At 42.5% G+C, this 70,937-nt stretch overlaps 2 protein-coding genes, 1 long non-coding RNA gene and 2 other non-coding genes across 8 annotated transcripts in view; 4 read left to right on the top strand and 1 right to left on the bottom strand.

The window, feature by feature from the left end:
- HSPA9 (heat shock protein family A (Hsp70) member 9) overlaps nucleotides 1-6,303 on the top strand; it is a 15,619-nt gene extending 9,316 nt beyond the window's left edge. Inside the window, exons 10-17 of one of the 2 annotated variants that reach the window (XM_059061263.2) lie at nucleotides 603-812; nucleotides 1,925-2,152; nucleotides 3,052-3,156; nucleotides 3,937-4,054; nucleotides 4,474-4,568; nucleotides 4,821-4,913; nucleotides 5,098-5,238; nucleotides 5,546-6,303. In XM_059061263.2, coding sequence (XP_058917246.1) covers nucleotides 603-812; nucleotides 1,925-2,152; nucleotides 3,052-3,156; nucleotides 3,937-4,054; nucleotides 4,474-4,568; nucleotides 4,821-4,913; nucleotides 5,098-5,238; nucleotides 5,546-5,623 — 1,068 coding nt within the window. In that variant the 3' untranslated portion in view covers nucleotides 5,624-6,303. The remainder of the gene's footprint in view (nucleotides 1-602; nucleotides 813-1,924; nucleotides 2,153-3,051; nucleotides 3,157-3,936; nucleotides 4,055-4,473; nucleotides 4,569-4,820; nucleotides 4,914-5,097; nucleotides 5,239-5,545) is intronic. The other variant, XM_067031729.1, reaches the window with a different exon arrangement.
- On the top strand, nucleotides 1,204-1,274 carry LOC131756494 (small nucleolar RNA SNORD63). The gene has a single exon (XR_009335668.1). It is a non-coding gene; the product is annotated as a small nucleolar RNA SNORD63 (small nucleolar RNA).
- On the top strand, nucleotides 2,639-2,706 carry LOC131756495 (small nucleolar RNA SNORD63). The gene has a single exon (XR_009335669.1). It is a non-coding gene; the product is annotated as a small nucleolar RNA SNORD63 (small nucleolar RNA).
- An 11,280-nt stretch (nucleotides 6,304-17,583) lies between the features above and the next one.
- Nucleotides 17,584-46,268, top strand: ETF1 (eukaryotic translation termination factor 1). 2 transcript variants are annotated; one of them, XM_059061300.2, is made up of 11 exons: nucleotides 17,584-18,207; nucleotides 18,367-18,470; nucleotides 36,630-36,805; nucleotides 37,182-37,321; nucleotides 39,810-39,948; nucleotides 40,495-40,685; nucleotides 41,520-41,649; nucleotides 42,164-42,319; nucleotides 42,721-42,785; nucleotides 43,540-43,687; nucleotides 43,970-46,268. In XM_059061300.2, the coding sequence occupies exons 2-11, from the start codon at nucleotides 18,385-18,387 to the stop codon at nucleotides 44,050-44,052; spliced, it is 1,314 nt and encodes a 437-aa protein (XP_058917283.1). In that variant the 5' UTR covers nucleotides 17,584-18,207; nucleotides 18,367-18,384; the 3' UTR covers nucleotides 44,053-46,268. The 2 variants fall into 2 exon arrangements, with proteins under 2 accessions (XP_058917283.1, XP_058917286.1); XM_059061303.2 differs by lacking the exon at nucleotides 42,164-42,319 and having other exon boundaries at nucleotides 18,068-18,207.
- Nucleotides 26,990-56,971, bottom strand: LOC131755124 (uncharacterized). Of its 2 annotated transcripts, XR_010840244.1 has the most exons (4): nucleotides 56,889-56,971; nucleotides 55,818-56,037; nucleotides 30,092-30,188; nucleotides 26,990-27,041 (listed from the first exon to the last, which is right to left on the bottom strand). It is a non-coding gene; the product is annotated as an uncharacterized lncRNA (long non-coding RNA). The 2 variants fall into 2 exon arrangements; XR_009335394.2 differs by lacking the exons at nucleotides 26,990-27,041; nucleotides 30,092-30,188 and adding an exon at nucleotides 51,531-51,968.
- Nucleotides 56,972-70,937: the final 13,966 nt, after the last annotated feature.

The following is a 70,937-nucleotide window of genomic DNA, read 5'->3' as shown; positions in this document are numbered from 1 at the left end:
AGCCCTGGTTTGGTGGCAGATTATTTGGTTCAGAGCAGCATATGTACCTTTCACATTTTTCTTAATGTGCAAGGAAATTTTTAAAAACTTGGTAAAAGAACACAGTAGTGTGATTCTTAATATATTTTTAATGGCAGAACAGACTGTTCTTCACCTCCTGAATGGGGATTTTTCCTGCTTCTCTATTCCTTTCTTCATTGTTAATAACAGATTTATAGTGTTTACTTCTGGGAAGAAAAGAGGTTGAATCTTCAAGAGTCACTGTCTGGGTTTCCCTGGTGGTGCAGTGGTTGGGGGTCCACCTGCCTATGCAGGGGATGAGGGTTCGTGCCCCGGTCCGAGAGTATCCCACATGCCGTGGAGTGGCTGGGCCCGTGAGCCGTGGCCGCTGAGCCTACGCGTCTGGAGCCTGAGCTCCGCGACAGGCGAGGCCACAACAGTGAGAGGCCCGCGTACCGCAAAAAAAAAGAGTCACTGTCTTTGGTGACCGTACATTTAATCTGACCCTCCCTGTTACTTTCAGAGTCTTCCTTTCCTAGAGTATAGTCTTTAATTGAAGTAATAAAGAGATTTCACTACTGGTCTCCCTGCTTCCTTTGCAGACTGACATCAATTTGCCATACCTTACAATGGATGCTTCTGGACCCAAGCACTTGAATATGAAGCTGACCCGGGCTCAGTTTGAGGGGATTGTTACTGATCTAATCAGAAGGACCATAGCTCCATGCCAAAAAGCCATGCAAGATGCAGAAGTTAACAAAAGTGACATAGGAGAAGTGATTCTGGTTGGTGGCATGACTAGGATGCCTAAGGTAAGAACCCATGGAATTCTTGACATAGAGAGCAGAGAGGGCCAACACATAATGATTTATTAGGACATAACATATGGCTTATGTTGTGTAGGGACATGAATATGTGGCCCTTCTACCACGCTGACCTAAAAGGCAGATGTATTTGTGCCCTTGCTAGAGAGTTCTTAAAGGGTATTTTTTAAAAAGGATTAGGAAAGGGGAGAATGTCTTAGGGGTTATAGCAAGGAGGATCCTGAACTTCAGTTTTATAGAATTTTTAGGAATGAAACAAAGTTTGCGGTCAGAGACAGCTTAACATCTTGGTACTAACTAGCCTCTATGGGCAGTTTTGGACATGTGTTTTGCAGTATAGTGTTTGGGGTTTCTAAAGGCATCTATTCAACAGAGATTTGTGCAATGATGCATTTTATCAGCACATCATTCTGAAAAGACAGGTGTGTGGAAAACTAATAACTGAGCACAGAACCTGTTGATGGTGTAATTCTTGCTTTATAGCTTGAATAGAACTATCTTGGGCCTTGATTTTCATAATTTTTCCTTTGGAGTACTTGTGCCTAGGAAAATGATGCATACAATAAATCTGAAGTGAAAAGGAGAGGCTTTGAACCAGACAGATATCTTTATGTTAACAAAGTATCCCAGATGTTAATTCAAATAGAACTTTTTCCTAGCATTAGTAAAATAAGCAGGAGGGGAAAACATGCCTCATACTTGCACCAGAATTGAATTACTACTGCTCCTGTTAAGCTGATTTTTAGTTGATATGTAGAAGAGGACTTGGACTATACAAATTAAGTCCCCTTGCCTTGTACCTTGTATTTCTAATTTGATGTGTTGCTTGGGAAACCAGATAACAAAATTTAGGCAAATTGTTTCCAAATTTAAAAGGGCTTATGAATGAGATACTTAAGAGTAAAGTAAATGTGTAACCAAGTAATATACTTAACTCATTAACAAGAACTCAGCTACAAAATAATTTGAATAAACATTCTTGGATCTGAAGCACCCTGTCCTGAGACCTGGTGGGGTCTCAGGACACATGTGCTATTCTCCCCTTCTCAGGCAATTGTCCTCAGTAGTGAGTGACAAGCTTCTTTTTTCTTGGTGCTCAGGTTCAGCAGACTGTGCAGGATCTCTTTGGCCGAGCCCCAAGTAAAGCTGTCAATCCTGATGAGGCTGTGGCCATTGGAGCTGCCATTCAGGGAGGTGTGTTGGCTGGTGATGTCACAGATGTGCTACTCTTGGATGTCACTCCCCTGTCTTTGGGTATTGAGACTCTGGGAGGTGTCTTCACCAAGCTTATTAACAGGAACACCACTATTCCAACCAAGAAGAGCCAGGTAAAAGCCACCCCACCCTACTTTGTCACAGAGATACTAGGTTCTGTGAGGATGTGATTGTAGCCACTTCTGTGAGCTTTTCCTAGAAAACTTCCCTTTTTGTTTTGCAGTCCATAACTAGTTGAATGTGGAGGGGTGGTAAGAATCTTGTCCTTTGTTTTCTTTTGTTTCTGGAAAAGTTCTCTTTACCTGTCAGCCAGTGGTGATGATTTTAGGGAAGTCATCAGTAGTCTCTCCTTCTCAGTATAATAATTGCCAGAAGGAGCCTCATCATTTGAGACTAAATTCTTATACTCTTCTGTTCTCAAAGGCAGTAAAAAGAATGGCGTGGCTGAGACTAGGGGAGTGTGCTTGTCTTCCTGGAGAACGATAGGGGTTCTGAGATACCAAGCCAGGGTTATATGGACAATGGCTTGGCTTCGATTAAGAATTATTTCCTTTCTCAGTTTTGGTGTTTTTCTGAAAGAACTATGGCTATTGCTATGTTTGTAGTGATGTATTGCCAACACATCATTCTGAAGAAAAGTGTGTGATTTCCTGTGACTATGAGCATAAAATAAATGTCCTCTCTCTGACCCATTTCTCTGGATGAGCATGTTTCAACATCTTGCTTTTTACAGCTCCTTCTCTTGAGGCCTTCTGTGCTAATGCTGCATCTTTGTACAATGCATTTGCTTAGCTGAAAACTATAGCTATTGTATGCCCTTTTGCTGTGTTAATCCTACTCCTGTTCTCTGTAAAGACATAAGCCTTTGTTCTGAACATTAGAGTACGTTAGGATTCTTCCAGTGTTGGGATGTGAATTTCTTCCTTCGGTTTGTTGCACTTTCTAAGGGGGAATAGGCTGGAAAAAAAAAAAAGCAGGCTGCCAACCCAGCAAGTTTCCTTTTTCTTCCTAGGTGTTTTCTACAGCTGCTGATGGACAGACTCAGGTGGAGATTAAAGTGTGTCAGGGTGAGAGAGAGATGGCTGGAGACAACAAACTTCTTGGACAGTTTACTTTGGTAGGTATTGGGAATCATGAATGTTATGCTCATTTTTTTATGGTGAAGTTACACTATTCTAACCCCTAATATTACCATAAACTTCTGACAGACGTAGTCTGTGTTATCTTAGCTAGTATTCAAATGAATTCTGCAACTGGATAATAACGGCTTCAGTTTTTACCTGAAAGCTCTGCTTCTTGTGTCTTAGGAACTAAATAAAGAAGCTTGTAAGAGCCAGGGAAAGGTTCATAAACAGTGCTTATTAGAAGAAATTCCTGATTACTATTTTACTACTTTTAAAGACATTTGATATTGTTATATTGGCTGCTACTTCGTCATTGTCGTCTCTTTTTTTTGGCCATGCTCTGTGGCATGTGAGATCTTAGTTCCCTGACCAGGGATTGAATCTGTGCCCTCTGCAATGGAAGTGCAGAGTCTTAACCACTGGACCGCCAGGGAAGTCCCTTATTACTGGCTTCTAGTCAGCATCACTTATTGCTTGTTGGGATGAATGATGGAAAAGTTTACTCTTCACGCATTGTGTGTCCTTAGGTACATAAAGCCATTGTGGTTACTTGCTATAGCCAACCTTCACTAGTATGAGTCCTGTTTATTTCAAGCAGCAATGAAATTACTATCTTCACTGACAAACTCATGTTTTTGTACATTTAAGTGAAAGTTTCACTTGTTCCTCTCAGAAACCAAGTAATTTCTTCCCCAGAAGACCATATAGGTTTTGGAAATAGAGCACTGGACCCCTTTGTGAGAGGAGCTTACTCTGGTATTTATTTATTCTAGATTGGGATTCCCCCAGCCCCTCGTGGAGTCCCTCAGATTGAAGTTACATTTGACATTGATGCCAATGGGATTGTACATGTTTCTGCCAAAGATAAGGGTACAGGACGCGAGCAGCAGAGTAAGTACTCTTATTTATTAAGACTGTAAGAGTGAGGTGAGGGACTTTTCTCTGTTGGGAACTAGACTCTCTAGATTAGGCATTATCTTTTCCCCTAGCCTCAGGGGAGAATAATGAGTCCTCTTTGCCCTCTCCTCAGTTATCAGTGTCAAATTAACAGGTATGGTGTTTATTCCCCCAAAAAAGGCAAGCACTGAGCCTCTGGATTGCTGAAATTTTGGTAGGTAGGACAGTTAGTTCTTTATATATTTAGACCCTTGGTTTCCCTCTGCTTATTATAGGACAATAGGATATTCCCCTTCTTCATAATGCACATCAAGACAGCTACTCTGAAGAGGAGGATTCTTTTTCTTAATACAGTAGAGGAAGAAGCATATAGTTTTCCTGGGAAATAATGAGGTGCCTTCTTTTCATTATAGTTGTGATCCAGTCTTCTGGTGGGTTAAGCAAAGATGATATTGAAAATATGGTTAAAAATGCAGAGAAGTATGCTGAGGAAGACCGGCGAAAGAAGGTGATTACTTTGCTCATAACTTCTATGGGAAATGCCTTTCTTATTTATTCTCAGTCTTCCCATATCAAAATTTTCATGTTACAGAATCCAGCTAAAACCTCTTACATCTCAGACCACAGTGATTTCTCCCTCTTAACTGTTTATACTGTTAACTGTATGTAGCAGTTTTCATGTTGTCTTCTTAGTGAGGACATTCAGCCAACTAGTTGATTGGGAAGTCTTCATTCATACTACATTTTAAATTTCTCTTAGGAACGAGTTGAAGCAGTTAATATGGCTGAAGGAATCATTCATGACACAGAAACCAAGATGGAAGAATTCAAGGACCAATTGCCTGCTGATGAGGTAAACCCTCTTTTAAAATAGCTCAAGAAGTTGGGAGGCATCGTCACCAATGTCAGTGAAGGTCATTTTTCTGTGTGGGTCTTGATAGGAATTTAGTTTTAAAAAAATACTTCTAAACATTCTGCTGTGTGTTATGGGATAAGAACCAGAAAAAGTGAAGGTCTGGTTTTGTTTTGTTTTTAAGTGCCACAAGCTAAAAGAAGAGATTTCCAAAATGAGGGAGCTCCTCGCTCGAAAAGACAGTGAAACAGGAGAAAATATAAGGCAGGCAGCATCTTCCCTTCAGCAAGCATCATTGAAGCTCTTCGAAATGGCATACAAAAAGGTACAAGGCCTGTTTTACTCAATATTTTGCTCCTAACTTGATGTAACTGCTCTAGATTACTGTCACTGATGGCTCCTACATAGCCATTTATGGAACTTGGAGTATTGGAATTGGAAATATCTTTCTTCCTGCCTTCTTGACTACTTTGGGTGGGAGGGAGGGAGGGAGGGTGAGGTCAAAGGAAGAAATCACTAAAATTGGGAGGGTGAAACAGGCAGGAAGATATGGTTTTTTTGTTTTTAGTTCATCAGAGAGCAAACTGTCACCCTTAACGTTAAACAAGTGACTCTCAAATGTTTTTTTATAGATGGCATCTGAGCGGGAAGGCTCTGGAAGTTCTGGCACTGGGGAGCAAAAGGAAGATCAAAAGGAAGAGAAACAGTAACAGCAGTAAACTTTAGAGTCAAAAGGACAACATATTATGATGCTTGGGAGTGAAGGGATTTCCTGAGCTGCAATGGGCAAAATTTCAGTCTTCTACTGTGTTTTTGCAGTATTCTATATATAATTTCCTGAATATGTAAATTTAGTGACCATTAGCTAATGATCATTTAACAAGTGATAACTCCCAACAGTACAGAGTTCACAGTATTCTGTCCCTAGACTGTCATTCTTTTTCAGCTGCATGTAAAATGGGGGAAAGAAGATACATTGATCATTCTAAAGATTTAACGTTGTTTTGTGCTAAGTAGCTGTATTTTCAAAGGGGTGAAACCATTCCACACACTGAAGACAGGTCTGGAATGAGACCATAGGGGGATGAGATCCTTCTAGTTACCTAAGTACTGCTGTACCAGCCTGTGTGTATATGGAGTTCTTCAACTGAGGCCTTGCAAGGCAAGCCAGCTGTGCCACGTTGGGAGGTAGGACAGGGGAAGCTAAATCAGTGGAAAACAAAGCTAGCTATTTATGTGAGGTCCAGCTTCTAAAACACAAGTCTCCCAAAATTTCTGAAGGCATACTTTCCTAGCTACCCTTTGGCCTGTGTCTGGTACCTGTATCCCTGATGACTGTTTTTGATCCATTCTGGATTTTTAAAAAAAATAAATAGGAAAAGCATTTTGATCTCTTGTCTGTGAGGGGTGAGGCCCTGAGATTTAGCTTTAGAAATATGACATGAATCACATTTTCCAACTCCCTGACCTCGATACAGGATTTTCTAACACTGGCATTTGAGTTTCTAACAAATTGAAAACTTGGGAAGGCTGGTATAATAATAAGAATTATCACCAAAGACAAGTCAGGTTCAGAGGATGCTTTTTTTTTTTTCCCTCCCTAGCCCCATCTGAGGTTTGGAATGTTGAAACAGTCTTTATTTAGATCTCTAACATGAAAATCAGGCCTCCTATTTCCAGGCTGCTTTCTGCTGAAAATAAGTCCAACCAGAATTGGCTTCCAGTAATGAAACACGTCTAGAATTAAGTCCTAAGGTGATTTCAGTGGCTCAATAATAACAGGAACCCAGATTCTTTCTATAGTTTTGCTTTTTCATCCTCAGTGAGTTGCCTTGTCCTAATTTCTCTAATGTAGTTCTAAATATCACATGCTAACAACTTCAGAACCAGGAAGGTGACTGCATCTTAGAACTCAAGTTTTAAGAATTATTTATTTCTTAAAAATTAAAGAGATAGGGCTTCCCCGGTGGTGCAGTGGTTGAGAGTCCACCTGCCGATGCAGGGGACACGGGTTCATGCCCCGGTACGGGAAGATCCCATATGCCGTGGAGCGGCTAGGCCCGTGAGCCGTGGCCGCTAAGCCTGCGCTTCCAGAGCCTGTGCTCCACAATGGGAGAGGCCACAACAGTGAGAGGCCCGCGTACCGCAAAAAAAAAAAAAAAAAAAAAAAATGAGATTGTTTACGTGATAATTATGTTTCTGGAAAATTGTTTATTAACATCCTTTTAAAAGCTTCTTGAGGTTTCATATGAGAAATAATAGGCTCAAATTTTCAGCCACATGACCACTTGGTGGGAACCTTGTGGGATGTGCAGTAATTCTTTATGAAGGATTGTTTTGTGGCATGCTGGGGAAGATAACTAGCATCTCTGGGCTCACTAAACGCGTCTAGTGTTTGCCAATCACTGGTGATAACTAAGCCTCTCAAGCATTTCCAAAGCACCCCAATTCAGAACTACTGGTTTATATTATTCAAGATTTCATCTTTGAGATCAGCGAGAGGAGCCATGCCCTGAACAAAATGGGTTCTGTTAGGTGGGGAGAAGAGCTGCTTGGGCAGGTACCCACAGATACTGTCTCAAGCTGTGCCATGAGTGGTATATATAGTAGTAGTTCGGTTACCTACTAATAAAACTAATAATCAGCACAAGCAGCCTTGAACAATAATTTAAATTCAGATACAGTCTTCCTTTTGTGGTGACAGGTGCTTGATAGGTCCCAAAAGGAAAACTTCCTGGGATTATTCCAGTTGTCATCCCCACTTAAAACTCCACCCTTGCTAAACAACAGTACAGCACATGTGATCTGACCCCTCAATACCTTTCTTCTCTCCTACCCTGCTTGGACAGTCTTCCTACAGATTTCTACCTGACTCATCCCTCACTTTTCTTAAGTCATAAGGTGGTGTTTTTTTTTTTTTTAATTTAGTTATAAGGTTTTGAAATGTCATAAAACATGCTGCCTTCAAGTCCCTGTCATTTCTTATCCTTACCCTACTCTTTCTCCACAGCAGTTATTACCACCTAATTTGTCTTTCCCATTGCTATGGTCTGAATTTTAGGTCCCCCAAATCCCTATGTTGAAATCCAAACTCCTACAGTGATGGTATTAGGAGGTAGTAGATCACTAAAAGGGGCTCTAGAAATCCCTGATCCCCTTCCACCATATGAGGACACATTTAAGTTTGTGACCTGGAAGAGGGCCCTCACCTGACCTTGCTGGCACCCTGATCTCAGACTTTCCAGCCTTCAGAACTGCAAGATAAATTTTGTTTATAAGCTACCCAGCCTGTTACTTTGTTATGGCAGCCTGAATGGACTAAGACCAACCATTTTAAGTTTCAAGAAGCCAGAAACTTTTGTTCACTGCTATTTTCCAACATGAGAACAATACTTGGCACTTAAGCACTCAAATCTTTTGTCAAATCAGTCTCTCCCACTGTCCAAAACTCTTGGGTGGTTTGGTTTCTCCATTTGAGAGAGAAAGGCCTTAATTTTTAAGTTTATGTATAAATTATACTCTGATCTGTCAAGAGTTCTAGGGGCAACAAACCAAACACAGAAATTAGAACTTAACTGGTAAAAGGTAAGTCTTAATTAGGAAAAGAATTCAAGGAGAAATTAATAGTGATGTTTAGAAGACTAAAAATGTGGCCTGAGGTATTCTTGGGCCAGCAAAGGGGGAAAACGAATGACCAGAATAATGCACAACCCTCTTTTATATTTCCTAGGTATAAAAGTCTAATTCTGTTGCTGACTCTCTTGAAAAAATTTATCCAAGTGGAGTTTTTTCTCAACTTTTTATTTCAAACTTATTCTTAGAAAATTAAAAGAATGGTATAATGAACACACACAAAACACCATTCACCTAGATTCAATTAGCATTTTGCCACATTTGCACTCTTTTACACTTGTGTGTGTTCACTATATATTTGTTTTCTGAACATCATGACACTTCAGCCTAAATATTTCAGCACTCAGCATTCTCCCCGCAAATATTATAATCAGGAAATTTAGCACTGATATACTACTACCATATATAGTCCATATAAAAATTTCCCTGATTGTCTCAACTTTTTCATCTAAGGTCAAATCAAAAATTGCACATGGCATTTAGTTCTATCTCCTTTTCCTAAGAATAGTTCCTTTGCCTTTTTGTCTTTTCATGATGTTGATAGTTTTGAAGGCTACAGGCCATTTATTTTACAGAAGAGCCCTTTGTTCAGATTCACCTGGTGATTTCCTTGTGCTCAGCGTCATGCACACGTTATTGGTAGGGATACTACGTAAGTTTGTGTCTTAATGCATCAATTACCAGGGAGAACAAGATACCAGTTCTGTGCTTTGATCCACACTTCATTCTTTTTTTTTTTTTTTTTTTTTTTTTTTTTTGTGGTACGCGGGCCTCTCACTGCTGTGGCCTCTCACATCGCGGAGCACAGGCTCCGGACACGCAGGCCCAGCGGCCATGGCTCACGGGCCCAGCCGCTCCGCGGCATGTGGGATCTTCCCGGATCGGGGCACGAACCCGCGTCCCCTGCACCGGCAGGCAGACCCTCAACCACCGCGCCACCAGGGAAGCCCTCACACTTCATTCTTAAGATACCTTTAATGTGGGGGTGGCTTAATTTTAAGTATAACATTTATACTAGGGATTCTATAGCAAGAAGGAGCAGTAAAGAGAAAAGTTCTTACAGATGGTACATGAGAAGTTCGGGAGTAAAGAGACAACTCAAAATTTGAAAATAAACTGCTTCAAGCAAAGACCCTTCACTATTTCAGATACCACTGTGACTCATTCTCCAGTCCTAAGGCTGCTTTGTTAGGGCTATGTCTCCACCTTTCCTGCCTCTGGTATCAGAATAATGAAATGAGTGAAAGCCCTAGATAGAGGAGCTATAAGGCAACCTACATTATTCAACCTGTGAAGGAGGTAATGTAGCAATTACAGAAAGAACCATTGAAACAGCCATTTTAGCAGGTCAAAAACAGTTGAATATCACCAATTTCATATTAAAACTAATTACAATACACCATCAATCCCATTTCTGCTGCAGTAAGTCAGGAAATGGAAATCTATCTTCACAATAAAGAGAATACTGCAGCTGAACCAACCTTTAATAATTAAAACTTTCAATGCTGAGTGCGATCACAGGAAACAGTAAATGTTCCACCTAAACCGTAAGCTCTTAAACAGGTTCTTGGAGCCCCTGATCCAGAGGGTAGAGATTTGGAGCAATGGTTGGGAAGTGGGGAGTCCACGTGAGTGACTTCAGGGGGTCCATAAACCACTGATTATAAAATGGAAGACTGCAAATAATTTTTCTGGGGAAACGGTCCATTGCTTTTACTGATTTCTTGAAGGAATCTGTGACCAAAAGGATAAGAACCACAGATTTCCTAAATGGGAAACCAATCTACCTTACTAGTCTGCTTAAATTCAAGCCATATGCCTTGGTCCATGTCCCCCTTGCCTTTAGCCATCTCCCATCTTGCCTTTCCATATCTTAGGTATCCTTGGTCTACCCTCTTCTATGAAGCCTTCCCCATTCAGCCCACACTGGCTGTTTCACTCAAATTCTTACACTCTTATTTTTCAATTTTTTAATGTTCAATTCAGGAACTTCTTATAGCTTTTAATATTTTCTCCCATCTTCCTTTGGATTATTTTGAAGCAAATTCCAGAAATCATAATTTTACTCTTAACATTGTACCTCTAAAAAGGTTATTCTATAAAATACAACATCATCATGATCACATCAAAAAAAACCTCCTTAACGGCAAAAATTTGAATGTTCAAATTTTCCCAATATTTTCAAAAACTTTTTTTTTTTTTGGCCACGCCACATGGCATGCAGGATCTTAGTTCCCTGACCAGGGGTTGAACCAAGGCCCCCTGCACTGGGAGAGCGGAGTCTTAACCACTGGACTGGCAGGGAAGTCTCATAACTTTTTCAACTGTTAAAGAGTCTGGAGCCAATAACGGCCACACCCTATATTGGTTGATATGTCCCGTAAGTCTCTTTTAAACTATAGGTTCCCTTGCCTCTTTTTCCTCTACTTCGCAATTTATTTGTTGAAGAAACTGTGCCACTTGTCCTGTAGTCCTGTAATCTACTTTCTACATTTACTGATTGCATTCTTACGATGTCATTTAACATGTTCTTCCATCCCCACTTGATCTAAGTTAAGCTTTTTGACAAGATTAGTTCATCAGAGGGTATATAATTCTGGTTGACTGTTTTGTGATGTTAGCAGCCACTGATGATCATTACCTAGATCTCTAATTTCATTAAAGATATACTATTCTACTTCTATCTTTTCTTCATTTTTTTTATATGGAATACCTCTCTAGTGAGAAACTTCCCCTCATAACAACTAATTACCCTGAGGTAGAGTTCATATGGGAAAGGCTTCTTTATGTACTGGTTTTTAGAATGAGTTAGATCTGTAGTATTAATCAAAGGTGAGACCAGTGAGATTTCTTGGGTGTCTTTGTGAACTCACGGATTTTAACTTATTTAATGTGCTTCAATTCACTGCAATTATTCTTATTAAAGCTCAAATTCTTCTAACTTAGGCCTTGGTAGGCTTTTCCTACTGGCTTAGTTTTGACAAGACCCCATTAGTAAAGGACAGTATCTTCCATAAATGGTGTTGGGAAAACTGGACAACACATGCAAATGAATGAAAATGGACCACTATCTTACACCATACACAAAAATTAACTCAAAATGGATTAAAGACACGAACGTAAGACCTGAAACCATAAAACTTATATAAGATAACATAGACAGTAAGCTCCTTGACATCAGTCTTGGATTTTGGGGATTTGACACCAAAATCAAAAACAACAACAGCAAAAATAAACAAGGGGGGTAGTACACCAAACTAAAAAGCTTCTGCACAGCAAAGGAAACCATTAACAAAATGAAAAGACGGGGGCTTCCCTGGTGGCGCAGTGGTTAACAGTCTGCCTGCCGATGCTGGGGACACGGGTTCGAGCCCTGGTCTGGGAGGATCCCACATGCTGCGGAAAGACTGGGCCCGTGGGCCACAACTACTGAGCCTGCGTGTCTGGAGCCTGTGCTCCACAGCAGGAGAGGCCACAGCAGTGAGAGGCCCACACACTGCAATGAAGAGTGGCCCCTGCTTGCCGCAACTGGAGAGGGCCCTCGCAAAGAAACGAAGACTCAACAGCCAAAAATAAATTAATTTTTTTAAAAAAATGAAAAGGCAACCTACTGAATGGGAGAAAATATTTGCAAATCATATATCTGGTAAGGAGTTAGTTCCCAAAATATACAAAGAACTCATACAACCCAACAGCAAAAAAATAATCAAAAAATGAGCAGAAGACATGAATAGACATTTTTCCAAAGACACACAGATGGCCAAAAGGTACATGAAAACGTGCTAAGCATTACTAATCATCAGGGAAATGTAGATCAAAACCACAGTGAGGTATCACCTCACACCTGTAGAATGGCTATTATCAAAAAGACAAGAAATAACAAGTGTTGGCATAGATGTGGAGAAAAGGGAACACTTGTGTCCTATGACTGGAAATGTAAACTGGTGCAGCTACTATGGAAAAGAGTATGAAGGTTCCTCAAAAAATTAAAAATAGAACTACCACAGGATCCAGAAATTCTACTTCTGGGTATTTATCCAAAGAAAACAAAAACAGAAATTTGAAAAGATGTATGCAACTCCATGTTCACTGCAGCATTATTTACAGTAGCCAAGATATGGAAACAACCTAAGTATCCATTGATGAATTAATGGATAAAGAAGATGTGGTGTATACATACAATGGAATACTATTCAGCCATTAAAAAAATGAATTTGTGCTGTTTGTGATGACACGGATGGAATTTGAGGGCATTATGCTACGTGAAATAAGTCAGACAGAGAAAGACAAATACCGTATGATCTCACTTATATATGGAGTCTTAAAAAAACAAGCTCATGTATACAGAGAACAGATACGTGGTTGCCAGAGGTGGGGTTGAGGGTGGGGTGGGAGTGATAGGGGGTGAGTGAAATGGGTGAAGGTCAAAAAGATACAGACTTCCAGTTATAAAATAAATCAGTCTTGGGGACGTAATGTATAATATGGTGACTGTAGTTAGTTATATTATATTGCATATTTGTAAGTTGCTAAGAGAGTAAATCTTAAAAGTTCTCACCACAAGAAAAAAATTATTTATATATGGTGATAGATCTTAACTAGACTTACTGTGATCACTTCACAATATATACAAATATCAAATCATGTTGTATAGCTGAAACTAATATGATGTTATACGTCAATTATACCTCAATTAAAAAAAACAAAAAGTCTATCAGGGTATTAAAAGTACTTAAAAAAAAAAGACCCCCAGTAGTCTTCCTTCCTTTCCTTTCTTACTGATATAGCAAAGTGTTTCAGGCTCAATTTGTTCATTTCTGCCTCAGTCCTATAAACAGCTACTTCTCCTTTTATACTGTTATCTACTTGTTTAACATTCCTATATCTTTTTTCCCCGAAAAAAGACCATAAATTTAAGGACTGCACTACATCTAAAAAGAATGTTCAGCACTTACCCCAGCACTCTGCTAGACAGAAAACTAGTACACGATAAATATTTACGGAATTGAACTAAAAGATTAGCATCTGTCTAGTTATTCTACAAGGATCTCTACTGAGTCAAGACAGGCAGCATTGGAAACACTAAGCACTTACCTCCTCCCCAGGCGGTCCAATGGCATGGCTCAATCTAACTCTGCTAATTATTCTTTCATGTTATGGGAAGACCTACTCCAGTTAGTGAGTACTCCCTAGAACGAGGATTCTAAAAAAAGAAAAAAAAAATTCTCTAGAGCTGAAATAAGAAAAAAAGTTCTTTATGTGCATTTTCTTAAAGTTGGAAATTATAAGGTAAAGCATTTAATGGCCCATATCTGCTTAATTTAATAAGACTACAAATTAGTGTAAAGATGTTGGTTATCTAGAGAGGAAACTGCTGTCATTCCTTAGTTGTAGTCCCCCTTCCCACTGAAAGGTTACATTTCACCACAAGGTGTCCACAGGGGAGGAAATGATACCTTACACTGGCCCATTTCATGTCACTTTCACATACATCTGCACTCCACAATTAAGCAACCGTGCCTTATGTCAATTTACACAAATCTTCAATCCTTTGAGTTTTATATTGTACCATATAGGTCTTCTTCATAGACTTTTACTTACTGTAAGATTTTTTTATTTATTTAAAGATGAAATCTACAGAACTGCATTCCTTAAATTCACTACACTTAAGTACAGCCAAGAATTGAGGGCAGACTACACATCCCTTTATTGATCTCTACTTCATGAACCTGTAAGCACTTTAGAGATAGTCTAATCCAGAGATTTTTCAAACTATGTTTTATTTTTCTAGGCACAGAAACATTTTCTTTTTGAACAACATACTATATGTAACTCTTTGATGGATGGATGGGGCAGGGAAAACACACACAGTTACTAAGATACCTAGGAAAACATCATCCATTCTACTAATATAGTTAGGGTTATAAATACCCAATATTTTAAACTCCAACTCTGAAAAGTTCTGAATTTCTAACAATCATTAACACACCATCCATGGAAGCAGCAGAAAATATCCCACAGACCTATTTTACTGGTCCCCTCTTTCCACCAGAAGGAAAAAATCCCTAAGAATTGTACTTTGGATCTGTTCTTCCTTTAGTTTCTCAAACTTATTTTCTGCTAGAGAATGATGAAGTGAGTAGTGTCACAGATCCTCAATAGAAAGAGTATAGAAAACAGCAGAAGAAGACAGAACAAATTAGGAAAAACTAAAAAGAGAACTAAAATTCACTGGTGACACATGCTTGCTGTAAATGGTACTAAGAACTTCACACAAATTATTCAATCCAAAAATAGGCCCAACAAAATAGATGGGATCCCCATTTTACAGACAAGAAAACTGAGATTCTGTAAGATTTAAGAAGTGATTTGTTCAAGGTAAGGAGGAGAGTAAAGGCTCAACCCTAATACTTCCTAGCTCCAGACTTCTTTTCTTTAACAACCCCACTGACTTCCAGAAGAGCCATGGGTTTGCCTTAGCAAACCTTTCCACAACCATCCCTTGCCACCTTCTCCACCTTGACTACTCCAAAACTGGCCTCCACATTAGCAACCAATTATTTCATTCTGTACCTAACAGCACTTTGTTCTCAAGCTGCTACAGGTGTTTTCAACATCAAAACAATCCATCCCTTTCCTTTCCCCTGAATCCCCACCTATTTACTAGGATGTCACCTATATCCCATATTTAAAATTATTACCTAATGTTAGAGCTGGGGGAAAAGTTCCGAGGTCATCAAGAACAAATCCTTCATTTTTTAGAGGACAACCTGTGCCTAGAGAGGTTATATATTCTGCATTTTGAAAAAAATCTTTATCACCGTTATATTACAGGAGGTTCCTCCTGAACACTGAATGGTAATGGCCTCCTCCTTGCCAAAGGAAACAGAATCCCTGTTCTAGTCCTCCCAAATCTCTTCTGCTAGAGATCCATGCCAGCTTTTGTCTCTAACACACTGATTTCCAACTCTAAGTGCAGAGATGGTGAATTTGCAGCAACTAGGCAAGTAAGCTTTTAGGGCTACAGTTAAACTGCCTGGATTCAGAATATTCTAAGAAAGAAATTGCAGGAATATTACTCAGCCATAAAAAAGAACAAAATAATGCCATTTGCAGACACATGGATGGACCTAGAGATTGTCATACTTAGTGAAGTAAGTCAGACAAAGACAAATATCATGGTATCACTTATATGTGGAATCTAAAAAAAATGGTACAAATGAACCTATTTACAAAACAGAAATAGAATCACAGGTGTAGAAAACAAACTTATGGTTACCAAGGTGGAAAGGGGAGGAAAGGGATAAATTGGGAGACTGGGAATGACATATACACACTACTATATATAAAATAGATAACTAATAAGAACCTACTGTATTGCACAGGGAACTCTACTCAATACTCTATAATGACTTGTAAGGGAATAGAATCTACAAAAGAGTAGACATATGTATATGTATAACTGATTCACTTTGCTGTCAGCAGAAACTAACACAACATTGTACGTCAACTATACTCCAATAAAAATTTTTTAAAAAACAAGTTGCCTATCTTGGTAATCACCAAATTTCAAGGATTCAAAGGTTAACAAACAGCAATTCTATCTGGGATGTCACCATGCTTACTTCAGCATGAATCACAAAGAAAAGCCTGTGAGCTAGTCTAGAAAGCCTGTAAAGCCATCACACATGGACCTGAAGCAACACTATAAACATAAAAATGAGCAGGAAAAGAAAATCCAGGCAACCTAGCATAAAAAGTAGGAATTGGGGCAAAGGGAGTGAAGTAGGGAAAATCAAAGGACATGGTAGACAACCAGTCAGTAAGCAGTGTTTATGACTATTTAAGAAGGACCATTACTAAGCACAGTGAATGACACACAGCAGTACAATAAATATTATGAGTTAACATATGCTGAAAATTACAAAACGGAACCTAAAGAAGAGATTCCACTCCGGGAATTCATTGCTGGGGGAAAGAAGACTTGCCCTCCATGTCCCCACCCTGAGCAACTCCCTTTTACCTTTCTTTGCCTGAGTTTCCCAATGTATGAAATGGGGGTAAAAGCCCCATTTCCAAGGTGTGGACAAAGTTGAGATAACATGCAAAGAGGATTCAAAGCTCACACAAATGCAATCGCCTGACAGCACCACTGGCATGTCTCACAAGCAATCTCAAATTTAATAAGCACAAAATGAAACTTTCAATAATCCCCCTCAATCTGCTCCTCAACTTGCTCATCTCAGTAAAGGAAACCATTCCAGTACTCTAGCCGTCATTCTTGCTCTTCCTCCTCATCCAACCCATCATCCAGTCCTATCCATTCTAACCTTCAAATAGCATTCACTTCTATCTGCACTGTCATCACCCTAATCTAAGCTACAATTATCTCTCACATAAATTACTGACCTTGCTCCAGCACACCAGCTTTTGCAGTTCCTCAAATGTGTTATGCTCCCTCCTGACAAACTCCTGTTCACCCTTTGGGTCTCATTCTAGAGTTTTCACTCACTCCTCATTCATTGCACTCTCACACCATTTTGAAGTACTTATGTATTTGTGCAATTTTTTTTTCACAAACGGCTAAAAATCCAACTAAACTAAGAGCTCCACGAAGGTAGGCACTGTGATTTGTTTGGTTCTCCTGCTGAAAACCGGGTCTAGCACAGTTTAGGCCCAAACATTTGAATGACTCCAGCTGAGGTGGAGACATAAAGTAGCCAACTACAACTCCTAACTCAAAAAGACAGCTGCCCACGTTGCTTCAACACCTCCCCACCTCCACTCTCAACAGCTCAGACCAAACCATTCATGGCATCAGATAATTCAGGTCTCCAACCTCGGGCAGCCTCTGCTTTCTCCACACCTCCCCCCCACTAAAGTTCCAGGTCCAAAGAGAACCCCTCAACCCTGGGGCGGGAAGGGACGTGCCTCTTTTGCCCCTGCGGGTGTCGGGGTGCCAGACTACCCAGGAGAAGTTTCCTAATCCGGATACCCTGGCCGAGCGTCTGAACACTGGTCCGCGCAGCCGTGACGCACGCAGGCCCGAGCGCTTCGTTAGCTATGAAGCAACAAAGTGCGAGGCGCTTCTTTGAGATTTCTCAGACACAATTTAAATCGCGCGTCCCGGCTCGAGCGTAAAGGCGGGTCGCAGACCCTCAGATATCCATTCTATTCAAGAAGGTGGGACAGAAAACACGACGACCCACACGCCTTGCCCTTTAAGAAACACCCCCGTTTGAGCCAGGCGGGGCTCCGAGTAAATCAACGCGAGAGCCACCTGCTTCCGCCCGCTTCCTGCTCTCTGCTCTCCGGACCGGAAGGAAGGAGGTACTTACCCCGCCCCCGGCTTCTACCTCACAAGGCAGCGCGGCCCCAACTGCGGCCAATCGGTGGGCTCATTCTAGGCCACGGCCCAGAGAGCCAATGGAAAGTCGCGGCGCGCGCAGAGCTTCCTCTCTTTCTCACCGGCCCCCTCCCTTCCGCCTGCCGACTTCCACTCAGCCCCTGGCGGAGGAAGTGATGTCACAGGCCCCATGTGAGCGGATTGCAACACATGCAGCTGCCTGGAAAGAGGGAGCCGGTGTCCTACGTCAGAGCCGCCGCCGCGGAGCCGCCGCCGGGGAGGAGCAGCCGCTGCCGCCCAGGACTGGGCCCTTAGGTAAGCCAGGGGGAGGGAAAGGCCAGCGACCACCACGGCGGGCCGTGCGGGGCGGGAAGAGGAGGGACTCGGGGGTGGCGAGGAAGGGGGCCGCTCTGCCCCAGCGGCGGCGCTAACTCTGTGGTCTTGGTGTCTCCGGGCCCCGCCGGGCCGCTCTAGGGAGGAGGAGGCGAGAAGATGGCGGACGACCCCAGTGCTGCCGACAGGAACGTGGAGATATGGAAGATCAAAAAGCTCATTAAGAGCTTGGAGGCGGCCCGCGGGTGAGAGCCGCGTCTGGGCCCCCCAATGCCCTCTTGGTTTCCGGACCCCTCAGGATGGCCGCCCCCGCGCCGCATGGCCGGATGAGGAGAACCTGGCAGTAGCCAACTCCCGCCTTCTGGACCTCTGGGTAGTAGCCCTAGTCCTAGGGGCGAGGGTCTGCGCGGTTGGTCCGAGAAGGGACCCTTTCCCCTGTTAGGGCTAAGGGGTCTCTCTCCCGGGGCTCGGGCCACTCGACCCCCTCGTGGTAGGCTACTGCTACTTTTGTACCCCTTTCAGGCGCTTGAATACAGAGCCTCCCGTTTTGAGCTCTAGGTGCTGCCACCCAACTCGGGTGCTGCTGGGGGAAAGGGCCCGGCCTTGCTTTCCGAACCCTTTCCCTGATTTCCTCTCTTCTCCTTCCTTCACTTTTCTCAGCCAAGCCTCATTAAAATGGCCTCCCCCTCCCGGGCTTCTGAGACCCGGGTGGGTGAAGTTTGGATGGGGCGGGAAGGAGGGGTTGTCAGGGAGAACCTTTTTCTGACTTCCTCTGATTTCTTTGGGTCTTACAACTCTCCCAATATGACTTCCTCCAAGTCCTTTAATTACTCCGTAGCTTCCTGGTGTTAGCTGTTACAGGATCCACCTCTAAACTGAAAATGTGTGCGGAGTCGGGGAGTGGGGGAGGTTTTGGTTGACAGGCGTGTATCTGTATATACAGGAGAAATCCCAGTTATGGGGCCGTTCGTGTGAACTGTACCAACAGGGTCTCTTTTGGCCTCTGTCTGGAACTCTTGGGGTAGAGGTGCTGATGTATTAGTATTTATGCTTTTTGAAATTCAGAACTGGATTAAGCGGGCTTTGAGGGTTTTTTTTGTAAATTTGGGTAAGAAACTATTGGTGTGTCCGTTTTGGTAAGGGGAGACTAGGTTAAAATTGACTTTATATGCTCTTTTTTAATTAAAAAAAAGTTCTTTGGGGGAAGGTGTGTCAGAGGTATACCTGTTCTCTCACTATATTACTTTATTTTGTTCTTTTTCCCAGTCATAGAAACTCTTTACTTACAGGAAGTGGGTGGGGGGAGTGTTTGGAACATGACATATTTGTACGTCTTCAGCATTCTTAGAAGAGCAGAGTGGCTTGTCCTGGGCCATGTTAAAAGTTGTTTTCAGTACAGGAATTGGACATTCTGGTTTCCAGCCCAGGTTTGTCCTTGCTTTGTAGATTTGCAGTGATGGGATTCATCAAATTCATAGTTGTTACTGCTTTATGAAATAAAGTATGCTTAGTTCCATTGAAGGCCCATGGCTAACAGTTTTGTCATTGTGTTGTTTTGTTTAAAAATTTATTTATTTTTTATTTATTTATCTTTGGCTGCATCGGGTCTTTGTTGCTGCACATGGGCTTTTCTCTAGGTGCGGCGAGCGGGGGCTACTCTTCATTGTGGTGCGCGGGCTTCTCATTGCGGTGGCTTCTCGTTGCGGAGCACGGGCTCTAGGCACGCGGACTTCAGTAGTTGCAGCACGCAGGCTCTGTAGTTGTGGCGCACAGGCTTAGTTACTCCGTGGCATGTGGGATCTTCCCGGACCAGGGCTCGAACCCGTGTCCCCTGCAGTGGCAGGCGGATTCTTAACCACTGTGCCACCAGGGAAGTCTCTGCCATTGTATTTTATTCCTAGTAATTAGTGACAGTTCTGTTTGGGGTGAAACTTTAGTTTAGTCCTTTGCAGTTACTGGGGCTTTTGCTCACTTTCTCTGATGTGAATTGAAGGTGGCAGCTTATTTTTCATTCCGTAGGTTTGTTTTTCTTTGAATTTAGTACGATATTCAGACCTAGATAATAATCTTAACAAGAACTTGAACACAGATGATTCTCTGCTACATGGTAGAATGAATAATTATTCCCCAAGTGTGAGAATACTGTACAGGAGGAGCAATATAGGTCATGACCCATTATGATGCACTACCAGGAATTAGCCGGGTTCTTTTGTTTCACTAGCACCTGCTGTTACGTTACTTGAATCCTTCACTTGAGTATGGCTTTAACAGTTTGCTGTTGTTACTGTTGTTTAAAGCTGGATGTACCCCTTGGGTTTGTTCTCTTATTACTTTTTTTAAAAAAAATATTTATTTATTTATTTGGTTGCACTCAGTCTTAGTTGCAGCACGTGGGCTCCTTAGTTGTGGCATGCATGTGGGATCTAGTTCCCTAACCATGGATTGAACCCCAGCCCACTGCATTGGGAGCATGGAGTCTTCACCACTGTACCACCAGGGAAGTCCCTCTTGTTACTTTAACTTGAAAGCAGGTTCACACATTAGAATTTGAATACATTACATACTCTGAGGAAGTCTAAAATATGAATTCAAACTATAATTTGCTTCTTGTCCAAGTGAAGTGACATAGAAGATAACAGTGCTTAATAACAGCATTCCTTTTACTGCTTGATGAAGGAAGCTCATTCTTAAATTTGTTCCTACCCATGTTACCTAACCTCTTGAAACTTTTAAGCTCCTCTTTAAAGCTTTTAAAGACTTTAGTCCTTTAATTAGCAAAGTCCATTAAAGTGTAAAGCATACTAAAAATGAGGTTCTCTTTGCAGAACTTTTTCTCCAAGTAGTAGTTTTTCTACAAGATTAAGCTGTCCTCTAAACAGTGTGGTTCATAATCATGTCCTGCTTTGCCTACTTTGCTTTTATTCAGGATTTGTTTACATCTTGATCCCATGAAAATGTAAAATCTTGGCCGTGTCTAGGTATCAGGAAGGGAGTCACAAGTTTCTTCTGTTTGACTCAAATGGTTCTTGGTATATACCAATTTCTTTTTGAGAATCGCAAGATTGTATTATCATGGTTGAGTTGTGTTAGTCAGACTCATTAGATTATCATAGTGTACAGTGAGAAATGTTCTTTCTTCTTTACCTAATGGTAAAATACTAATAGGAGAAGTGTGATGGACTTTAAGCACAAACTGGATAGCACAATGAATCTGTCTGGGCTGGTGTTTAAGGGGCAAGTTGTGGGTTTCAGGAGAAAACAGGTTGTGTTCAAGCATGGTTATTAGCACTAGATAGCACTTAGTGGCAGATTAGTAGAATGGCTTTGGAAATGAAGATTTCTTCTCCACCCGCCGCCACACACACCCCACCCCCCAGCAATTCTGGGCATGAGAACCACAGATTGGTTTGTTTTTAACCCTGGCTCTTAAGGTATGCTGGGATAAGAGTAATTCTGAAATTGAGATAGTCAATATGTGATTATCTTGATATATGACCCCAACGGTAATGTAGCTTTAAAGGGGAACTACCTGTAAAATGGACTCACTGATTAAGTACATCTGAACAGAGTGAAGTTTCTAAGCACAATAATTTATTGCACACTTAGCATGTTATAGACACTGTGTTAAGCAATACATTATTTCATTTAACCCTCACAAGAAGTATTGCCACAATATGGTGGTAAAGGCAAACTAAGGCTGTGAGGTTGAATATCTTACTTTCTGGAATGTAGCAATGCCCAGGATTTGAACCAATGTGCTGTACTGCCCAATGGATATATTTTATGTTAAAAAAAAAAAAAAAAGGCAAGACTACACTTACTCAAATTGTAATCTGAGCTGTAACAGACTATTTTATGCTATGGAAGACCACTTACAGGAGCCAAAATGACTAAAATGGGGAACTTGCTAGGAGTCTTTTTGTAGTCTTTTGTCTTACTTAATTTTCTGAGTTAAAAAGTGTGTTACACATATAACGTGAATTTAAGTTGGGTGGAACATAATATTTAGCTTCGTATAAGCCTGGTAGAATGTTGGTTTCTGTGTATGCTAGTAAAATAACCAGCTAATTCTTTTCCTATATATAAGTCCCACTTAAAGTTAATGATAGCTCTTCCTGGTTTACGATTGCTCTTGGCGTATTCTTTGTAGTTGGCTTAATGAGAATAAATGTGTACATAAGTCAATTGGAACTAGGACCACGTGGATGGAAACCATGGTTGTGGGTATTTTGAATAAAGAACTAAACCAGGTGACGATATGTAGGAGAAAGGTAGATGGGAAATTTAGGTTGTTTTTTCCTAATGTTTTCTGAGCCAGCAAGAGGTAGCCACAGAAATTGTGTTGGAAGCTTTATAGTTTTCAGGTATTAAAATCATAACCAGAGCCTGTTATTACCAAGGACAGTGGTGAATGTAACCAAGGAACAGACAAGGTTCTTTTGGGCTAAATTGTGTCTGTGGGTGTTAGAATATTTTTTTGCTTATCTTCGGCAGGGAATCTTATATATTTCATATATAATGAGGGCTCAGTCAGATAACCCATGTTTGAAGATCAGTGCAGTTTCTAAGCTTCATTTGAATCTTCTGTGGTCTTTGGGCATTTTTAAAGCTTTTGTTAAAAACAACTTGTAGATATCTTGACTTTGAAGGAAGTAAATTACCTGGCTTTACATGACTATCTTTCCTGCCCCCAAATACAACTGGTGGGGGGACTGTCTTTTTCTTCTACTCTGAGTAGCTCTGATACTAGATGTGTGTTTTTTTTCCCCACACCAAGCAGTTCTCCAATTCTCACTGGATACCAACTGAGCGTTCCTACAGTTGAATTAGATTCTGACACTACCCAGAGTTAGTGTCGGATCCCAGTAGGTAATGGGGTCAGTCCCACAAGACTGCCCACACTTGTGATGTCAAAGCAAGTCCTACCCTACCCTACTTCTCAGACAGGCTATAATTTGGGGGTTCCTGTGACTCCCTCCTTGGGTTCAGTAATTTGTTAGAATGGCCCAAAGATCTCAGGGAAACTATGTTAACCGGTTTATTACAAAGGATATTATAAAGGGTATAGACAAACTGCCAGATGAAGTGGTACGTGGGGCAAGGTCTGGAAGGGTCCAAGTGCAGAAGCTTCTGTCCTTGTGAAACTGGGGTATGCCACCTGGGTTTACCAACCCAGAAGTTCATTAAATCTTGTTCAAGAGGTTTTTTTAATAGAGCTTACTCTGCAAGTTCCCGTTCCCATAGGTCTGTGGATAGAGCAGAAAGTTCAACCCTCAAAAAACTTGGTCTTTCTGGTGACCAGCTCCATCCTAAGTCTGCCTAGGGGCCCCACCCTAAGCCACTTCATGGGCACTCCGTATGAATAACGTAAACTCCCATCTCAGGAAATTCTGCGGGATTTAAGAGCTTTGCTAAAGGCCGGGGACAAAGACCAAAATCTCCACAAAATTCCTTACATTATATTGAATTAGAACTTAGTAATTTTATGAGATCATTGAATAGGTTTTTTTTTTTTTTTTTTTGCGGTATGCGGGCCTCTCACTGTTGTGGCCTCTCCCCTTGCGGAGCACAGGCTCCGGACGCGCAGGCCCAGCGGCCATGGCTCACGGGCTCAGTCGCTCCGCGGCACGTGGGATCTTCCCGGACCAGGGCACGAACCCGTGTCTCCTGCATCAGCAGGCGGATTCTCAACCACTGCGCCACCAGGGAAGCCCTGAATAGGTTTTTTAAAGACAAATAATACAGACAGATTGTTTATATGGTTCAAATAAATTAAAGTATCTAAAATGTGTTTGGGTACTTTTTCCAAGTGAAAATTGTTGATTAGTAGAACACTCACCTAAATGACACCTGGAACATTCTCAGAGCGATGAATTTCAGGTACTTTTATTTTTACTTTTGTTCTCCATATCCTTAAAGAGCTGGCTGTAACTAGAGTGATACTTTGTAGTTTTTCATACTAATACCAGAATATTCAGGCTCTTAAAAGGCTTTTTTCATCCTCTGTTCTGGCTTCCCCTGCCCCTCCTGTCTCTGATTGTTAACAGACAGGTAAAAGATCCCACTAGAGAAAAGTCAGGAATTAGAATATTTTTTAATTTCCTGAGAAGAGATGAGTGTAGAACAAATAACTACCGAGGTCTTGATGGCTTCTCACTAAGGGGTCAAAATACAGATGCCACCAACAGATCTGAGCCATGAGAAGAGAGCAAGAAAGGTAATAAAGGGAAGAGGAGGAGATAAGAGTAGGGTGTGGTGGTGTTCCTCAGTCCATTCCAAGTGTCATAGGCTGCCTGCCTTAACTCGGATCTAGTCCTAACTGCCGCTGTATTCTGGCATGGTGTTCTGTGCACTGTGAACCTAATGAACAATTACTTTCTTTGAATTTCAACTCTTGACAGACTTCTCATTGTAATAGCAGATACACTTATCCTTCCAGGAAAGGAAGGCTTGCTCTGGACACATTCCTAGGTAAGCAAGAGTACCTAATTAGAATACCGTTTAAGGCAGAATGTAATGTAGGTCTCCAGTGTCCGTCCCCCCTTTTCCCCTCCCCCCAACCACACATACACCAGTTGGACCCCTTTAGCAGAGGGCCCTTTTTCTTTGAGCTTGGGGTTGAGAGTGTGCTCAGTGTGGCAAACCTTTCAGAACATGTTTGGTTGTGAGAAAACTTAAAATGTGGGTTTTGTAGCAGGGCTAAATGGTTTTAGATCCTATTTAAAGAGTCAGAAGGAGAAATCTGCCTCTTTTCCTTAGACCTCCTGCTGGAACTGTCCCTCTGAGAACTTGCGCAGCAGAAATTTTTTGAGTCCAGCCTGTTCTCCAGGGATCTCAGAATAGAACCTTCTTCTAGAATACATTCAATAAGTGTCTCTTAATGCTTCAGCAGCCTGCTCTTTTAGTGACGGGGAGAAAGGATTTAGAGGGGGTTCAAGATTCTTCTTTCCAGCAAGTTGGAAATTATGAGATTTCTCTTTGGGGCAGCTGTCCTCAGCATGATGAAGTTCCCTCCGATAACAGCTTTCTCTTATGACACTGGACATACTTTGAACCCTAGCTTACTGCCTATCAGGAATGAAAATTTCCTCTTTTTTTTTTTTTCTTTTTCTGAACAAGTATCTTTTTCTTTTAATCTAAGTGAATTGAGATAAACAATGATTGTTCTTTTTCTCACCTCTAAACATAACTGAGTTTGATTAAAAGCCATAATTTCATTATTATTCTTGTGGATACAAAGATAAAAATACTTGATTCTTTTACATTGATAGATTGATCAAGCTTTCTGTGCTTTAATCCAGCCATCTCTCTTTTATCTCCTTAATTTGTATGTAATAGTTATCTTATAAGTACTTACATGTTCACTTTGTCCTTTTTTTTAACCTCCAAGTTGTTTTTTATCTTTTTTAACACCAATTTTTGGACATGTAGCTTTCATCCAGCGTATACTTTGTCTTTACTCATCACCATCTTTTCTGCCCAGTTCAGAGGACTTGACATTTTCAGGTGCCTGACAACAACTTCTTGTCATGCAGATAACTTGGGGGGTACTGGTCCTGTACTCTACTGTTTTCACACTTTTGTTTTATCCTTTAAGGTCTCTTTTAGAAGAATGATCCTAGTCAAAACAAAAGATTGTCTTTTTCTTGCCATATCTGTGGCCTTGTAAATTAGATTTTCCCCCGAACTCACATCTAAGTATATGAAAAACAAAGCCCACAAATGTATTTTTTACTATTAACCAGTCAGCTTACAAGCTTCATCAAACATCTGTAGGTTGGACATTTATACATTTAGGGGAGCAGTGTGTAATACGGTGAGAATGGTCTGACACACAACCTTGGAGTGATACTATGAACCATTTCTGGCTCCAGAATAACATGGTACATGTTGAAGGAGATGTAGTGTAAGCAAATGATTTGGGTCTTGAATGAGGCATTGGGCATTGTCAAAAACTGACAGTTTTTAACTACTTGAGCAGATTTCCTAGGCAAGACAAGTGTTTCAAAGAATGTTACTGTGGGCATTGGTATTATTTGGCTGATACAGTATCTTTGATACACTGATGTAGTGGAGCTGTAACTGATCTGGGACTGAAATGGTCACTAAAATTCATTCTTGATTAAAAGCCAGTTAGCCTAAAATTAGATTCAAAAGCTTTGTGTTGGTCGATGGTTGGTGAGCTGTCAGGGTATTGAAATAGTGCAGAGTATTTGCATATATGTGCCTTGGTAAAGTTGGCTTGACAGAGTTTGACAGTCCCAACACAGTTTGCCTTTCAGCCTAAATAAACTTTAGTTTGCAAGTACTGAAAGTACACTGATCCCCAGACATTAATTCTTTAATACATCTGGATATTTTTAGCTTTTTACTGAAGAAGAAAAAAAGTTTTCTTCCTATTTGGCTATCCCATTCTCTGGCATCTTCTGGCCTTTATGACTCTACTTAAGCAAGAAGGCTCCTCGGGAAAGACAGGGTTAATCAAATAATGAAACTAGTTTTCTGAAGATGGGTTGAATAGCATACATTTTGGCTCCTCACAACAGCTCTGTGAGAAAAGCTATTACTGCTGTTTCATGGATGAAGAAATTTGAAGTACAGAGAGATTAAGTAGCTTGCCTAATATCACAGTCTAGTACGGGGCAGTGCTAGAATCTGTTCCCACTTTCCTGATTCCAGAGCCTCTGATCGTAACTATTGTACCACACTGCCTTGCTCTTTGATTAGTATTTCTTTTGCTGAATAGAAACATCTATTCCCTTCTGAAAGGAGGATTCTTGTCCAAGGAGATCTTCAATTTACTAGAGGGAGCAGATCTGTGGAGACCAAGACAAAGATAAAAGGGAAGAGGCATGCTGTTTGCAAATCTACCCTAGAAGAATTTGGGTACTGAACATGTTTGTTTTTAATGAGCGTCATTGGTAAGGGAAAAAACTTAAGTTTTAAATCCTTCCCCAGACGCTCATTTGTGTATTAGAAAGAAGATTAACAGGAAGGCTGTGGCTTTTATTTGAAAAGTACTTGCATAGTGGCCAGGAAAGATAAGAAGTGGACTTTCTCATTTATACAGTCCTGTGTAGAACACTGGTTGTTAGTAAGTCCCTAATGTTGGTTGTGATTGATATCGCCTGGCTTTGCACTGATGTGAGAATGCTAGAGAAATTTTCCAGCTTCTGCTGCTCCCTGGTGGAATATTCCACTAGGTCGATTTGTTTGTTTTTAGTTTTCTTTTTATGACAAAGTAAATTCCTGTAATTGTAGAAAAAATACTCCACCAGATACATACATTTTTGTTTTGGAGGACAGCAATCCTAGTACTTTGAGGATAAAATGAACCTTCTGTATACTTTCTGTAAAATATTGGGACATCTTGAATTACTCTGTCCTCTAGGATAGAGACTGCTCTAATGTCTCAGCATGTTCAGATATTGGTACTTGTCCCATCTGGTAATGGCATCTAACCCTGAGGTCAGTTGCACAAAACCAATTTCTAGTAACTTTGTCTAGCCTCTTTGAACAGTAACAGAATCCTCCCTTAGTTTGGTATTCTACAAGCTCTTTATAAAAAGCAGCCCCATCTACCTCCTACCTGCATCATAGGTAATATGGGGGGCAGGCATCAAGGTGAGGATGAACCAATTAAAGGTGGCAAAAGAAGGCATTCTGAAAGTGTTAGTTTTGTTGTGGTAAAAGACTGATGGGATGGTGTGAGCATTTTAGTGAAGCTAAAGCAGGGACGACTAGTCATTTCTAGGCACATGTTAGTTCCTCTCCAAAGATTGTCAAACTTTTAATTGGTATTTTATTTAGTAGTTTAAAATCTCTGGCGTCCGCTTAGAAGAGACTATATAGAGAAGACCCTATTTTTTCTGTTAGCAGTTAACCATTTATTCATTCTCAAATGTTTGAGCATCCACTATGTCCTGAAATGAGTTCTGCTTTCAATAAGTAAGTTGTTGTTTCACTGTTACTTGGTGGAAGAGAAAACAGGTCAGATCTTTGAAGTGACTGATAACCAGATAGAAATGCCTGTCTCTGAATTATATCAGAATATTTAATCCATGCCACAGCTGTAAGATGAAGCCACTTAAGCTATTTAAAGTTTTAGAGGGAAATGAATTTCTGTATATCTCCCTTGTGATAAATTACAAAACAACTTCTAGTGTTCTGACCATAAAGTTAACTTTTATCTCCCTCTTTGGACTTACTCAGATTCAAAGAAGACTACAGCGCCACCTAACAGTGTTGCTCCCCACCTCACCCCACCCCACCCCACCCCACCCCACCCAGCTGTGCTGTGCCCTTAATTCTGGTTTTTACTATCAAGGGCAGGGAGGTAGGGCACAAGAAGCTATCAAGTTCCATCTAGTTACCATTTAGCAATCTATCTGCTTCCATGCTAGGCACTTGACATATATTCTCTTATAGAATCCTCATGACCTTGTGAAGGAAGGAGAAACTGAGTCCAAATGGATTTATGTGTAATTTGCCCTACGTTGTGCCAATAGGACAGGACATGAACCCAAATCTGTCTGATTCGGAAACCTGTGCTCATAACCACCCTCCTATTACGTTTCCATATTAAACCCATATAAAGACCATGGTGAATAAAGTGACAAAAGGAGTAGTAATTGGAGAGGAACTGATTGATTTTCAGCTGGTGATCCATATAATGTAGCTAGCTTAGTGAATCCCAGAAATTCTGTGTCTGAGATTTAAGTTGAGGTTTGTGAGCTTGAAAAGGGAGTAGGGGAAACCTTGGCCATCCATATCCTAGGCATATCCCAGACAAACACTGAGATGAAAGCTTCTTGGGGAGCATATACTCTTAAGTCCCAACTAGACAGTATAGTAGGCAGTCTCTAAAATGCAACTGGCCCTAACTTGAAGGTAGTTCTGTTATGCAGGGGTGATAAGATGGATGGCAGGGGTTTGATGATAGGGTTCTGGCTGGAAAAAGTTGGGTACATCTGAGCCATCACAATTCACTGGAGTTGTTACTGCTAGGGTAAATGACAGCAGCTTACTTGCAGCAATTGGGCTCTGAGTTTCTCTTTAGGTAAGGGTGAGGTCATGGAATCTCCACGACTTGAGCTGGCTGAGAGGTCCTGCTTAAAGGCATAGAAAGCAACCCAGACACAGTGATTCTTAACCCTAGTTATGCATTAAAATCTACCTGATTCTGTTTAAATCAATCCATTTGAGAACTGAGACTTTCTTAACCCATAATCACTATCACCCTCATTCTCCCTGTTCAAGAGCTATTGAGTCAGAATATAGAGGAAGGGGAGATCTTTTTGTACCTGAGCATTTTTGCTTTGCTTTTTTAGAAAGCTCTCCAAGGGTTCTGCGGCTCTCATGCAAATTGGCCAGTGGACAAGCTTGTGGGTACCACATTTTCTTCTACCTGTCTTTCTAAAGTGTTCTTGAGCATTGTTAATGATGAGCACTGGTGAGATCTTTACAGGTCAAAGAGTACCTAGATTTTTCTTTTTGTGTGTCGCTCTTATGACCATCTGCATCAGCAGGCTTCTTGAATCCTAAGGCTGGAACCCTAAGAGCCGTAAAGTTACTTAAACATATACCCCACAGCCCAGGCTTTGCTCTGCTTACCTTGTGTTTTCTTCTTTAGAGACCTTTCAGTCCTGACAATCTGAACCTTATGTTTCCCTGTCCGTAGTGTTTAGGGGCCATGAAACCTTGGATTAGGTAAGTAACTGGTGGTACTACTCTAGGGAGAGAAACTTTCCTTTCAGTGGTCACCTTTGAGAATGAGGGAACAGAAAGCTGTCAGCTATTTCTTTAAATTCCCTTCCTTCCTGAGTTTTGTCTAGTATTATTTACTGTCCGTATTTAGTCTACTTACAGCTACTTCCTTCTGTCTCCCAGCTGTTTTATTTCTCAGAAGTTAGTCCTCTGGGTGAAAGCACTGCTGAACTCTTCTTTGAAAAGGGAACGTGCCCCTAAAATGATGAGAAACAAGAAGGGATCTGAGAACAGAGGCCCCTAGAGGCCTTACATGGCACATTGTATGTTGTGTCTTATTTTGCTCCGTTTTTACAACCTGCATGTGAATCATTGCTGTATACCTCATAATTCACTGGCTCTTGAATGAGAGCCTTTTGACTTTGGGAAAGGGACATGGTGACAAAGCAGAGGAGTGGATGAAAACTTTAAAATTAAAGGCATAGTTTGCATACACTGCCAGCAGCTCCTTAGTGAGAGCTTTATTTCTCATTCTCCCCTTAGGACTGTTTGCTCTACTTTAAAATGAAATACTCAGCTTCCTTGGTTTTATTTTGGTGTTTACACAAACTGGTCTAGCAACTTAGATTGGCTGGGGGGCGTGGGTGGGCGGGGAGGACTATTTATTTTGTTTGGAAGCTTTCCTGGAAAAACTTTTTTTTTTTAATTTATTTTTTAAAACCAGAAGCCTCCTTTTAAAAAAATTTTATTTATTTATTTATTTTTGGCCACATGGTGCAGCGTGCAGGATCTTAGTTCCCTGACCAGGGATCAAACCCATGGGCCCTGCAGTGGAAATGCAGAGTCCTAGCCACTGGACTGCCAGGGAATTCCTGGAAAAACTTTAATTTGCTGTATCAAACCCAACATACAAAACATCAGAGATTATAATGTGGCCTTTAAATTTCTAAAGTAAAAGCCATCCCTTTAAATAAACCTTGTTTCCTCATCCCCAGTCAGGTGTCAGATGAATTCAAAAACTTAAGATTTCCCCCAGACTGGGTAGGGAGAGGCACAAGGGGAAACTAGTGAAAGGTAATTTTTTTAAACATTAGTCAAAATTCAAAATGAGTAAGAAGCCAAGACTGACTAACTTTCAAGTAGTGTTTCAGATTAAGCAACTTGGTAGAAATCTACCAAACAAAATTTTTTGGCAGGCTATACTTCCAAACCATTTTTTTTAAGTGGAATCCTATAACAAGATTATGTTCTTAGGTATCTCTACCACTTTGTCCTCTCTAGGATGTTAAATGGATGTGAGTGCAAGGTTGCCCAACTCTGGTGCTATACAGTGAAGTTGCTTAATGGATGCTTATCTTCTTAACCTATCTGCAGTGGAAAGTAAATAGCTGCTTATCTTAAGGTCATTGCTTTGTCCTCCACGTGATTATCTTGCTTTAGGGATTTCCTTTAGGCATTTTGAGTTCACTCAGTTAGTTTATCCCAACATCCTTTTTAGCCTCAAACTTTACATCCTTTGGGGTTTGGTGCGCATTAGCTTCCTGAGCTCTGAGCCTTCACCCCTGCTATCCTTGGAGCCCCTTCTCATTACTTTTCCTACTTATTGCCTCTTTGCTAGTTCCATCTCCTAGGAAACTATTCTGTAAATCAGAGCACGTGAGCTTTTTAAAACTGAGCCCTTCTTTTGAGAAGTAACTAACTCTCTTGGTCCTTAAAGATTCCAAAAGCCCCGGGGTAGAGAAATATGCTCTTTTGAGAATTGTTCATCTGAAAACAGATACAAGCCAGTGAAGCCCATATTGCAACTTAACCTGTCTTTTTTCCCTATCTTGTATATTTTCATATTATACAGGTGGCACCTACAATCTAGAACAAGTTTGAAGTTAAATTTACTTGCCCAATTTTTCCAGCCCCTCCTAGATGAAGCAAACTCCTTTTCTCCTCTTGGGCCTATAAGATTTGGCAGAATTCCAGAAGGAATTATCAAAAAGTTTTTTGGAAATTCCTCTTCAGGAATCTAGCAAGATAAATATTGGAAATAAAGCAGTTTGTTACATTTGATAGCTGAAAAATAGGACCCAGAGCATACTCACTGACTGTAAAGATCATTTTTCTTTTTTTGTAATAGACGATACCAGTTTGTTTCATTTGAGAATTCTTTTTCTAATTCGGAAACTGGAACATAGCCACAGGTAGAATTGTATGAGAGCGATACATCTGACTTAGTGTAAATGTGTGTGTGCATAAGCAAGGGATTGTTCCGAATCACTCTGGTTTGTCAGTACTGTATTTGAAATTTTAGGTGATTTAAATAATGGAACTAGATATACATTTATATAGGTGAAGAAATAGCTATGGGTCAGGTGTGGTGTGTGGATATGCTTTATCTTACATGAAGTGTATCTTGGAAGCAGCTTTTTTAAAGATCATTTTCCTTGTGTTTGTGGTAACAACTAAAGCTGCCTATCATAAATTTGTTTGATTCTCTGGTCTGGCTAGAATATTTGCTCCCCTATCCAAGGGGTGGCAGCAGAGCACACACCATACTTTACCACGTACTGTCATTAAGTGACTTGTAGTTCGTTGGGGGAAGTATCACAAAGGTTGTGGACCAGCCTTCTAGATTTGGAGTAGATACCCCAACAGAAACAGTGCTGGTTTTGGAGACAGAACATAAGCTGACAATCTGAGAGCAACTATTTTGATAGTGGAAGAGCTTGATAACCAGCTTGTCTCCTTCTGAAGAAAACTTGTCTGACTAAGGGATTTGTGGAATTTACCACTAGGAGAAAACTTTCAAAGGGCAGGGTCTTGTGTAAATGAGGTCCCTTTCCAATGCTGGTACCAAGGTGCACATTTGTGAAGTTAATTTTACTCTAGAAAGATCGTTTCCAGACACTTCCAGATTTTAAACACCTATAGTTACAAAGCTAATATTAGGGGTTTTCTCTACTTTTTGATGATGTTCCCCTCACTATCTCTTCCCTTCTTTCTTATGCCACTTGGTACATAAGCCCATTTGACTTAACACTTTACCCATCTTTCTAACTTCTTTTTCTTGCCAATTTCCACCAGACACTGGATATGTGAGATTACACACTTTCGGTGATTAGTGGTAAGTTTAGGTGTTTCTGGCAGTCTTCCCAATTTATCTAAAGAAAGCCCCCACCCATTTCATTATGACACTAATACTTGTAATGATTAAACTTGTCATAGGCTTTAGGGGCATGATCTATAAGAATCTCAGGAAGTAACTTTCCTACAGACTCATTATCATGTAGAAACAGTCTGTAAAATGATAATCACATTTCTTAACATGCTTTGGCTCGTATCAGATCAGCTTTTGCCTTCAAAATATAAATTGGCTCAATTTGTTTATTTACTTATTTTTATTGAAGTAGAGTTGATTTAGTGTTGATTTACAGTGTTTAAAGTCTTCTGCTTTACAGCAAAATGATCAGTTATACATATATACATTCTTTTTTTATACTCTTCATTATGGTTTATCATAGGATTGTTTTGATTTTTTTTTTTTTTTTTTTGGCTGCATTGGGTCTTCATTGCTGCACGTGGGCTTTCTGTAGTTGTGGCGAGCGGGCACTCTTCTTTACAGTGTGCCGGCTTCTCATTGCAGTGGCTTCTCGTTGTGGAGCACAGGCTCTAGGCACGTGGGCTCAGTAGTTGTGGCACACGGGCTTAGTTGCTTCGTGGCATGAGGGATCTTCCCAGACAAGGGCTCAACCTGTGTCCCCTGCATTGGCAGGCGTATTTGTAACCATTGCACCACCAGGGAAGCCCGATAATTTAGTTTTATGTTTGCTTCAAGGAGAACTAGGAATATTGAAATGAGGTATTTCTTAACTGGTGGTGCTAGTAAGTATCTAGAGAATGTCTAGGTTAAAAAGATATGTTGCTGGCATCAGTATTAAGGTAAGAGCGAGGCTGGTGGCTGCTCATAAGGGACCTCCCATGTGACAAGGCCTTGGGGGTATCCTCCATAGGTCAGGGTTTAGTCCTGGTTTTTAGTTGTAGAAACTTGAATTTGCTTGAGTACCCAGAGTTGATCAGACTTTCAATGCATTGCTCTTTTTAATCAAACTGAAAAGTGATTAATATGTAAAATATATTTAGAGATACATTTATTTAGAGAGAGAGGTGTGTGTTTGGGGGTGTGACATTGTGTGAATCCAAGGCTCTCGTTTCCCATTATAAGGATACTTAGGGTGCTAAATTAGTGGTTATAAATTTTTGTGGTGAGCCTGGAATTTTATTTATTTATTTTTAATATTTATTTAATTTATTTTTTTGGCTGCGTCGGGTCTTAGTTGTGGCATGCCGGATCTTTGCGGTGTGGGCTCTTCCTTGTGGCACGTGGGCTTCTCTCTTGTTGTGGTGTGTGGGTTTTTTTCTTTCTCTAGTTGTGGCGCATGGGCTCTGTAGTTTTGCGGCACACCAGCTCTCTTGTTGAGGCTCCCGAGCTCAGTAGTAGTGCTGCTCAGCTTAGTTGCCCCACGGCATGTGGGTCTTAGTTTCCCGACCAGGAATCGAACCCACGTCCCCTGCACTGGAAGGCGGATTCTTTTTTTTTTTTTTTTTTTTTTTTGTGGTATGCGGGCCTCTCACTGTTGTGGCGTCTCCTGTTGCGGAGCGCAGGCTCAGCGGCCATGGCTCACGGGCCCAGCCGCTTTGCGGCATGTGGGATCTTCCCGGACCGGGGCACGAACCCATGTCCCCTGCATCATCAGGCGGACTCTCAACCACTGCGCCACCAGGGAAGCCCTGGAAGGCGGATTCTTTACCACTGGACCACCAGGAATTTTAAAGGGAGGGACCAGGATATTAAATTGGTATTTCATCTAGACTTTGGAAAGACTTGTTGCACCATCCTATGATGGCATCATCCTCTGAAGAACCACCAGATCCAAGCCTCTGCCATAGACTCAAGGTTAAACTCCAGGCTGTTGCCACACCCTTATCAAATCTTCTCTCTTCATTCCTTGGGGAATGAGGTGTTTCCCAAGAACCCCTTAAAGTGCCTTACTTCTTTACTTATTACAAAACTAATATTCATTCAAATAATTGAGCACCTACCATATTCTTTTTTTTTAATTGAAGTACAGTTGATTGTAAATCAAACTGTTATACAGCAGAGTGATTCAGTTGTACATACATATGCTTTTTCATATTTTTTTCCATTATGGTTTATTACAGGATATTGAATATAGTTGCCTGTGCTATACAGTGGGACCTTGTTTATTTTATATATATTAGTTTGTATCTGCTAATCCCAAACTCCTAATTTATCCCTCCCCCACCCGCTTTCTCCTTTCGTAACCATAAGTTTGTTTTCTACATCTGTGAGTCTGTTTCTGTTTTGTAGGTAAGTTCATTTGTATCATATTTTTAGATTCCACATGTAAGTGATATCATATGGTATTTGTCTCTGATTTCACTTAGTATGATAGTCTCTAGGTCCATCCATTTTGCTGCAGATAGCATTATTTTATTCTTTTTTATGGCTGAGTAGTATGCGTGTGTGTGTGTTTACCACATCTTTATCCATTCATCTGTCGATGGACATTTAGGTTTCTTCCATGTCTTGGTTATTGTTAATAGTGCTGCTGTGAACATTGGGATGTGTGTATCATTTCAAATTTTCGAGTTTCCTCTGGATATATGCCCAGGAGTGGGATTGCTGGATCATATGGTAGTTATATTTTTAGTTTTTTAAGGAACCTCCATACTGTTTTCCATAGTGGCTGCACCATTTTACATTCCCACCAACAGTGTAGGGAGGGTTCCCTTTGCTCTACACCCTTTCTACCAGTTGTTATTTGTAAATTTTTTGATGATAGCCATTTTGACTGTTATGAGGTGATAACCTCATTGTAGTTTTGATGTGCATTTCTCTGATAATTAGCAATGTTGAGCATCTTTTCATGAAATGTCTATTTAGGTCTTGTGCATTTTTTGATTGGGTTGTTTGTTTTTTGTCATTGAGTTGTATGAGCTGTTTGTATACGTTGGAGATTAAGCCCTTGTCAGTCTCATCATTTGCAAATACTTTCTTGCATTCAGTAGGCTGTGTTTTTGTTTTGTTTGTGGTTTCTTTGCTGTGCAAAAGTTTACAAGTTTGATTAGGTCCCATTTGTTTATTTCTGCTTTTATTTCTATTGCCTTGGGAGACTGACCTAAGAAAACACTGGTATGATTTATGTCTGAAAATGTTTTGTCTTATGTTCTCTTCTAGGAGCTCTATGGTGTCATGTCTTGTATTTAAGTCTTTAAGCATCTTGAGTTATTTTTGTGTATGGTGTGGGGGGGTGTTCTAACTTCACTGATTTACAGGTGGCCGTCCAGCTTTCCCAGCACCACTTGCTAAAGAGACTGTCTTTTCTCCATTGTATATTCTTGCCTCTTTGTCAAAGATAGACTGTAGGGGTGTGGGTTTATTTCTGGGCTCTCGATTCTGTTCCATTGTTCTATATATTTTGTTTTTGGAGCACCTACCGTGTGCTGAACACAATTCCTAGCTCTGGGTACACTTTGATTACAGTGGTGTAGCCCCTACCTTCATGGTCACCTTGAGTGATTTATTTCTACTATTTTAGGGGCATCTCACTTTTAACTCCCTTTATTAATGGTAACTCTTTACTTATGTGGTACTTAAACCTCTAATGCTATGCTTTCTTCGACAGCAATGGCACAAGCATGATATCATTGATCATTCCTCCCAAAGACCAGATTTCACGAGTGGCAAAAATGTTAGCAGATGAGTTTGGAACTGCATCTAACATTAAGTCACGAGTAAACCGCCTTTCAGTCCTGGGAGCCATTACATCTGTACAACAAAGACTCAAACTTTATAACAAAGGTAATCTGGAGCTTGATCATTTACCTCCTCTACTTTGTCTTGGTTGTATTTTCCACTTTGATCCTGCCATGATGCTTTCAGTCACTAGTGTTTTCTTCACCCAGCCATAAGCATTGTCCCTTTGGTCTTTCCCCCCGCCCCAAGTTATTTTTTGAAAGTTATATTCACTGTACTTAAAATAATAAATCCTCCTTTTAAAAACATCTCAAGTTTCAAAATTAGGGAGAGAAATCTGCCTGAGAGATTTACAGATATTTCCACTTTATTTAAATTATGATTTAAAGGGGCAGGAACAACAGACTGTGGGAACATTTTCTATTAATTGAGGAAAATTAGGTGTGGATATAAGTAGAGAAATTGTTTGTGTTCTTTGCAGTACCTCCAAATGGCCTGGTTGTTTACTGTGGTACAATTGTAACAGAAGAAGGAAAAGAAAAGAAAGTCAACATTGACTTTGAACCTTTCAAACCAATTAATACTTCATTGTATTTGTGTGACAACAAATTCCATACAGAGGTAAGAAGTTCATCCAATGTTTTCATTACCTTGACAGAAACCCCATACCCATTAGCAGTCATCCCCAGTCCTCCCTCCCTACCCCCATACCCCAAGATCTCTCAGCTCTAGGCTACCCATAATCTATTTTCTATCTCTGTGGATATGCTTGCGCTGGGCATTTCAATATAAATGGAATGATAGAATGGGTGGCCTTTTGTGCCTAGCTTCTTTCACTTAGCACGTTTTCAAGGTTCATCCATGTTGTGGCATGTATTGTGCTTCATTCCTTTTTATTACCAAATAATATTTGCCACATTTTACTTATTTAACATCATTTGATGAATATGTTGTTTCTACTGTTTGTTATGAATAATACTGCTTTGAACATACAAGTTTTTGTATGTCCATATGTTTTCATTGGGGGCAGGTATATACCTAGGAGTGGAATTTCTGGGTCATATGATAACTGTTTAACCATTTCAGGAATTGCCAGGCTGTTTTAATTGTGCCATTTTACAAGGCTGGCTTTTTTTTTTTTTTTTTAATTATTATAGCATGGAATGATATGATCATTCAGCATGTTTGAGGAAAGTGCTAAGCTGGGTTTGAAGAACTAATTAGAAGCAAAGAAATAATTGGTTACCTGATCTCCATGTCTCCCTGTGTATCCATGATACTTGCCTACATTTCTTGCTCTCTTAGTTTTCAGCTCACAAATAGTAAAATCTTTATTAGCAGGTCCATAAGAGCCCCCCCCCCATAAAACTTTTGAGTGACACAGCTGCCATAATATGATGAACATTAAGGGTGGAAATGAAACCTCATTAGAGTGACCTAAATCAGTCAACAGTAGAACAATCAGGAATTCACAGCTGGCTCCTAGTTCAGTCTCTGGCCTTTCATCGACCTAGGGGAAAACCTCTACAGTGGAATTAGAACTGACATTTGTCGACACAGTTTACAATGGATGATTTTGCTAACGACAGGAAGTTCAGTTCCAGTCAGATCTTGAACGGTTGCAGAGATGGTGGAGACTGATTTTCTCTTGGCTATCACAGCCTCCTTCTGGCAAAAGCTTCATTGGAGAAGCTCTTTGCCACCCTCTCCCACTTAACTGTTGTCTGGTTTGATGAAAGCAGATTTTAAATCTTGTTGATTTAAACAGTACCTGGTACTCATGTTACCTAGTTTTAGCTTACTTACTAAGTTAGCTTCATTGGTTTATCTAAACCTTACCTCCTCTTTGAAGACACCATTTCATCGTGCTAGCTTTATTTATTTTGGTTTTAACGTGTATGTCAATAACTACATACGAATGTGGCATACTGAACAATACAACTTATGTCGTGTTTAATCGGGATATTTATACATTCTTATGAGGGATAAGTCTATTCCCTGATGAGCAGGCTTGTTAAAAACCTAAATTAATCAAGCTGTGTATCAGAGGTTATTGGGATAAGGCAAAAGTTTTAACGTGGGCAATATTCATGTCTTTTTTAAAAAATATCCGCCAACACTTTATTTTTTTGGTCTTGCTTTGTTTTATAAATTTATTTTTGGCTGTGTTGGGTCTTCAGTGCTGTGCGTGGGCTTTCTCTAGTTGCAGCGAGCGGGGGCTACTTTTTGTTGTGGTGTGCAAGCTTCTCATTGCAGTGGCTTTTCTTGTGGAGCACGGGCTCTAGGTGTGCAGGCTTCAGTAGTTGTGGCACGTGGGCTCTGTATCTGTGGCTCACAGGCTCAGTAGTTGTGATGCATGGGCTTAGTTGCTCCGCAACATGTGGGATCTTCCCAGACCAGGGCTCGAATCCGTGTCCCCTGCATTGGCAGGCAGATTCTTAACCACTGCGCTACCAGGGAAGCCCAATATTCATGTCTTAATGCTAATTATCAGGTGTGCTTTGGTTAAAGGGTGATTCTTAGTGATTAATCTGCTTTCCAGTCAATTCCTGAAGGAGATATTTTCTTCCTCAGTTAAATGGTATGGGTAATAATTTCTTACTGCCAAATTAGATCTTTTTATAGACTGTTTCTGGGTTTTGTACTCAGTGAGTACTACTCTAGAGTTGATTCACAAGATACTCTTATTTGCCATAGTGAATACCGCCTATTAATAATGCTGGGGTTATTAATGGTAACAGAAAGTCAACTTTTGGAGGTTAGACTTTGAATTTGAACATTATGTTCCCTGGAGCATCATCAGTCTAAAATCAAGGACCTAGGAAGAATTTGAGCCCTGTAACTCTGTATTAGTTTTGCATTCCTGTGCCTAGGTCAGCTTTGTAAAAAGGCTTCACATTGATATTGTTGGTTTTCTCCTGCATGTGGTTCAAATTTGTCCATATGAGTTACATATTTACAGCTGGTCTATAAATTACTCCATGAAATGGTTTTTCTGTAGTACTCATACCATTCTGAGTGGAGAGGGCTTGTATATCTCCTTTTGGATTTTTGTCTACACTTTAGCAAAGCAAAGGTTTATTGTGTGGTACCTGTGTTTGCTTTTCAGGCTCTTACAGCACTACTTTCAGATGATAGCAAGTTTGGCTTCATTGTAATAGATGGTAGTGGTGCACTTTTTGGCACACTCCAAGGAAATACAAGAGAAGTTCTACACAAATTCACCGTGGATCTCCCAAAGAAACATGGTAATCTAGGAAGAGAACATGAGCACCTTTGCTTTGTGTCTGACATTAAAGAAGCAAATTGTATAATAGGGGAAAGTAAATCCAGATGATGGGAGGAGCATCATGCAATGACTCATTGGTGCTTGTGGCTCTTTTTGTTTTTTTTTCCGCGGTATGCGGGACTCTCACTGTTGTGGCCTCTCCCGTTGCGGAGCACAGGCTCCGGACGCACAGGCTCAGCGGCCATGGTCATGGGCCTATCCGCTCCGCGGCATGTGGGATCTTCCCGGACTGGGGCACGAACCCATCCCCTGCATCAGCAGGCGGACTCACAACCACTGCGCCACCAGGGAAGCCCTCTTGTGGCTCTTTTGACTAGAGAATTAGTGATCACTCTGTGAAAACCAGTAATAGCTTATACCAAACATTTAAGTTAAGGGAATAGTGATTTTCCTCTTTCTCCTTTCTTTGGGGAATAGCATGATTATATAGTTACTTTTTAATTGGCAAGGCATCTTGTACTTCTTAATAATTGACTTTTTCTCTCACTGCTTTTCTTTGTCAAAGGTAGAGGAGGTCAGTCAGCCTTGCGTTTTGCCCGTTTAAGAATGGAAAAGCGACATAACTATGTTCGGAAAGTAGCTGAGACTGCTGTGCAGCTGTTTATTTCTGGGGACAAAGTGAATGTGGCTGGTCTTGTTTTAGCTGGATCAGCTGACTTTAAAACTGAACTAAGTCAATCTGATATGTTTGATCAGGTAAGTGAGAAGTAGATGCTCCTTTATGTAAGTTTCTAGGTGGGAGTAGTTGAGTTCTCTGAGTGCCGGTACATGCACATCTTTTTTACTTTTACAGTGAAAAATTCTGTGTTAAAAACCTAGCTCTGAGTGGACAAAATTCCATGTGTATTATTAGGAATATTAGGAGATATTCCCCCATGTCTTTCTGGACTTTTTTTTCTTTTGAAATCAGCCATTTTTTGGATAGTATCTTTCTGGACCCTATGTTGGCCCCTGGTTATAGTGGGTTGCCGTAATTGGCTTTAAAATGGAGTTTGATTTCAAAGAAACTAGGACTGGTTTTTCTTGTCTTTTTCTGACTTATTCCTGGAGGTAAGTAAAGCAGTGAACCTCTCAGCAATATGACAGAGCTGATTAAGCCTAAAGCATTTAATCCAGAAAGCTCTATTGGTTTATGACTTGGGCTGGCCATCACACATTCCCAAGGTGTTCTTCTGGTGTGGGGTAGTAGCGTTACAGTAGAAGGCTCACTAAAGAAGCTGTCTTACATACTCTACCACCTTATATAGCAGGAACCAATAGTTCCTCCTTTCCTTCACAAGATACTTTGTGTTTAATGAGTTAGGCTTTTATAGGTCTGCTAGAATGTGTGATATCGTTGGCTAAGGAAGTTTATCCTGGCAGTGTTCTTCAGTGAGACCTATTCAGGAGTAAATTGGGCTCTTTCCCCTCCTCTTGAGGCTTCACTGATAATGTTGCTAGTTTTGCATGCCATTAAAAGGTAATGGGTCTTGGTAAGGGTGTTTTGAAGTACTAATGATGTGCTCTTTTAATTTTTTTTAATTGTGTCAGAGGTTGCAATCAAAAGTTTTAAAATTAGTTGATATATCTTATGGTGGTGAAAATGGATTCAACCAAGCTATTGAGTTATCTACTGAAGTCCTCTCCAACGTGAAGTTCATTCAAGAGAAGAAGTTAATAGGTATCAGTGAAATGCAACTTACTTAACTGTGAAATGTTTTTGTATGTGTATGTATATGATTATATGTACGAAACAAAACACTGAAAAGGTAAAAGGAAGATTTAGCATTTTAATTTAAGTCCTTCTCAGTGGAATCATTAATCTTTCTTTAGTTGTTAAGTCTAATAAATGTGTGTTTTTCTACTGTTTTTCCCCTTTGGCAATAGGAACCAAACTTCAGTTAGATTTCCCATATTAATTTATCCTTTGTAATAGAGTGATGAATAGAGAGCTCAAATTAAAGATTAATGGGGCCATTGTTTGGCTATGTTTCTAATTTGACACACACATTTCCAAATGATTGTGTATTTGGCCCAACTGTTAGCTCTTCAGAGTCATTTTCTGGAGCCTCAACTAGCAGTGTGATTTTTCACTGACATTTGGCACTTACTCATTTTTAAGTTTTGAGTAAGAAGGTCTATATCTACAAAAGAAACCTTAATATGTGTTCTTGATGACCTGTCCCTAACCACAGGGCGATACTTTGATGAAATCAGCCAGGACACGGGCAAGTACTGTTTTGGAGTTGAAGATACACTAAAGGCTTTAGAAATGGGAGCTGTAGAGATTCTAATAGTCTATGAAAATCTGGATATAATGAGATATGTACTTCATTGCCAAGGCACAGAAGGTATGAGAATTAGAAAATAAGATGACTCTTACTGACCTGTGTATTCAAGAAGCCTGGGGGGGAGATTTGGGAAAGGTGGCTGATTTCAGGAGCAATCAAAAGGCAGATCTATACTGTGTTCCCCAGTCTTTCAGTCTGTATCCAATTGAACTGATAAATGTCTACCTAAGATGGTTAAATTTTTTGAGGACAAGGGCTATATCTTAAATAACTTTGGTGTTTCCTTATGATAGGAGCAGTATACCTGGTAGATATTAATTCATTGCATGCTAATGTTCTTATGAAAAGAAGGTTGCTAGAATGAGTTCAGGAGTTCATCTAACCTGATTCATCTCATGGAACTTAAACCTGTTAGTATATGAGAAGCAGGTTAACACATTCTTTTTTCCCCAATGCTGCAGAGGAGAAAATTCTCTATCTAACTCCAGAACAAGAGAAGGATAAATCTCATTTTACAGACAAAGAGGTATGTGATTGGTTTGGTGATACATACAAGGAAACATAAATCCATATGTTAGTGCCCTGGCAGCACACAGTAGCATCAGCCTTGGAAAACCAAACCTCATACTTGCTGGCAGTGGGAAGTACCAGGAGGTGGTCAGCTCCTATATGCCACATACTGATCTGATTCCAAAGGAGGAGGCCAGGTCATGGTTACCCTGGTTCCTTATTTTTAAAGAAAACATTCTCATACTTGAAAAATGTTTTAGAGGAAGATTAACTAAATAAACAGTTCCTCTCCTGCACTGTGAAATCTGTGCTTTCTTCATTTACTTTATTCTACAGGTTTGGCCTAACTGCATCACCACAGCTTCAAGTGTTACCTGCTCAGCACAGGTCCCTTTTTCAATTGGTAGCTTCTTCAAGTTCTGAGTTGAAGGACTTTGGTTTTTACAAGCCTGCTCCAAAAAGCATTTCTGGCGTGTCTCTTCTTGGCTGTTGAATGAATGCTGCCTAGAGACACTTTATAACAGCCTGACTTCTAGAGACAACAGGAGGAACCATAAGTTGAAAAACTGCTAAGTGTGTTAACATTTTTCAAGTAATCAGAATTTCCGTGCTGTTGCAATTATATCACCAGAAACTGTAATTCACTTACAGTTTCACACACATAGATATAATGACAGGGACAAGGAGAATATTGGCAGGCAAGGGGCAAGCGTTCCTGTCTTGATATATCCTAATCCCATTGTTTCTGTATCTCGTGGCTGCCCCTGCAGACAGGACAAGAACACGAGCTGATTGAGAGCATGCCCCTGCTGGAGTGGTTTGCTAACAACTATAAAAAATTTGGAGCTACTTTGGAAATTGTCACAGATAAGTCACAAGAAGGATCCCAGTTTGTGAAAGGATTTGGTGGAATTGGAGGTGAGTAGCAAATCAGAAAACTAATAGCCAGGGTCTCAGGCCACAGCCTTTTCCTGGCTATACCAAAATAACGTTAACTTCAGATGAGGTGTGCTCATCATCCAGTGAGGCAGGGGATTGAGGCAGCACATGGCTGCAGGTTCCTTCGTTGGGACCACTTTTTTATCATCTCTTTGCTTTCTATAATTCTGCAAGGGGATTGGGCTTCCCTTAACGGAGTGAACATGCTCCCCACCCCCCAGTTCTGTGAACCACAGCTATTGACTCTGTTTGTTTCCCCAGGTATCTTGCGGTACCGAGTAGATTTCCAGGGAATGGAATACCAAGGAGGAGATGATGAATTCTTTGACCTTGATGACTACTAGGTAGTCGACATGGGTCCGGCAAAACGTGCCTCACCCTCCAGCATCCAACCCAAGGAGCATACCCGTGGTGGAATCCAAACAGATCCCTGCCTTACAATTGGAACATTTCCAGAACTTAGTCCATAAGCATTGGATATTGAAAAGAAAACCGAAACAAAAACCAGACCCAACCCTACACTTTGGTTTGTCATGGTGTCAGCGCAGCAGCCTACAACTAAGTTCCTAAATGCCACTTTGGACTAATTTAAAAAAGAATCCCAGTTTTTACTTTTACTTGATGGTGAAATTGGTTGCTCTTGTATTTTATGGAAAAAAAATGATTTTTTTAACCTTCATACATAGAAGCAAAATACTTTAACTGCTGTAAACCTTCAAAAGTTAATAGAAATGAGATCATACTGGTTTATTTTGATTGGAGAAAAATTAAATTGCTGCATTTCGCAGTGACCCATTTACATGGCATTCTCAGCTTAGACTGCATAAGAAGAAATATATGTGGTGAAATGTTGGAACCATTTCTCTCTTGGTCTCTGTTTAACGTTGAAAGGGTGAGCTAATAGGAGGCAGTTTCAACTTCACTCCCTCACACTACCCCTCCCCTCCAGACTGTCAGTTTCAAGGATGCAGATTGCACTGCAAAGATAAACTGACACATGAAGCATTTGGGCCAGTGCTCTGTTTCCTTCCATCTGTTTTGTAGGTGCATTTGTGCCCAGGGTTTGGGAGCCCTTAGCATCAATTGCTTTGACAAGGGTTTGCATAATCTTGCATACTAGAAACCAGTTTGGGATGGATATGATGGGGCTTCTGTGCTATTGCTGGGATTGGGAGAAATAAAACATGCAATTTAAGTGGAAGCAAAGAAATTTAAAGAATATTTTATTTTGCTTGGGTCTGTCCTTGGCAAAAGGGAGGTGGTTATGTTTTCCTTGTGTTGGATGGCATGAGATTATGTGAATGTTTTGATTTTTAAAAAATGAACTGCAAGGTTTTCACAGGAACAACAGACATGTATGACTGTGCATGTAATTGTAAACCCCTGACTTCCTGGTGGGGTTGGAGCATCTGTTTCAAATATGGGACTTACAAGCACCTCTCATAGGAGAAATTATGGGAGGAGGGTGGGAAGGGCAGGGGTGGGAAGGGATGGGACACAGCTTCTGGCACCAAGGACTTAACCACGTTGGATCCAAAAGTGGGCCTGAAAACCTGAAGCTTATGCTTCACAGCTGGGCTGTAAATCGGACTTGACCCCAGCTGACATGCAAGGTCATGGTGTGCCTGAGGTGGTGACAGTGAACAAAGTGTATAGGACGTGCCCAGTGATAGCAATGGAAAAAAGTATACCAGATGGACTTTGAAGGACCAAAGGTTTTAAAAGTCAATTGGTATCACCCCACGCTGCTAGGGTAGTGGGGTGCATTTGGTTTTCAAATTGGGTACTTTTAACACTTTAGTGCCTGACTGCTGTTCTTCACTGACTTGACTCAGTCACTCGTAGCTTTATTGGTCTGAACCAGCTCCTTGTTCCCAGGTTACAGACCTGCCTATCGTTCCAATAATCCTGTTTCACTTGAATGAAGGGAGTATGTCTTAAATGTAAAGCTTCTGGTTCTCAACACTGTACTTTGAGGTCCAAATGACTGTCTATGTATAACCTGATGTCTCAACCCCCAGTGAGAAGAGTCAATTCTTTGGTATTCATCAACGTGGGAGGCTTCACCGGAGCAGGCTTTTGCTTTGGGCTCTGCTGTTTGTTTGCAGAACACCCAAGAGCGAGCAAACATGCTCTCTTCACAGCAGTACCTTAGGGTTTTGCCATTGTAAATGGGTCTAATGTGATATGACAAGACCAGAGAAATTGGATGTAAATTTACATTTCTGAATATGCTTGTTGTTTCACATGATACATTTAGGGTATGCAGCTCCTTTTGTAGTTTTTATTTTTACTATTTAAGTTTGGAAATGATGCCAAATTTTTGTATTTCTTTAATCAATGTGTTCTCTTTGGTGATATATATTGCATTATATATTGATGTGTTTATCAATATATACTGATATGTATTACACTTACACATACAAACACATAAATAAGAGGGGGTGAAAACCGTAGCCTTTGCATTCTCTATAGCCTCTACGGAGAGATCCTAAGCAGCAAAATCTTGGTGTTGTGATGTACAGAAATGGAGAAGAGTATTAAACCATATTTAAGAATATACTTTGTGTGCTTGAGATTCTTTAGGACTGTTCCTAAGAAAGGTCTGAACTGTGGAGAACAGTGAGTAAGCTAAGGCACATGTCAGTTTCATCATAGTTACTAACTTTTCAGCCTTAGATTTAGTTGTCTTTGGCTACATTTGCCTATAGAAGGGTATATGCAAAGGGTATCTGAGGTCATGATCCCAGTGTTAACACCAGAGGAAAGAGGTTCCAGTTACTAGGGCCAAACTAATTTGTATCTTACTCTATTCTATATGCACGCCCAAGAGAAACTTGCCCTTTTTTAAGAAAAGGTGTTATGCCATGTTACCTCAACATTCCATGGAGGGAGATGGTGCTTCCCATTTTATAATAAAACAGGCCAAAAGAGGTTAAGTAGCAGCTGTTTAGTGGTGAAGCCAAATTTTATCCGAGGCCTAGTTCCAAAGTTGATTCTATATCTGCTGGCGTTTGAGTCAATAGAATAGTCCAGATGGAAGAGCAGAAACTAAGCCTCCCCACCTTGATCTTGCATACCTGGTACCGGATAGGAGAGCAATAACCTCATTCAAGAGCAAGTCAGAGAGGCTGGCTCAGTGAAGCAGGGCTTCTAGGCTGTATCAAAACAGAAGAGGATTTTTGTTTCATTTGTTTTTCCCCAAAGTGGAGGTACTTAGAGCTCCTTCTGTTTGGTAGCTTAGGAAGCCGAGTTGAAGTATCAAGGTGGTATGTGATTTAATTTCTCCAAATTTAAGAAGTGTTTTTAACAAAATTGACCAGTAAGGGAACCTATTGTGTCACTTTGCTTTTTCAGCATACTTTTGCCCAGTTTCTCATCTGATTCAGATGATAGCCTTGATGAAACCCAATCACCCTATGGGAAGGGGAAGACATGCCCATGCATGGTGGAGGTACAGTTTTTTCTCCTGATGCATTCCTAGCTGCTGTTTGAAGTCAAAAGTTAGAAGGCAGCACAGTAGTGCCAATTATGTGGGCTGTTGTGCTTGCCTGTCTGGGCCTGCAGCACTTGCCATCTTTTGTTCTCTGGCTCCAGTTCTCATGCCATGGTGCTCCCAGACAGGCACAGTGTATTCAAAAGGTGGAATTTAAGCTTCATGCCAGCTTCTCACTTGTTGCCAATTTAAGTGAGCGCCTGCTGGGACTCCTACCTGCCAAATCCCACCCTGATGGGACTGTGCCTCCCAGGGACATAGGAACTGACCAGCCCAGAAGTGTGGAAGCAATGGGTGCCAAAGTTATTAAGGGTATGGCTGAATAACTTGCACTAGAAGTATATGTGAAAACCATTTATCTCCAGGGTTCAAACGTGTCTGGGAACTCTGCTTCAGATAAGAGTCTGAAATTGCTTGGCACGCTCATCCTAGGGTTCAGTTAAGAGCCCAGGACAAAGAGCCAGCTCTTTGGACAAACATCTCTGGTTCTGTCTCTGCCATTAGTTGGACTTCTGATTTCAGGTAAGTCCCTTCCTACCCCTCAGTTTCCCTATCAGTGTAAGGATGACTCTGAATCTAAAGAGTCTTTCCAGCTGTAAAGCTATCAGGATATAATGGTGAGCAGGAGATCTGACATCTGACTGGAAGAGATCCTGCCAGTAAGACTTTGCCCATGTCTCTGAGTAGCAATTTCCATACCTGTAACAATGCCTACTCCATAAGGACTGTGGTAAGGATTAAATGCAATAAGTCACGTGAAATACACAGTACAATGGCACTTAGCAAGGGCTCACTCAGATGGGAGATGATCCTAACCTTGGTCCTTGGGAAGTGACCTGGGTGAGTTCGCACTGGTGACCACGAGGTGGTGCTAGAGTTAAGGATACTGGTTGTGGAAGAAAGTTGCCTCTGGTGGGGAGATTTCTGAAAAGCATTAAGAGGTGACTGGGACAGCTTGCTTACCTTTAAAATTTGGCTATATGGAGAAGGGAAACTACCAAAGGAAGTAGGGATGAGTGAACAGAACAGAGAGGAGAAACGGGAGTCTCAATCTGGGCTTCAAGCTACCCATCTGAAAAATAACGACAATCACTAATATTTGTTGGACAGTTACCATGCACCAGGCAAGGTGCCATGTCACATGCATCAACTCATTTAATCCTTAGAAAAAAATGTGCTACATACTGCTGTATATCTGCCCATATGGTTCCAAAGTCAATGCAAATGCAGGTCATTCCTTGCCCAAGAAGAGAACAGGTGCTGGTACTGCTAAGACGACAAGTCGACTCACCTCACCAACCTTTGTGCCTTCAGAGACAACCAACAACTTGGAGTGCAACTGGAAGGCATCCACCTAGAAGTTATGTCCTTCCCCCAGGACACACACCTTTTGACTGATCAGTCCAGCTTAGCCCACAGCTACAGTTGAGAATGGATAAAAGAAGCTCCCTTGGACTCTAGAGGATCCCTGTAATTTATCCAGCATCTTCAAAGAAGAATGTACACACATAACGGAATTTCTCAGCAACTAGGGCATCTGCCCCTACTCTTAAAAACACATTGTCAGTAGGGCAATTAATGAAAATGGAATGTGGACTGCGGATAAAAGTATTGTTATCAATGTTAGATCTCCTGAACTTGATAACTATATGTGGTTCCATAAGAGGATACTCTTTTTCTTAGGAAATACACACTGAAGTTTCAGGGGGTTTAAAATGAGACATTCACTAAGGGAATTTTTGAAATTTCAGAAATATGGAAGAAAAACATAAAAGCATCATTTAACTAACATTTTAAGGTCATCATGAACGCTCATTATAGAACAGTGTGATATAATGAGTGTTTAGGTTCTGACTGATTCACAAGGTATCTAAAACAACTTTAGTTTCATTCTTCATTCAAATTTGGTTTTTACTCAGAATTTGGGTTTGACTCAGAGATCAGCATCTAGAAGAGTTCATTCTGCTGCAGGGTGTGCAGCTGAGGAAAAATCCCTACTGAGTCAGCCAGAGGGGCGAGGGGGCTGAGCCTGGGAACTGGGCCCAGACGGGAAGGAAGCGAGCAGCAGCAGTGCCAGGAGAGGAGTGCTGTCAGCCACACCCCTCAGAGATGAAATCAGCTTTGAGGTTGGACCAGTGCTAGGTGAGATAAGACAGTATGAAGAACAGGGCTTCTTGGGGGACACTTGACCCCTGGCTCACTAAGCAACTAAGGGGGTGATGGGAAGAAGGAAAAGCTGTATCTCAAAGCCTAAAATCCATTCACAGAAAGGACAAGTGTCATCAGACTCTACACGTTTATCTACAGCCACACTCTTCCGTTGCCCCATACTTTCACTTCTTAAGGAATCAATTTTTGCACTTACAAGGGCCCTGGACCTTACTATTCCAATCCCCTAATTAGGAATAGGAAAGCTGAAGCCCACAGAGCAGCACAACGACCTGTCATGTTCATGCAGCAGATGACAAGAGCCAACATGAGCAGCTGATATTACAACTCCAAATTCAGTATTTTTTTTTTGCAGTACGCGGGCTTCTCACTGTTGTGGTCTCTCCCGTTGCGGAGCACAGGCTCCGGACGTGCAGGCTCAGCGGCCATGGCTCACAGGCCCAACCGCTCCGCGGCATGTGGGATCCTCCCGGACCGGGGCATGAACCCCTGTCCCCTGCATCGGCAGGTGGACTCTCAACCACTGCACCACCAGGGAAGCCCTAAATTCAGTACTCTTAACACATGGAGGATCTTGTTATTCTTCATCTAAGCCCCTTCTCCCCCTTGTTAGAGATGAGAAGAGGGAGGATCAGAGAGAGTAAGGGAGTGGCCTGAAGCCAAAGACAGAGCTGGGAGGGGAAAGGTGGCCAACATCCAGGTGGAGTTATGAAAGTTGTTTTGAAGTCACTTCCCTGTGAGTCAGGGTTGGCTTGAGTGTGTAGATTAACTTGCTTCTCCAGCCCCCAAGGTTCCATATTAGCCCCATCTATGTTTCCCTTACAGTCAGACTTCCAGCTCTTCCACTTGGGTGAGATACCCTGCCTGGGCTCAGCCTCTTCTGCTTGGTTCTTCATCCTAACCCAAAGGAAACCTAGGAGGCAAACCCATTTTCAAGAAGGTCTGGAGATCAGGAAAAGAGGGCTTGAGAACGAGGAGAAATCAGGGCTTGATGCTGGAATGCCTGCCCCAAGTTATATGGCTGTCCAGACCTAAGTACTGGGTTGGCCAAAATGTTCGTTTGGTTAAGGAATACATTGTTCAATACAGTTCTTGGTGAAAATGAAAAATGTGTCTTTTATTTTTGCTTAAAACCAAATGAACTTTTTGGCCAACCCAATACATTCCCAGGCTATGCTGAGGAGTGGGATTGACCAATCACCTCACATCACAATTCCTACTGGAGGGCCTGCAAAGGGGGACTCTATTTGTAATAGAACAGGATGTCACTTGAGGAAGAGGAGTTGCATTCCTGTGCTCAGGGCTAGAGGCCCTCTCTCACACCCCTGTCAAACTTGAATTCTAGAGAGAGATGGCAAGGAAGGGGCTCTGCTCCTCCCTGGGGAGCTGAGCAAAGGCCCTCAGAAACTCAGTCTCCTCCAGACTCTGTTTCCACAGACATAGCTCATTGCCACCTCTATTCCTTACATTGTGCTTGGGTTAACTGTGGTGTCATTCTTTCATTCAGCAAGCATTTAGAGACGTTTCCTGTGTACTGGGTGGGCCCTGTGCAAGATGCTGGGATACAGTGGTGAAAAACAGTCACTGTCCCTGCCCTTCAGCACTTACACTCCAGCAGGGGAGACAGCAAGAATGACAATAAAAATGAGGAATATTAGAGGATGAGGGGAGGGCACCCTTATTTCATCTGCGGGTGGCCAAGCTGCCTGGTGAGCCAGGGTCAGCCTGGAGAGGTGAAAGGCGAGTTTGGAAAGGCAGATGTGCTGGTCCTGACTTGACCCAAAGGCCAGGAAATCATTCAGATTTTAGGATACTTTTTTCACCCTGCTATCACTTTTGTTCTTGGTTGTTTATTAACAGCTTTATTGAGGTATAATTTACAAACTATAAAATTAACCCACTGTTAAGTACAGCTTGGTGATTTTTTTGAAATAAATTCATAGTTGTGCAAACATTACACAATCCAGTGTCCATCTCTCAGAAAAGTCTTTTGTGCCCCTTTAGTCAATCCTTGCTCACTCCCAACCCCAGGCAACCAATGATCTGCTTTCTGTCTCTATGGTTTTGACTTTCCTAGAAATTTCATGTTACTAGAATAGTGTAATATGTAGTCTTTTACATCAGGTTTCTTTCACTTAGCTTTCTTCATTTAGATGGATTTTTTACATACATCCATGTTGTTGCATGTTTGTTGCTTTTTATTGTTGAGTAGTGTGATACAGTAAGAAATATATATTTGGTCTTTATCTCCTGTTCTTGGTACACAGCTTCTCTAAAACCCCTGGAATCTCCAGAGTGATGAGTATCTTTTGTATGCTAGCGAGATGCCCAGATAGTTTCAAGAGTGGGGCTGCTTGCCAAAAAAACCCAGGATTACAAGGTTGGAAGGTTCAGCCCCACCCCAAGAGAGGGGAGAGGGGCTTGAGATCGAATCACCAATGGCCAATAATTTAATCAATAATGCCTACATGATGGTGCTTCCATAAAAATCCCTCAATTATGGAGTTCAGAGAGCTTCCAGTTTCATGAACACACTAAGGTACTGGGAGGGATCCTTGCAATTCTATATGAACATGAGGATCAACTTTTCCATTTCTGCAAAAAAAAAAAAGCCATTGGAACTTTGATAGAGATCACACTGAATCTGCAAATTGCTTTCGGTAGTATTGCCATCTTAAAGATATTAAGTCTTCTAATCCATAAACACAAGATGTCTTTCCATTTAATTAAGTTTCTAATTTCTTTTGTTTTCTAGTATTCTGTGTATAAATCTTTTACTTCCTTGGTTAAATTTATTCCTAGGTATTTTATTTTGGATGCTACTGTAAATGAAATTTTCTTAACTTCCTTTTTAGATTGTTCACTGGTGTCATTCTGGTTTTGATTTTCATTTTCCTGATGACTAATGTTGTTGAACATCTTTTCATAATCTTTTCATGTGCTCATCAGCCATTCATATGTCTTTTTTGGTGAAATGTAATTTCATTCTTAATCTCCCACTCTGTATTTCTAGAGTGGAGAGAGGGGAAGTCCCTTTGTCTCTCTCACATACTTTCTCCCTTCTTCCATTTCTCTTTACTTTCAGAAAGTACTTAACAGATGAAGGGATAGCATAGTGCAGGGGGTTAACAACACAGACACTGAAGCCATACCTAGGTCCCACTCTGCCATATACTAGCTGCATGACCATACTTAACTTCTCTTTCAGTTTCTTCAAGGTTTAAATAGGGTGTTTTGTTAAATAAACTAAGCTTTTATTTCATTTGTTACATAAAATAACTACAGCCTACTACAGCCAAGCATTGTGCTAAACCCTACAATGCAGTCATGAGCAAAAGAGACACAGCCATTGAACTTCCAATGCATTATTCCAGTGAATATGAAACCCCAATTGCAATTAACACCTGAGGGAGGGCCACAGGTGTCTGTCACAGGGTATTTTGACCTGGCTGTCACCTTTTCTGAAGACACTGGTGCTTTAACTGAGCACAGGAGATGTTAGCTAGGCAAAGAGGAGGAATAGCAGCCCAGGCAGTGAGAACATGTAGGGGGTGGCAGAGAGTACAGCTGGGGAGGCAGGTGGAGAGCAGTGTGGATGAAGCTCAGAGAATGAAAGGGGAATGTGATGGAAGATGAAGCTAGAAGATGCCAGCATGGGCAGACTGGATTGAGACTCAAAGGCCTTGCTGAGAACTTGAAATTTTATTCTGAAGAAGAGGAGAAGTGGCTGAGGTGTTTTAAGCAGAAGGGTGACAAATTCAGATTTGTTTTTCAAAGAGATCCTTCTGGACACAGTACAGTTTGAGAAGAGAGCATGAGGCTGAGTCCTGAAGTACTGGAACACTTAATAAACCAAATACAGCCTTGTATGTCAAAATGTGTAAGCAGGGCTTCCCTGGTGGCGCAGTGGTTGAGAATCCGCCTGCTGATGCAGGGGACATGGGTTCGTGCCCCGGTCCAGGAAGATCCCACATGCCACGGAGCGGCTAGGCCCGTGAGCCATGGCCGCTAAGCCTGCGCATCCGAAGCCTGTGCTCCGCAACGGGAGAGGCCACAACAGTGAGAGGCCTGTGTACCGCAAAAAAAAAAAAAAAAAAAAAAAAAAAAAAGTGTAAGCAATGAAAGAGAGGCCTTCAAGAAGAGATGATCACCTACAAGTCAAATACTGCTGAGAATTACTCAAGGAAGATGAAAACTGAAAAAAATCTACTGAACTCAGAGTCAGGAGGTCCCTGGTAACAGCTAAGGAGCCCCCAGACAACACTACTGCTGCTCAGATCTCAGTCTGTCTGCCCTCTCTATAGCCCCACAGCCACTGCGTCAGGACTTCCCCTCTGGCAGATCAGAGCAGGTCTTTCTCATTAAGCCTTTTAGGATTCCCTGGCAGCTCTCCTGGCTGTCTGCACCAGATACATCATGGGGCCAGGCCAGTTTGACCATGTCTGCCTATCTCATCTAACCTACCTCACCCATTTCGCTACTCGGGAACCAGAGGTACCTACTGGGTGCCAGCATGCAGGCAGCCTCATGCCATGGCTAAGTACTACTCTGAAGTCAGACACCAGTTCCTAACAGCTCTACCACTAATCAAGATCTTGGTGAAAGATTTTTTTTCAATTAAAAAAAATTTAATTTTTTTTTTTTTGAATTTTTGGCTGCGTTGGGTCTTAATTGCTGTGTGGGCTTTCTTTACTTGTGGCAAGTGGGGGCTACTCTTCATTGAGGTGTGCAGGCTTCTCATTGCGGTGGCTTCTCTTGTTGCGGAGCAACTAAGCCTGTGTGCCACAACGATTGCATAGGCTTCAGTAGTTGCAGCATGTGGGCTCAGTAGTTGTGGCACGCGGGCCCTAGAGCACACAGGCTTCAGTAGGTGCAGCACATGAGCTCAGTAGTTGTGGTGCGTGGGCTCTAGGGCGCACGGGCTCAGTAGCTGTGGTGCATGAGCTTAGTTGCTCCACGGTATGTAGGATCTTCCCAGACCAGGGATCGAACCGGTGTCCCCTGCATTGGCAGATGGATTCTTAACCACTGCACCACCAGGAAAGTCCTCGTGAAAGACATTTAAATGGCCAAAACTGTTTTCCTATTTGTAAAATGCTGTGACAATGAAGCATGTATCAAATACTCCATCTAAGGAATTAGCTATCATAGGTTCATAGTCATTCATTCAACAATTGTTTATTGTGCAAGTAACAGGGATATGATAGTCAACAAGACAGACGTCATCCATGTCAACAAGGAATGCCTAATCTAGTGGGGGACCCAGTCAAGCAAAGATTCAGTGCTTCGATGGGAAAAGCACAGGGTACTGGCAGAGGATTAGGTGGGTGGGGGAACAAAAGTCACACCCCTAGTCTTGATAGGGAGGGTCGATTTTTCTTTGGGCAAGATCACTCATTATAGCATAGAGACAGGGTTGGTGCCATTGGCAAGAGAAGGTTTGGTTCCTGTCCTTAAAGAGAATTTAATTTGGTTGAAGAGGCAAGCACAGGAAAACAACGAGAAGAAAAATGCAAAGAAATTCTAGGCAACTGTCATACTGGATGTCACACTGGCTTTTTTTGCAAAAAAGTCTCAGCTTATCTATACTCAGGTTCCAAGTATCCCCACCATATAGAGGCCTAAAAGCTGGGCCCCAGGGCCACCGGGGTATCTGTGTCTCTCAAGACTGGGAGCAACGCAGGACCGCCACTGCTCCATAGGATTTTCCCAGGCTCAAAGCCCTCTCACCCAGAAGTGAACACAAGGCCTGCCCAGCAGAGGTCTGGGGTTCCTGCAAATTCTATAGCTGGAGAGGAGGCTGCTGGAGCTCCCCAGCTTCTCTCAGGCCTTCCTCCTCTGCTAGGTTCAGCTATAAATAGCTTGCTGGTTTCCAGCTGGGAATCTCCCAGCCCTGCAAAGAGTAAGCACCGCCTTCTCACCCTGTGCCGCCCTCAGCCTGGAGCAGAAGGGGGTGGTAGCTGGCAGGGGTAAGGAGACTAGATAAGGGAAAGACAAGAACCACCACCCCAGAGAAGCTGGCAACTGGACTACATTACCCACAATCCCAGATCATAACTGGAAAAAAGAGGCTGCTGGGGACCTGCAGCCTTAGGCAGGAACAAGTCCATAGGTGTCCTAGTCCCTGCGTGTGCAGCCCAGGCCCAGGCCCAGTTTTTTTTTCCAAAATGTAACCCCTAAACCTTCAGTCATGGGCCTTAGAGATCATCTCCTCTCCATGCACCCAATTCACAGGCACTCCCTGAGGCCAGGGAGACAGACAAAACTCCTTCTATTTTGGCCTTATTCGCAGTGTATGCGTGTGCTTACCACCAGAGACTGGAAGTCTGTGAGTGAATTTATTCTGGATCAAGTCCAGAGGCTTCTTAGTGCTAAAAGCCCCCTCCCTGGCATATTACTTGACTTGTTACTCCCAAGCTCTGAGCTTTTATCTCCCTGCCTCACCTGAGGAAGAGCAAATGCTCACAGGTTGGTCCATGGTGCACTTCTGGAAGCACTGGGGGGTGGGTGTTCAGGAACTGCTGCTGGTTTGGTCTCTGCTGAGATCTGGTCCCTCTCCGAGCTTTGCTCATCTCCCAGCAAATAGATCAGGGTAATCACATGGCTGCGGCAGGTTTAAGTCCCTGGAGGCACTGTACGAGGGCCTGTGGGGGCCTGCTGGTTCCTGCAGTGGATAAACCGGAGCTCTCAGGCTGAGCAAGTGAAGCCATTCTGGGTGGTGGAGGCACCCAGTGGGCACCACTCCAGACCACAGTGCCACTGCAGGTGTACACCTGCCCCGTCTCTGTCTCCCCCACCCCAACCTTCCAACTTTCCACACAAACCATTCATGTTGGGTTCTGGGGCTCATGAAGCTCCAGACCACGGGGAGCGTAGCAGGTGAAGATGTTAGCGGCTGGACCTAAAGTCGGGGACCCCTTCGGGGACCCCTGTCCAAGGTGAAAAGGCACTGTGGCTATCCTGACAACAGGGTCCTTTCCCTCTTTCCCCTCGCTCAGATATAATAACAACTCTCACATACTGAGCCAGGCACCAGGAATGCGAAGAGGAGTAAGACCGAATCGCAGTCTCAATAAATAACCGATGTGTTAGGTGCATCCCAGACCCGTGGTGTGGGAAGGACTTCCAGATGGCCAGAGGCCTGAAACAAGTAAGGGATGAGTAGCAGTTCTACCAAAATGGTGTGGGAAGGGCATTCCAGGCCGAAGGGACAGCTTGAGAAAAGGCAGGGAGGAGCGAGAAACAGCAAGCAGGGAGGAAGGCAGGGCGAGAGAAATACCGAAGACCGACTATAAAAATGCTAGCGGAGGCGCACGGCGAACGAGGTCAGGCCCTCACAGCACGCTTAGGCTTGGGGGCTTTAGGCTCCGGGCGGGGAGCCGAGGGAGGAACTCCAGCAAAGTCAGCTGCGCTTAGAGAATTAGGGGGAAAAGTGGGACAAAATATAAAACCGGTGGGGACAGTGGGAATCTCAGACCCTCTTGGGACGCCCAAGTCCGCCTGTCCCGCCTTTACCTCAGCCAGGCCGGGCCGCGCGTTCCCGGCCCCGCCGCCGCCCTCTCCTTGGCAGCGGGTCCCCTGGCCGCCGGCTCCCGGACGCGGGCGGACCCGGAGGGCCGAGCTCCCGCCCACAGCCGCCCGCGGGCCGCCTGCCAGACACGCCGGGAAGGAAAGGCCTTGTATGGGCCTCAGGCAGGGAGGAAGCGTCTGGCAGGGTCCCGGGAGGAAGCGCCATATATGGCGAGGGGCGGACCTGGGGCGAGGAGCGCGCCCGGGGCGAGGAGCGTGCACGAGATGGAGGTCGCTTCCGCCGCCGCAAGGCGGAGCCGCGCCGCGCCGCGCCGCGCCACCCCACCCCCATCCCGCGCAAGACCCACGACCCCCCACCCAACCCCTCCTGTCCCGGGAGGTACGCAGAGCGCCCGGCACGGCTCCCTCGGTGCCGGAGCTACGGGAAGTGGGGGCGAGAGGCGGGATCCGGGCCGCCTTTGACGGCTGACCGAGCCGAGACTGATTCCCGGCTCCAGGCACTTGCTCTGTGACCTTGGGCAAAACGCTTTAGTCTCTGAGCCTGAGATTCCTCTTTCTCCGAGTGGTGGGGACAAAAATGAGAAAGATACCTGTTAAACACGTCCGGGAGCGGCACGGCCCGCAGGGGCAGCGCATTCACCCTAACAATTGTGTGTGGCGGGGATGGGGGCGGGGATTCCCAGTCCCCTTCTGTGTCCTTTTAGCCTCTCCCTAGCCACCTCGGTGCCTGGGGGCTATATGGAGCTGAAGTCTCAAGAAGATATCTTTCCAGAAGAAAATAGGGCTACCTTAAGGTCTAGAGTTTTCCCTTCCAAGCTGTGGGATTCAGACAGACGGCGTTCCAATCCCACCTTCTCCCCTTCCAGCTGACTGATGCTGGGAAAGCTACTTTACCTTCTCTAAATCTCAATTTACTCATCGGTAAAATGGGGATAGTTCTTGATTTGCAGGGTTGTTGTGGTAATCAAATGAAACGAAATGGGGCATCTCTGCGTGTATGTGTGTGTGGTGTGAGAGAGAGAGGGAGAGAAAGAGAAGTGCTTGACTCAGAGTAGGTGCTTAATTAATGTCAGTTCCTCAGTTCTCGGTGCACTTTCCCAACTGGAGGGTGGGGAGAAGGAGATAAGAAGAGCTAGGTAAGCTTGGCCATTCTTCCTGGAAGTCGTGCTCTCTTGGAGGAGACTGTCCCTTCTTTGGCATCTATGGGACCTTGTTGCCAATATTTGGTGCTTCTTCCAGAGGCGTATCTGTGGCCCTAATGCTCCCCTTTCTCAGTTCAGCCGCCACCCCAATGAGCTGCTCTTCTTGCCTGCTGTTCTCTAGCTACCCCAGAGCCTAGCTGACCTCCTGGACAGGCTGGCAAGGGCAAAAATAACCTGGAGGAAGTTGAAGTTCCCATCACAGCCAGAAACTGGTATCTAGGACATCATCCCCTCCCACACCTGCTGTCAGTACCACACCCACACTTTTCAACAAGAGATGGGTATCAATCTCAGAGAAACATTCCCCAATCCTCCCTTTGGCCCTGCCCTGTGCTCATCTGTTCTGCCTGTACTGGAGTTGCACTTCAATCTAACCTGAACCTTCTTGCCTCTCAGTGGCAGCCCCATCCTGCAGTTAGCAGCCCCTTAGAGGTTCCAGGCAAGTTTGTGGACACACACAATAGATGTGTCACCCACGGCCTTGTTTCCTTTCATCCTGTCGTTGGCATGGTAACCTTCCCTGTAAAAGTTGCAGCCCTCAAGGATGTTTTTCAGTTCTAGCAGGGACATAGCTCCTTCCCCCCACCCCGTGTAGATCACAGGGTGACATGTAGCTGTGTCATTCTGGCCTCTTCCAAAATGGGGACGTGGTGCTGGTGGCACAAAAGAAGGACTGGTTTATGGAGGGCAGCAAAGGGCTTAAGGGAGACGCTGATTGGATCTCTGAGGAACAGATTCCTCCTGTCCTACATGTTGATCCTTGACCGCCCAGAATATTTAGGGAGCCACTCAGCATCTCATGGTGAATGATAAACACACATCTTCACTAAAATCAGGCACACAACAAATGGTATGATGGCCGGTGCTTAAACCTGTAGAATAAGCTGATAAACTAAAAAGCCTCCAGAATCCAGTGATATCCTCTCTCCTCAGTCCCTCTGTGGAATAAATGAATATTTATTAACCATCTCCCATGTTCCAGTTTTCCCATATATTATTTAAACTAATTCTTCCCACAGTCTTTTGAGGGAGGTATTAGAACACATTTTACAAACAGGGAAACTAAAATTTGGAGGGAGATCTTAAACAACGTAACCTAAACTATATGGCCGTGGAGTGGTGGCACTGAGACTGGAACCTAGGTCTTCAGACTCCCAATCCCACACAAAAGTCCTGTGTACCTTTGTATTTGTGACTGTGCTACTGATAAAGAAATCCTTGCCCCCAGGTCCCAAGGCATTGCCTTTCTAAGAGGTCCTCAGAAACGAAATGGGCATCAGCATCAGTCTCTGTGGTCGCAGGGTCCTGCGTGGCCCTGCGTGGCACAGCAGCAGCAGCAGCAGCAGTGTCCTCCTCCTCAAACCTGAGTCTTCCCCCTGCCAGCTGCCTTGTCTCCGTCATGGAGTTTCCCCAGCAGAGGGCAAGCCGAGGGAAAGTGGTTCCCAGCTGCCAGCCTCATCTAGACAAAATTGCATTAGTGCCAGCGTTGGTCCCTCCAGAGTGAGCACATACAGCTCCCCCGCAGAAGGGAGGGGCAGAGAGACACGGAGCAAAAAAGGAAACTTCCATTTCTTTCTTTGGCTGGGAAGCACTTGGCTTCGAGCTGCCACTCATCTTGTAGGTGGGAAAGACTAATACTGATCCTCTGGAGATTATAGAAGTCTCTAAAATGAACCCTTGGGCAAAAGGTTTGCTAGGGAGAAAGTCTAGTAGGAAAGCCGGAGGTTTGAGTGCAGCAGGAGGGAAGGAGAGGCAGTCTGAGGAGGGAGAAAGGCCCCTGATCTCCTCTCATGCTCTTTTCTGGGTGTCATTCTTCTTTCTGTGGGACTTCTGTCCTTTTGTCCAAAAAGACCAGAATAGTCATGTCCTGGCAACTGGAGCAGCGTGAGGGAGGAAGCAGTAGGAGGAGGGAACTATCAGATTGTCACCTCAAGCAAAACAGGGAATGCGTTAGTAGTATTAATAGTTAATATTTAATAGTTAATAGTGGCTCAACCACGCTTCATTTATTATCTCATTTAATAGATCCTACTGTTATCTCTGTTTTCGAGAAAGAGAAATTGAGGTTTATGGGGCTCCTCAATGACAATAGCTCCCAATGGGAGTGGGCCAAGCACTCAGCAGATATTGTCTCATTTAATCCTCACCACAAACCTGTGAGATGGAACCATTATGCCCATTTTCTCCAGGTGAAAACTGAGGCTCAGAGAAGTAGGGAACTTGCTTGTGATCACTAAGGAATGTAAGTGGCAGAGTGAGGGATTAGAATTTGGATGTGTGACTCCAGAACTCATGTGCTCAACACTGTCTTGCTGCCACCAAGGCTTCTCCACACCTTCCAGGACTCCTGCTCACATAGCCTGAGACCACAAATATCTGCCCACACCTGCACTTCCCTGCATTTTGCCACATAGGTGAAAACCCAGCCAGGAGCATTCACTGGGTTTAGTTCAGACTTGCCACCAGCGTCTTTCTAGGGCCTGGACGGATGGGCCTGGGTAACACGAGGCCCTGTGTCTTGGGGCTCTGGCTCCCATCCAGACTCCCGAGGTGGGAGGAAACCTAGAGAGGACATTACCACCCTCCGCATGCCTTGAGATTTCCCTAAGAGATACAAAGATGTGTAAATTGAACAGCCCTCAGGAGGTCTCCTTAAGACCCAGGAAGGTGCTTCTTGCAGGGAAGGATGGTGAGCCCAGCAATTTCAACCAGTGAGACCTGAAAGCAGCACTCTCTCCAGCTGGGCAGGCTCCCAGTGGCCTTTCTCAGAGGCTCCTCTGCACTGTTACATGAGCAGACACCATCACTCCCACCCCCACTGCTGTGGAGGTGGGAATCACTTGGAATCCTGAGTCAGAGGCAAGGTTCCCCTTCACTTTCCCTGGAACAGCAAGTCAAGGATGCAGCCGGCAGTGTATTTGGAAAGGAAGGGTAACTGGAAAGTGAAAAAGAATAGTGCTCATTTCTTTCCCTACCATCTCTTTTATTTTAAAAACATTTTATATATTTAATTTTTATCACACCATGTGTGATGCATGTTCATTGCAGAAAATACATGTTATGGAAATGAGGTTTATTAGTATGAGTGTTCCTCCCTTTTTTCCTTCCTAACTTACCCGTCCACCAAAAGATTTCCAACTCAGAATCCAACCCACTTTCCCACTTTCCAGTTTAGAGGGTTCAGTCTTTGCCAGCCCAGTTCCTGGACATTTTGTGATGCAGAATCAGAACTGGGCGGAGGGAGTAGTTAGAGAGAGATGTAGAGTCTGAGAGGCTGGGAAAAGGAAGGACTTGGGCAGAGAGGCTAAACTGATTTAATAAAGAACAAGGAAGGAGAGGGAGAAGGAAAGTTAGAAGGGAAAAGTAGGAGGACTTTTATGAAGTATTGCTATGGGGCATTAAGTGGACTCTCCGTAACTCCCCAAGTAGAGATTGGAATAACTCTTTATTTTCTGGCTCCAGGATCATAATTCCTTATTTGCAATTCTTTATTGCAAACCTTGTAGAGCTTTGATCATGTAGAAATCCAGCACTTATTAGGGTTCCATAAAGGAAAGCACAAAATATCATTATCCAATAAGTGAAAGAAAATAGTCAAGTATTTATCCTGCCTTTTTTTTTTTTTTAAACAACTATGATTAAGCCTAAGTTCATCATTGACAAATTCTGGCTAACAAATGCAAATGGAATGATAGAATTACAAAATCACCATTTAGTAACCTCTAATGAGATAATAGATTTAGAGAAGGATCATCAGTAATCCAGGGATTCCTAAAAACACTGGGTGGTGAAGGATGGAAGGGAACTTTATAATATCAATAATACTTGAACTCACCAATTAATTTTAACATCACAAAAAGAGACACCCAAGAAAACAGAAAACATATGTTCACATAGAAACCTGTATATAATGCCTATAGCAGCAGCAGTATTTGTAATAGTCAAAATGGAAGCAACCCAAATGTCCATTAACTGATAAATAGATTTTTAAAATGTGGTGGTATATCCATAAAATGGAATATTATTCAGCCAAAAAAAGGGGGAATGGAGTACTGATACATGTTACAACATGGATAAACCTTAAAAACATTATGCTAAAAAATATTATGCTAAGTGAACAGAGATACCAAAGGCCATGTATTTTATTGTTTTATCTACATGAAATGTCCAGAATAGGCAAATCCATAGAGACAGAAAGTAGATTGGTGGTTGTCAGGTGCTGCAGGGTGGGTGGAACAGGGAGTGACTGCCAACAGGTACAGGATTTCTTTAGGGGTTGATGGTAATGTTCTGGAATTAGGTAGTGGCAATAGTTGTACAACAGTGTGACTATATTAAAAAACCACTGAATTGTACACTGTAATTTTTATGTTATATGAATTATTTTTCAATTAAAAAATAATATCTAGAAAATTAAAAAGAGAGAGAGAACCAAAAATTATGTGTCTCTTGATATATTGCAGAAGCAAGTACATAGCATGACCTTAAAAGTGAACCTGAATTTGATCAAACCTCTAGGTATAAAAACGAGTTTGGGGGCTTCCCTGGTGGCACAGTTGTTAAGAATCTGCCTGCCAATGAAGGGGACACGGGTTCAAGTCCTGGTCCAGGAAGATCCCACATGCTGCAGAGCAACTAAGCCCATGCACTGCAACTACTGAGCCTGTGCTCTAGAGCCCACGAGCCACAACTACAGAGCCTGCCTGCCACAACTACTGAAGCCCACATGCCTAGAGCCTGTGCTCTGTAGCAAGAGAAGCCACTGCAATGAGAAGCCCGTGCACCACAACAAACAGTAGCCCCCACTCGCCTCAACTAGAGAAAGCCCGCACATAGCAACGAAGACCCAATGCAGCCAAAAATAAATGATAAAAATAAAAATAAATATTAAAAAAAACGAGTTTATAGGAAATTCACGGGATAGAAGGACATAGTAAATAACATTTTGAGGGGAAAAAAACGCAATCTGTCAAATCTAAAAGTGGGGAATTCTTCAGGACAAGTAACTTGGTTTCTTCAATAAATAAATAGCAAGGGAAACTAATATGAATGAAAAGAAACTTAAAAGACATATCAACAAATGAAGAATGTGGTCTTTTTTAGGTCTTGATTCAGACAAAGGAACTTAAAAAATACTCATAAAGATATATACTGAAGTATTTTCAGATGAAATTAGGTAATGTCTGGAATTTGCTTCAAAACAATCCAGTGTGTGGTGGCAAGGAGTGAGGGAGGCAGTTTAGACAAGACAAGACCAGCTGTGAGTTGACAGGTGTTGAACTGATGGTTAGATACAGAGAAGTTCATTACACTACTCCCTCCTACTTTTGTGAATGTTTGAAAATTTAAACACACACACATAAAAATGAGGCTTGATTTATCCATGAAATTGGGGCATATTTAAAAGTTATATATTATTTGAAGGAAAATGGGCTAAGATCAAATAATTGAGTTTCAGGTCACTTGTACTTTATTGAAAGCTGAAATTAAAGAGCGTGTATAAAATCTGAAGTGACCAAATTATTCTTATCATTATTGTTATCATTGCAATAACTAAATTGGAAATGGAGCGGGGGGACCAGGACCCTCCCAAGGAGGCAGGAAGCAGTGCAGCCTTTCAAACACCCAGAAACACAGTCAAACTAAGTTGCTGGCCTTCTGGCCCCAACCTGCTTTTCCAGCCCCGTTTCTTGACCCCCCTCCTTTCCTTGCTTTCAGGCCACACCACCATTAATTCACAGGTTCCTGAACACCTTGACTTCCTTGTCTTTGTTCTTGTTATTGCCTCTGCCTGCAAATCCCTCTCCTGTGAACACCCCATCTTCCTCCTACACCCTGTCGCCTCCTCCTTCATAGGATTAGTCACTCCCTGTTCCATACACACCTCTATCACACTGTGAGGCAATTATTTATTTCTAAATCTCCCCCTACCCAATTCTGTGATGGCCCAAACTCTATCTTGTTTATCTCTGCATGCTCAGGGCCTGACAGAAAGCAGGTAGCATTTGGTGAATGTGTTTTGGATAACAGACTGACTGAGTAACTGAGGAGAAGCATAGACTTTGGATGGCCCAGCGCTCCGTTTGGCCCCAAGAAATTTACCCAGACTTGGGCTCTCTCCAATGATATGCCTGCTAAACTGGGTTACAACAAAGCAAACAGTCTGATCCAAGAATAAACAATAAGACCACCTGGTTAACACCAACCCAGTTATAAGCAAAAGAAAGAAGTTTAAGAGAAAAACTTGGAGCCTAGTAGTATGCATGAATTGTGTATTGGAAATGGGGACAGAGAAAGAATTTGGTGATGGGGGCAAGAGCTCAAGAGTTCTGTGAGAAATAGGGTGGCAAGCTAATAAAACAACACTGCTTTCTGACTTTTAAAAAACCTACAGCCTCCAAATGCAGAAGCCAGCAGCAGCTCCCTGATGCTTCTATCCTGCCAGCCCCAACGGACAATCCACCTACAGGGAATATTAAACAGCCAACCTGTGTCCTCTCAGCAAAGAACCTAGAGCCCTGAGTCACTACAAAATCTTTCCCTTCTTTTCTTTTTAGCACTCTTAACATCTTACAACTAAGCAGCAGATCTGTGCAGGGGGAGAAAATACTCCATCAGAGAACCTTCCTAAAGATGACTACATCATACCAGATTCTAGAAAATAATTATTTGCTTACCTAGTCTTATTTTTTCTTTTTCTTTCATAAATACTTTCTTCTGATGATTTTTTAAAAACCTGCTTACTTGGAAAATACAGAAAAGTACACAAAATGAAATTAAAATTTCCCATAATACCATCAGAAATAACATTAACATTTGATGTATGTGTGTGTGCATTTTATATAACTGGAATCATGTCATATAGAGTTTTATATATTTACAACTTCGTAGTATATTGTGGGTATTTTTTTAGGTCAGTAGTTATTTTAGAACATGATTTATAATGACTGCCTAGTAGTCCATCATATAACAATTTACTTCAGCCATCACCCATAGGACATTTATGTTGTTGCCAGTTTTTCTCCATTACGAATAATACACTGTAATTAACAGCAATCCGGAAGAACTGCTAGGTCAGAGGGCATGAACTTTGTTTTTAAAGAAATTTATTGGGCTTCCCTGGTGGCGCAGTGGCTGAGAGTCCGCCTGCCGATGCAGGGGACACGGGTTCGTGCCCCGGTCTGGGAGGATCCCACATGCCGCGGAGCGGCTGGGCCCGTGAGCCATGGCCGCTGAGCCTGCGCATACGGAGCCTGCGCCTCCGGAGCCTGTGCTCCGCAATGGGAGGGGCCGCAACAGTGAGAGGCCCGCGTACCGAAAAAAAAAAAAAAAAGAAATTTATTTACTTACTTATGGCTGCATTGGGTCTTCGTTGCTGCACGTGGGCTTTCTCTAGTTGCAGAGAGTGAGGGCTACTCTTCCTTGTGGTGTGTGGGCTTCTCATTGCAGTGGTTTCCCTTGTTGCAGAGCAAGGGCTCTAGGCACGTAGGCTCAGTAGTTGTGGCGCATGGGCTTAGTTTCTCTGCGGCATGTGGGATCTTCCTGGATCAGGGCTCGAACCCGTGTCTCCTGCATCGGCAGGCAGATTCTTAACCACTGCGCCACCAGGGAAGCCCCGGCATGAACTTTTATAAGGCTTTTGGTGCATGTTGTTGAATTGCCCTCAAGAAGGCTTATACCAGTTTATTCTCCCTCCATCAGTGTGTGAGACTTTCGTGCATCCAAGGGCTAGCCCTCAATCTACCATGTGTGAAAAAGGTAAGGTGTTTCTATATTTCTCACAATTAATATATATTTTGTAATCAGAAAAAAATTCATGTTCTTTTTTTAAAGAAAAAGAAGTTTTCCCCATTAAACAGATGGGAAACCTGAGGCCCATGGATGAATAACTTTTAAAGTCTTGCTTTTTGAAGCCTGACAGTTGGGTCTGAGGAGATTGAAAAAAAGTATTTCTGGATAGAACCAAGATGCTTCTGAGAAGAAAATTCTAAGGACCTTGGCAGTTTCAGTAGCCAAGAATGAAGTCTGGCTCTGAAGAGAATGAAAGATGACTCTGAGGAGACAATTCAGGGGAGTCATCACAAATTTGAGGGGATAAACTTGGTTCTGAGGCCGCTGGAATGGGATCAGAAGCAGTCACCACTCCAGAGTTTCTGTTTTACAGAGACTTGGGGCAATCAAATTTGCATTTGCATCATTCATAGGATATTGAGAACACTCCCCAAAGTACTGCTTGGCCTCATCACTGATCTAAGAAGACTTACAGGGCCTTCCCCGGTGGCGCAGCGGTTGAGAGTCCGCCTGCCAATGCAGGGGACACGGGTTCGTGCCCTGGTCCGGGAAGATCCCACATGCCGCGGAGCGGCTGGGCCTGTGAGCCATGGCCGCTGAGCCTGCGCGTCCGGAGCCTGTGCTCCGCAACGGGAGAGGCCACAACAGTGAGCGGCCCGTGTACCGCAAAAAAAAAAAGACTTACAAATGGGCCAGATCAGGTGGACCTTAGAGTATTAAATAGGTGGTTCTGAAAAGAGAGTTTAAGATGGATGATTGGTGTTGAGGTGACTGAAAACTGGTTTTGATAAGGCAGCTGGAGATTCAGTTTGAAGTTTGAAGGAATTCAAAGTTGGTTCTAAAGAGATTCAAAGGTGTTTGGCAGGCTGGGATGGTTTTGTCTTTTGTTCTCCCAGATCCCCTCCATATGGCCTGGACCAACTTAACCCCAGTAGGTGCTTCATTAATTTGTTCAATAAATGAGGCCCAGTTTAGTTCTCAGGAGTTTGGTCTTTGGATCTGAAAAGGTTCTAGGATGAGAAGTTGGTTATGAGCAGAAATGAGCTTCTGAGGAGGCTGAGATAATTTTCTCTGAGGCGGGAACCCACTTATGGTTCTGTGGAAATGGTGACTTCTGGGTTTGTCTGGGAACTCAGGAGGCACTCAGGCCCAGGTGGGCAGCCTGATTTACCTGGGTCACAGGGCTGGGAGAACACACTTGAGGAGAGATTTATTTCCAAGCATTCGCCTCCCCAGATTTATTAAAACCCCTCCCTCCAAATGAGTCCCAAGTGAAAGTCTTAGGAGGGCCTCGCCCCCCACTATCCCCAGGCCTGCTCTTTGGACTCTAGTTTGCAAATCAGCATCATGATCTTAGAGGGCTGTGTTGTCCCAGCAGAGAGGCTGGTCAGAGCCCAGGACAGGGCAGCCAGCAGGAGAGAGGGCTCAAGAGGGTCACGTCCAGGGAGGGAGGACAGGTCTGTAGGACGGAAGGAGCACTGGGAAGTCTACCTGGGGAATGGGCACTCGAAGACAGGGAAGGAAAAGATATTAAAAATCTAGCTGTAGTGAGGTATAAAGGGTTTAAAAATAGCTTTATTGGGCTTCCCTGGTGGCGCAGTGGTTGAGAGTCCACCTGCCGATGCAGGGGACACTGGTTCCTGCCCCAGTCCAGCAAGATCCCACATGCCGCAGAGTGGCTGGGCCGCTGAGCCTGTGCGTCCGGAGCCTGTGCTCTGCAACGGGAGAGGCCACAACAGGGAGAGGCCCGCGTACCGCAAAAAAAAAAAAAAAAAGCTTTATTTACATACCATAAAATTCGTCCATTGTAAGAATACAATTCAATGACTTTTAGTAAATTTACAGAGTTGTTCAAACATCACAGTTCATTTTTAGAACACTTCCATCATCCCCAAAATAACAAGTTGATTTGCAGTCAAGATCTACTCTTTATTTTTCTCTTTTTAATTTAGTTTTGGCCGTGCCCCTCCGCATGCGGGACCTTAGTTCCCCCACCAGGGATCGAACCTGCATCCCCTGCCGTGGAAGCAGAGAGCCTTAACCACTGGACAGCCAGGGAAGTCCCTCAAGATCTACTCTTACCCCGAGCCCCTGGCAACTACTAATCTGCTGTCTCTATAGATGTGCCTTTTCTGGACATTTCATATAAATGCAACCATACAATACGCACCTAACTTTTTTTATTGTAATGTCTTTAAGATTTATCCATGTTGTAGCACACATCCGTATTTTGTCCCTTAATGATTGCAGAGTGGTATTTCATTGTTTGGATCTACCACATCTTATTTATCCATTCACCAATTGAATAGACATTTTGACTTGTTTACACTTTTTGGCTCTTATGAATAATGCTGCTATGAATACTCACATCTATATCTTTGTGTAAACATGTTTTCATTTCTCTTGGGTAGATAGCCAGGAGTGGAATTGCTGGGTCGTATGGCAAGTGTATGTTTAACTTTATAAGAAATGGTTAAACTGTTTTCCAAAGTGGCACCTTTTTACATGCCTACCAGCAATGTATGAGGGTTCCAGTTTTTTCACATCACCAACACTTGTTATTGTCTGTCTGAAAAGGCTAACTTAAGGATAATTTTCTAAAATAAAGCAAGTCACCCTCTCCCCACACCAACCCCAACATATACCCAGGCAGGCAGCAAGTGCCAGTTTATCAGAGTTGGGAACCCACCCTCTGGCCCCCACTGCCTTTTCACCCTCAGGCTGCTGCACAGTCCCAGGATCCCTTGGCCCTAAAAGGAGAGAGAAAAGATGTAGTTGCAAGACTATCTCAAAACTGACGGGTGGGAATGTGGTAGGATAGGGTTTGTGATAACTAGTGAGTGAGTGGGGCCCATGTTCTAGAAAATCTATCCAGGTAAGATCTCCCAGGAGACAGTAACAAAATGCAACGTGTACAGATAACCTCTCAGGACTAGTCTCCCGGGACAATTTCCCACACCATCTGATCTTAGCCCCTTCCTCCTTCTGCGGTACGGGCACCTCATCAGTGTGTGGCCCGCCATCTACCAGGCACCTTTTCTCCTTAGAAAAGTATTGCTGAGGACTTAAGGACATTTGCCAAACTGGATAAATAATGACATATAAACAAGCATACCTTGTTTAGCCCCAGACATATTACCAAGAAGATATAAACAAACGGGAGGGAGTTTGAAATAGAGCCATAAAGATGATGAAGAGGCTGGCTCCGTTTCCATGCAGAAAGATTAAATGAAGCAAAAAATTTTTAGGAGTCTGGGCCCTGACTCTATGAGTGTGGGGGTGGGGAATTGGGTGATTATTGCTTTGAGTAAGAGAGAGGGGAGTAAATGGGGACGTGGTGGGAAGCAGGTGCCAGAATGGGGGGGCTCTGGAGTGAATGGGCCCACATCCACACAAAGACTTGTACTCAAATGCTCAAAGCAGCTTTATGTCTAATAGCCCCTTTAGGGAACCAACCCCAATGTCCATGCACAGGTGAGAAGGTGAGCAAATTGTGCTATAGCTGTGCAGTGGAATACTGTTCAGCAATAAAAAGGAGTGAACTATTTATACACGCAACAACATGGATGAATCTCAAAATAACAATGCTAAGTGAGAGAACCCAGACCAAAACGAGTACATACAGAATTATTCAACTTGTATGAAACTCCAGAAAATGCAAACTGATCTATATAGTGACAGAAAACAGATCAGTGGTTGCCTGGGGACAGAGGTAGAAGAAGGAAAGACATCCAAGGGGTATGAGGAAAGTTTTGAAGGTGATGGATATGTTCATCATCTTAATTGTGGCGACTGTTTCACTTGTGTACACATGTCAAGACTCATCAAATTGTACACTTTACATGTACCTCAATTGTATTTACATCAGTTTTTTGTACTTTTGTATGTACATCAAGTGTACCTCAATGAAGTTGTAATAATAGCAGTAATAATAATAATAAACAACCAAAGTACTAAGGAGAATGGACTTATGGGAGGGCTTCCTGAAAAAGGAGATGAGATAGTTTTACTTGGATCTGAGAAGCTGAGCCACCAACTTGACTTAAAAGAACATATCGAGTAAGCTTTGCCTCAAAAGGCTCTCCTAGGTTCTAGTAATGGGAAAAGGGAGATGGGATGAAAAATCACTGAAGTGGAGGGCTAGATTTGCTATTTGGGTGCAAAATCTTATTAGCACCCAAAGGCATATGGGTAGAATGTTGAAATCTTATTTGCTCAATACCTGCTTCTTTTAGACCTGGTCTCATTCCCCTTAGGACCACTGGGATCTCACTCTGCCCAATCTTCCCCTCTCAAACTGCATTAAGTGTGACTGCACCAGGGAAAACAGCAGAGGAGAGAGGGGAACATTGGAGAGAACCCCTCTGACCCCATTGCACCCGTTCCTGACTCCATTTCTTCCTGGGGTGTGGGAGCTGTAAGTGGGGGCAGGTAGAAGGAAGCACACCTCAAACCCAGCCTGACAACAGAAGCTAAGCTCTGCCTTTCTGAGTGCTTAGAATCTTTCAGAATGAATGAGGCTGAACATTACTGAAATTTAGGAGAAAAGAGTACCTCTCAGATACTAAGAGGTAAGGGTCAAGAGTCCTTAGGACCTGGATTTCTTTTGCTTCAGAATTGAAACCTGTCCTCCGCTGGTTGAGTTCCCCTGCCCTCTCTCCTCTTCCACCCCATTCCTCTCTGTCCCCCTCCACATCCCTGAAGCCCTAGACAATGTCCCTAGGTAGCAATCAATTGTTCAACACTATCTGGGTCCCTTCCCAAACCTCAGCCTTTATGATGATGCAAGTTTTTATCAGCACTGCCCTGTGCCCTTGGTTTTAGATTTCCCTCACAGGAGCAGGAGTTAAAATGAACACTTTACTTTTTCTTTATACTATAGGACCTTAAAACCAGGCAATTACTGAGTCTTGGACTATTTAAACCATGCAAAGAAACTTAAATTTCAACTGTCAGAACCTAAAGAAACCCTGGTGACAGGACGAATAATAATTAGCTGGCAGGCTTGGCATCTGCATCAGAATCACCTGGCATGCTAGTT

Source organism: Kogia breviceps, chromosome 4 (assembly GCF_026419965.1).
Source record: "Kogia breviceps isolate mKogBre1 chromosome 4, mKogBre1 haplotype 1, whole genome shotgun sequence".
NCBI lineage: Eukaryota > Metazoa > Chordata > Mammalia > Artiodactyla > Physeteridae > Kogia > Kogia breviceps.
Note: the sequence above shows the minus strand (reverse complement) of the source record. Positions and strands in the feature narration are given on the sequence as shown.

Coding starts and splice junctions, on each gene's coding strand:
- ETF1 (XM_059061300.2), top strand. CDS start 18,385: ATGGCGGACGACCCCAGTGCTGCCGACAGGAACGTGGAGATATGGAAG. Junction 37,322..39,809: donor ACAACAAATTCCATACAGAG/GTAAGAAGTTCA, acceptor TTTGCTTTTCAG/GCTCTTACAGCACTACTTTC. Junction 40,686..41,519: donor AATCTGATATGTTTGATCAG/GTAAGTGAGAAG, acceptor TAATTGTGTCAG/AGGTTGCAATCAAAAGTTTT.